The sequence below is a fragment of the Saccopteryx bilineata genome, chromosome 4 (assembly GCF_036850765.1).
Source record: "Saccopteryx bilineata isolate mSacBil1 chromosome 4, mSacBil1_pri_phased_curated, whole genome shotgun sequence".
NCBI classification, from domain to species: domain Eukaryota; kingdom Metazoa; phylum Chordata; class Mammalia; order Chiroptera; family Emballonuridae; genus Saccopteryx; species Saccopteryx bilineata.
This window is the reverse complement of record NC_089493.1, coordinates 42974125-43033541: the sequence shown is the minus strand read 5'-3', so window position 1 is coordinate 43033541 and position 59417 is coordinate 42974125. Positions and strand designations below refer to the sequence as shown.

Genomic DNA, 59417 nt, shown 5'->3' with positions numbered 1-59417 from the left:
AGAACATATCTCAGGGTTCCCATGCTCCTTGCACCAGAAGAGAAATTACTATTAAAATTTGATGAGTGTTTTTTTTCCTGTAGATCATTATTGTTTTGCCATCAGTTTTTAAACAAGTATGGTATTTTTAAAAATATGTTTGATCTAATTGTTTATAAATGATTTGTCAAATCATGAAATTGTAAGTTAGTTTCAAATATATAACATTGTAACTTAGTTTTTCTTATTTTTTTGAAGGTTGTTTTGGAAACAGAAATAACGAATAAGTCTGCTCTGAAACTTTATGAAAATCTTGGTTTTGTTCGAGATAAGAGGCTGTTCAGATACTATTTAAATGGAGTTGATGCACTGCGACTTAAATTGTGGCTGCGTTGAGAAACTGACATCAAGGAACAACTTTCCAACCACGCAGAATCGACCTTTGCATGCAATGCAATTTGCACAGAATTGCTTTGCAGGTGGATTTAACAATTTCCATGCAGTTCTTATCTGTCAGTGTCTCATTGAGTGTCGCACAATATTTGTTGCACTTTGGCATGGCGCATTTGTTCTGAATTAAAAAGAGTTTTAAACTTAAAGAGTTTTTTTGGTACCAACAAGATGTGCCAGTTGAGAGCCAAGATTTGTTTGTTCATTTGCAAAGTCTGTTGACAATGTTATTTACACAGTGATCATTTTACCCCAGAACCAGTAAGTGGAACATGATTTTTGTTCCTTAAAAAAGCCAATGTAGATTGTAAAAATTTCTAAGTATACTAACATTCACATGAAACCTGCCATAGTTTTCTGAAGGGGTGGGGGAAAAGCTTCAATTTTAGGTCTTTTTTTTTTTTCAATATTAAATTTTCCATTCTTAAATATTGGTACCTCAGTGATTAGTGAATGAAATAAATTTAGGGTTGATTGTGTCTTACAATGAGTCAAGAGAATTAAACCGCGCCTGCTAGCGCCTGTGTAGCTAAGGATACTTGTCTTCATCTCTGGTTTTAAATGCATGCTACCTTTTCCTTTTCTTTTTTAAAGCCTCTTTTGCAAGCAAACTTGTTTTTATTTAAATTCTAAATTTGATAATAAATTATTTCAGATTCTTATAATTTGGATACTTTTTCCAGGTGAGTGACAGAGTGGTTTACTTTAGAGTAAGAAGTTGAATCTACTTGGAAAATCTTTGAGAAATGGCTCAAAGGGGATGAGAAAAGTTGATGGAGCTGGGAATTGCTGGATTTTGGATGCACTTTTTTTTTGAGAGTGAGGGAATTTTTGGAAAAGAATAGAAAATTAATGTAAACTGATATGATTTTATTTAATCGAAATTATTGCTAAGCTGTGAAGAACAGCTTTTACAATGTAGTTGGAAATTTTTTCCCACTTGATTAGGATTCACATTGCTTTCATTTCTTGAAATGTTTCACTTTTGGTTCTTGATCTTAGAAATAAATTTTAAGGTGCATTGTATCCATTTTAAACTGAATTTCTTTACTTTCCACTTATTTGAGCAAATTCTTGGGGAGCTTACCTAGTTCCTAGAAAAACAAAAGGGAGAAATGGAATTTTTTTTTTTTTGGAATAAGTTCTTACAGGTTTCCAGTGGCCATCACCATATTCATTAGTCATGCCGTGTTTTGGCCAGTCTGTATATGGTAATAAATTTTAAAGTGAGTTGCTCTCAATTGAGTTAGGAAACCTGCGATGGATAATTTAGTAAGCTGGAAAACCTAGGTAACCGTGGGGAAAAAAGTTTCATTCTCTGTGAAAAATGTTTTATAGGAATCTATGTCATTTTCTCTAATTTGGATATGCTTTATTTCTGCTCTAGGGTTTGGTTTGAATTTTATTTTATGACTATAATTACTGTATTTTTAAAACCCTACCTCCATTAACAGTTGGTAAAAGCCCCCTTTCAGGAAAGTTTGTTGTCTTTTATTTTTTTAAAGGAAAGCTGCTCTTTGCTCAGTTTAATGTCTTGAAAGTGAACATGGTAACAAGTATTTTTAAAATAAAGATACACAGATTTGGTGAAGAAAATCTTTCTGCTGGTGGGATCATTTATAGTTCTTTAGTTTTAAAGAAAACTCCTTTTATTTTTTTTTTTATAGTGCCCTTGAAAATTTAAAAGGCAGAATACTGGTTCCTTAAAAATCTGATGACCACACAATACTCAGCTCCCTACCTGACCATTTTGAGTATGTTTTTGGTCAAACTTCATTTGGGCTCCAGCATTTACAGGAATGGCAATTACTGTGATCTTCTGTTCTTTTTAATATGGAAGGAACTGAATGAACTAAAACAGTTCAGTACTTACATCAGATTTTATCTCACCACTTTATATTTGACTTGCTGGTTCATAAGTAATGATTGCTGATAAGCAGACATTTGCTTGACTCAATAATGGGGACAATTCTAAAGTAGATACATGCTGGATTTTCAATTCATCATCATGTTTTTGGCAGGTTGTCAGTGAAACTATTATTACTGACCTTTACCCCCAGAATTGACCAGGCTTTGCCAGATTGACTAGGTGTTTGTAAATACGACCTTCGCCATGTGACAGAAAGTCATATGGTTACCATATTGTTCAACTGGTGTATGTTGAATAACAATGTCTGTTTTGTCTTTAATTGGGTATGTAAAAATTGTTTACTTAAGTAGACTAAAATTTTAACCTCTGGTAGGGTAACTCAGTACCAGAATTAAATCTCTGTTTCAATTGAAGAAGTATCAAACACATTAATTTACTTTTTGATAGTGGGCTTTTATTTTTCTTACATAACCTTAAAACAATTATATTTAAAATTGATAGAGTGAGTTCACTTGGCTAAAACTGAGCAAAATTGGTGCAACTTTCTTTTAAAGGGGTGCTGCCTCTTTAAGACTGACTGTACTATCCACTGACACTGGTTTGGCAGTTAATACTGCTGAACATTTTTTATACATGCTACCATGAAGCTATATATGTTAGTATTGAAGAAGCTAACGGGTATACTACCATTTTTGATGTGTGGACTGATTATAATGTTCCTTACGTTAAAATAGAACTAACTACTCAAGAGAAGTCCACAGATCAGAAATCAGACAGTTTTTGAAGTTGAAGCCAGCAAAATTTAAAAAAGAAAAAAGTTACTATTAAAACAATTGGTTTTGATATTTTCTGCCTCTTCCCCAAATTACCCTCTCCACTTGCTTGACAAATCTGTGTAAAAGAGTTTGTTTGTCACATGTTTTAACTTTACCTTGCCCTGTGTTACAGTATTGGCTGACATGTATAAGACTGGATGTGTATATTATGGTGTCTAAAAATCATGAATTTCATCACTTTCCAGGAGCATAGATAAAAGCAAATTGGTAGTGCATCAGAATTACTTTTCAATGCACCATGACATCACTAAAATGAGTGCTATAATGTTACAGGGCTTTCAGGTTTGTAAAAACATAACCATAAATTATATTGACGTCAGATATGAGTTGAGTATCTATAAAATATTATGTGTATCTCAAAATATTGGACTGCTGTTTGATGACTGGATATTGCTGCATAATTTTCTTCTATTGTCCCGTATCCTTTTGGAGAGAGAGATTTAATGGGATTTGAAATGTGCAAGCTGTCTAAATAAGATGCAGTCAAATAAAGTATGGTTACGTTGTGTTTGCATTTTTCTTTTAGATACAGCTTGTGTGCATTTTTGATTGAGTTGTTTTACTTACTAAGAAAAGAACCCAAGCAGTCTATCTGTTCCTGCTTGCTGCCTTCCATCTAAAGAGTTATTTGGAAGAAGTGATATACAGTTGTTATCTCTGCTTTGTGTTCTGACAAAGTAAATTAGAAAATAACAACATGAACTTGATTCTCCTAAAAGTGTTCAAAGTTAGTCAACTCCTATATCAAATATCAGTACAAATGAGCATATTAAACCAAAACTTTTTTTGTCCTTATTTCATAGCAATTTGTTTCTAAAAGTTTTTAATTTCCTATTTTTATTTGTACTTAAGTAATTTTTTTTACCCTTATTGAGACACCAAAAGTAAGATAGAACATTATCTGAAGGGCTTTTTTTCCCCATTCTGGTGTGAAGCTTCAAATGTAAATTTATGTATGCTTTTATTATCAAGGTTTATGGATATTAGTGGAAGAGAGCTGTTTAAATCCTGACTGCTAGATAAGTTTTATCACTCATACCAAATCTTTGCTTTGTTCTTTTATAGTTATGTGAAAATATCTGAGTTCTTGTTTACTTGGGCCTTATATGGCACTTTAAATACTTCATAAGTTGTCTAATTAAGGACCATAAAGTTGACTTGTTCCTTCTTACCCGTGAGCAGAGATCAATATTCACCTGTAGCCTAGAAATACAGTGATACTTTTAAACAACTTTAAGAAAAGATGAGTTTGAAAAGTCTCAGGAGCATGTGGCACACTGCACTTTCTTCAGAGCAGTGCTAATAGCACTTTTTGTGTTGATAGAAATGTTCTTTGTGTTCTCCAGTATGCTAGCCCCTAGTAACATGTAGCTACCGAGACCTTGAAGAGTGGCTAGCAGGAAGAACTGAAGTTTCAATTTTAATTAATTGAAATTTAAATAGCTACATGTGGCTAATAGCTACTGTATTAGCATAGCTTTAGATAATATTTAAGCAGTAAAACCTGAAGAAAGCACATTTTGAATAGGGTTTTACTACCATACTATCAACTGAAATGAGACATAAGAATCGTGATTAAAAATTATGTTGACAATCTGTTTCATTAACATGCCACCTCTCTCCCTGTCCCTGTTGTTAAAACAGTATGTTTTTCTGAGGAAAGGAGCCCTTTCCAGTTTGTATTTGGAAGTTCTTTGGATTACAGAGATTCACAGTCAAGTGCCAAAAACTGGTTTCTGGTGAGACTCATCTTTTTAGTATTAAGACATTTTACATAGTTAAGCTTAATTTTTCATTTGGAATAAATTTGAAATCTTTTCACCTCTAAATGAGGTTGATTTCTCATTACGAGTGGCCAAACTGGAACATGAGGAAGTATATTTATACCTCACTCATTTTTTTCAGTCCGGGAAGATCGATCATACTGATGGAAAAGCAAGTGTTTGTGTCTCTGAGAGAACCGGATTAATTTTGCAGTATTCTTGGGCCACGTTGTGTCACCTGTGATTCTAGCTGGTCATCTAGTAGGTGATTCATCAAAAGGACAGGAGTGGGGATGGGAGTGCCAGGCTTGTTACAACCTGTTAATGCTGCTGGGGAAAGAGCTCAAAGCACACACTCTGTTGAGGGCAATCAGTGTTCAATTTTCACATGAACGATACTGAGGAATAACTGGCCACCAAAGTGCCAAAATCTATCTTCTATTAAAAAATGTAAACAATGCAAGGATTATAATGTAAGGTTTTAAAAATGCTAAGAAATAAGCTCATTTTTAGTTACGGATATTCATGACTACCTCTTTGCTGTATATGAATATATCTCAATTTTCTAATACCTCAATTTCTTGAGAATGTGTATGTACATTTTTGTAAATAAAATACCATGTGCTAGGGGAAGGACCTGGCTTTTAAAGACATTGTATAAAGACATTTGTTACTGGGTTTGTTACATGGTGATCAATTGGAAATTTCTTGAAAACGCCTTACAGCCTTTTCTGGTCCCTTTGAGGTTTCTTTTTCAGTAAACATTCTTACCTAGTGAGATTTGTGTTCTGGGAACTGTGTGCCCTCATTTTCCCCCAATTGCAAAGATTTGTATGTTCCCAATGTTTTACTTTCATGCCAAAGAAACCCTCTTTAAAAGCCAGCAGGTTACACTGACTGGGAGGAAAAACATCCTTAAGAAGTGGTATTTCCTGGGATTAAAATATTTTCCAAAGTAAAATAATCTTCAATTGTTTAGTTAAAGCCATTAGTAATAATTTGTAAAAATGCATGTGTTTTTAGGAGTGCACTATTCTATTAGAGAAACAATCTTGACAATGTTAGGGAACTTTTGTATTACAACCCTCAATTGTATCAAACTTTTGCAAGCTGATACAAGATACAAAGTAATAGCTAAGCTTTACTATGTTTCTGAATATTCAGGACTCAGTGCCTTAGCATAGAGGGGATTGATCACTCATTTTTAGGGCCAGATTCCCATGATTGTACATGGTTATTCATCATTTTAAGGAGGCTGAACCTGCTGTCTTAAAGCTAAACCTGCTGCCTTTAAACTTTGCTACCTCCCTCCCTCCTTCCAGTTGTGGCTGTAAATAGTGACTGCACAGTCAGCTAGCATTATACTTGATTTTATGTGAATGCAAATAAAATAAAAAATATTGTAAGTCCACCAAATATTGAGTTAACTAGGTAAATATAAATTGATTTAAACCTTGTCTTTGGTCAAATCTATCTGATAGTTTATAATTTGGAAATGAAGTACACTGTTATGGATGTGAGCACTGTGTTTGAAGTTATTGTGGGAATAACTTTTTTAATATATATTTGGAACATAATGAATATTCAAAGGGTATTATTTCCATCCTGATGATACTGGGCAAGTTTTTTAACTTCTCTGAGGCTTTAGTGATAACTACCTGGTAAGCTTACAGGAAAAAGTGAATGACATAATTTATGTAAATCACCCTGACAGTGCATAGTAGCCTAGTACAGAGTAAATAATAACTATTACTAATATAACAGTAGCATATAATTTTGTACTTTGGTATTGGTTTTATAGCACCATTTAAATGGCAAGCCATCTATACATTACATTAGATCTTATGAAAATAGCCCAGGCTAGCAAGTGAAGAGAAAAATTTTTTCCTTTTTATTGTAGAGAATATTAAAATAGGCAGACAGAATATGTAATGACCTCTGTATGGACTTAACCAGGCTCAGCACCTGTGGCCAGTCTGGTCCCACCCATTCCCTACCTGCCCTTTCTTTGTTTGGAAAATTTTTTTCCAAACAAATTCCAGAGATTATATTTTATCTATAAATATTTTAGTACTTAAATGGTAAATCCTAATTTTTAATAAAACCACAATACCATTATACACATAATAATCTTTAATCATTATATGACCAGTATTAATGCTTCAGTCTTTAGGATATTGTTTTTAATGGCAATATTGAGATGCGTAAGAAGTGGAATGTAAATATAATGGCTAGAAGAGAGGTTGCTTTTTCAAAAGATAAATTTTGTTACAAGGATAGTAGACACCTAAGTAGGTAAGTTTGGAGGTATAGACAAATGAATCAAGGAAGGAAAATAAGTGGGAAAGGAGAGGTAGGTTGGAAGGAGGGACTGTGTCTTGTATATCCCAAGTACCTAGTGTTTTCCTATAAGCATAATAAGAAATTTATTAGGAAAAATGGAGTTGAAAAATATGGTAAAATTGTTAACAGTGACAAAGGAATGACTTTTAGGAGAAGAGGTAGGGTTTTTGAAATATAATCAGCAAAGCATGGAAGAAAAGATGTGGGTGAGAAGAGAAAAAATAAGTGGTAATAGAGGGCACAGTTTTAATAGAGATGCTTAAGCAAATGAAGACAAGTTTTTGTTTTTCTTTTGGAAGAAAAGATGGGGAAAGGATAAAGACTACCCTATATTAAAATGTCTGATATTGTGGTTAAAAGGGGATCAATAGATAAATAATTTAGTATACATTCATCACAGCCATTATTTGAATTTATATGGAAGCCCTAAACCATGCCTGTGGCTGACTAGTGTTACCAGAAATGCATAAAATCGGGGAATGGTTTTATGAGTTTTTTTATGTGGCTGCTACGCTGAGCTACATACAGAATTATGGTTCTCGAACCAGTGAGTCCAATTTTTTTGCTGTTTAAAAGAGTGCCTGACTGGAGACAGAAGGACACCTGGACATCTTCACACAATCTACTGAGCAGAGGATCCTGTGGTCTGGCCTTACTACAGAATGCTTGCAGATACTGGGATGTGATTACCTCAGCTTGGGGTGGAGGGACCTGTGTGTCCTCCTCACTGCCAGGAGGGCCATAGAGTAACAGTAGCAGATAGCATGCAGTGAGATTGCCTGCTTACAGTTTTCCAAGCAGTTCTACCTACTGTTACTCAGTCTTTATAAAGATCTTTCATGATGGAAAGAAACCAATATTCAAGAGTGACACCTCTATCCTTAGAAGGTCGCAGCAGTGATGAGACCTGAACCCAGGCCTCCTGCATATGCTAGATCTAGTTTTCCCATCATACCCAGTGCTTGATGAAACCCAGAGAGGACAGAGTCCAGTATGTTTAATTTTGTTGGATAAAATTAAAACTTGAATGAATCCTTCTAAATTATTTAATAGGTCTAATTTGTAAAATCCATTAAAGCATTTAGGATTAAGTGGTTTTTCTTAACATTTAATTGGTTTCTAATAATTAAGTCTAATAGCTTTCAAGGGGAGTGAAATTGATTTCTTTTTTAAAGCAAACTTGCCTTACATTTTGTCTTATTCTGTGAAAATTGAAATGAATACTCTTATTTAAATAATTCACTTATATTTAATTTAAAATTTTTGAAGTGTCGTGCTTTAGCATGTAACTCCCTTGCTGTATTTCCAGTAAACTTATTTCATCAAATTTTAAATAAGCCCATGGAAATACGTTTTTTAAAGGAAAGAGGCGTTTATAGAAAAACTACATTATTAATCAAGTTTCAAGTCTAAAATACATAAAAATACTTAACAGTATGCAAAATTTATACTATTTATAGTGCTAAACCTCATAAACAAACAGGAAAATTTTTGGTGTATATACATGTATGCATATGTGTGTGTGTGGGTATATATGTGTGAATAATGTATGTGTTTATATATATATAATTATTTTGTAACAGGCCCTTTTCCTGGTGGTAAAAACTTGCTTGAATTAGAGTATCAGCTGCTGGTGATACAATGTTAAATGACTTTGTCTATAAAGCTGGCTTCAAATAGAGTAGAATGCTAATAAGTAAAATGTGTGCCACTTTATTAAAAACACTGGACAGTTCAGGAATGAGAGAAAATTTGCTTTTCTACTCATAAAAATGGCATTACCAATATTTGCCTTTCAGGGTCATGATATAGTTGCACTTTAGTGTAATTCCATGACAGTAGGGAATTTGCTCATGGCTGTATTTGTTTACTGCCAAGATTAGTGCCTGGAACAAATCTGGCATAAAATAAATGCTTATAACATAAATATATATTAGTTGATACAGAATGTTTTTTTAAGGTGCAGTACAGAAAGTTTCCAGACTTAAAATCATCAGAGGTATCCAAGGTGTGAACTGGCAGGCAATCTGTATTTTCCTCCCTCCTTTTCTACATTATTCATGAAAGTGTGCATCTTCTGCTGATGTTCTTGACTGAGAAGCTGCCCTGGGCTAGGTAAGCATTTTAGGCACTGAGATGACAGCCAACCGAATGGCTCTTGGGCTCACTGACCTACCTACAGCTCTGTCATGTGGAGAGGTTATCGCTGAATTACTTTTTATGTGATGCCAGAGATGTTGACAAGGTAAAAACTCTGGAGCATCAATAAGATTCTATATATCCATCTTTCTGAATTATTTTTCTGCATTGAAAAATAAAAAAGAAAGACAATTATTTGTTGTGAATGTCAAGATATTTTAAACTTATGTCAAACATTTAATTGCTCAGAAACATAAATTCAGATATAATTAACCCAAATTGTATATTAGACCTTAAGAATTTGAACAAAAAGTTTCATAGAAATGAAGATACCAAATTTATATATCTTATACCCCCCAAAAATTATTTTTTATAAACCTAATGCCATTGGACAATTATTTTGTTTTAAAGTTATTTGTATATACACTTAATTATGAAGACTAACTTCAGTGCTTTAAAACTAACAGTGCTTTTAAAACTTAGTGTACATTTTCAAGTTTTTCTAATCTGTAACCTAAATTTTCCCACTCCTTGTCCTCTTGATACACCACTTCTTTCTTTCCTACCCAAAGAACCTTGCCAAGACTGCTGTAAAGTCAATTTACTAGCAAAACCGAGAACACGAGTGCACTTCTCAGTCAAAGCAGCCTACTGACAGCAAGGAGAGTCAAGGCCAAAAACGAGTCATATTTATATACAGAAAAATAGAAGCAGCCAGAGCCGAGAATCTGGTTATTTAAACAGAAGAAGGAGAAAGAATATTAGCAGAGATTTTTGTAGATTGAAATGGAAACTTCTGAGTCTTAATCCAGAATGATATTTTTACGAAGAGAAAAAATTTAATGTTGAAAGGATATACATTTTGACATTTTATATATATCATTTTTTTATAATATATAAAATATGTGTGCATATATATAATTTGCCAAAATCATTACATCTACTTTGAATGACAGGTCAGTCACTCCTTTGAGAACTTGCGTTTGCCTTTACCAATGGGAAAATATGGTTGACTTTTGTGTATATTTGACTTCATTGTACTAAATTACTATTTTTAAATTGGATTTGTTGGGGTGACATTGGTTAATAAAATTATGTAGGTTTGGGGTGTACAATTCTATAATACATCATCTGTATATTATTGTGTGCTCACCACCCCAAGTCAGATCTTCTTCCCTCACCATTTATTCCCCCTTTACTCTTTTACCTCCCCCACCCCAGCTCTCTTTCCCGCTAGTAATCACCACCCTGTTTTCTAAGGTTTCCTTTGGTTTTTGTTTTGCTTTTCCTCCCCCTAAACCCCAGAGATTTGTCCAAATTAACTACCAGCTTACATACTTGGATACCTAGACAGAGGGATGACTGAGAAGACATCTTAATCCTTCTGGTTCTAAGTCTGAGCATTACTCCTGGTGGCCGGACCTGTGCATTGCCCAGTGAGTGGGCAACCATGCACATGGACACCGATGGTACATTGCTAGCATCAAAAGAAATGTTTAAATTCCCAAATAGGACACAGCATCTAGTCATCTAAACAGTACTTGTTGAGCACCTACTATGTGCCAGAAATTTCACCTGGGACTGTAGAAGAAAACTTCCACTCTGGTGGGTGAGGTCCAAGACAGAAGTCGGGGAAGGGAAGAGAAAGCACTCATTGAAGGCCTAATCTGTATTTTTTGAGCAGACAGCAGTCCCAAAATCCTAATGGGAAGCTTGGGAACACTTAAATAAGCATTCAGACATATGGTGAGTCTGCGCTATGGAAGGCACGTTTTGAAAAATTAATTAGGAAGCAGGGTAGAAGCCCTCTTTGTAAGCAGTTTAAAACTGGGCAATACAAGTCTGGGCAAATGTGGCTGCATCTTTTCAGTAGCCTAATAATTCTCTCTTTTCATCCATAATCAGCATTTTGTAGCAACTCTCTGTCCTTCCTCCTAAAAAATAAATTCTAAATGGCATTAGAGTGCCATGGATTTTATGTGCGCGCGCGTGCGTGCGTGTGTGTGTGTGTGTGTGTGTGTGTGTGCGTGTGTGGTGTGTGTTGGGGCCACAGTTTCCCCTGATATTGGGAGTGCTGCTGGCAGACAGTCCCGAGTTGTCAGGAAGTACCTCGCCAAAGAGAGCTGCTGCTTTGCCAATGTAATGCCCTGCCCAGAGCAGCCCGTTTTCAAAACCTGGCTGATACGCACCTGTAAAGGTCTGGTGCCCCACCCCAAGTCTAAAGGGCAACTTGGGATTGGCTGAGCCTTCATGGACGTTGAATCTCGGTTCAGCTTCCCTTTCTGTTCAGCTGCTTCCTAGGAGTGCTTCCTGATGAACTTCCTGCGTGCTGCTCTCCATCTGAGGGTCTGCTCCCCAAGGGACCCACATGCAAACATATAGCTTGCCTAGAAGGGGTCAGAGACTTGTAGAGAGACTTAGGCTCCTTACATAAATAAATACTAGCCAGCTTTGTGTTTCTCACCATCAAGGACTGATGGGATACTGGAAGGCTGTGGCAGGTAAACCAGAACTCTAGGTTTAGGAGAAGGACAAGGAAAGGGCTCAGCCTGATCAAAACGGTATTGGAGTTAAAAGCATTGCCTGGGAGTCAGAGAGATTTGGGTTCAAAATCACATCTCTGTTTGACTTTGGATGAGTTGTTTACATACTATAAACCTCAATTTTCTCACCTGGAAGAAAGTAATAAAAGTCACTTTATTTGTTTATGGTGATGCTTAAATACCGGTCACTGTAACAATGTACTCAAATTTATTTTCATTATCATTATTATTTAAAGTGTTTAGAGCCTAGTTCACACAGGGAGACCAAGGGCAAAGCTTGGAGATGGCACTCGGAGAGGCATCAACTTGTCCGGCTTCCTGGGTATGGGAGTACAGGGCTGGAATCCAAATATAGGAATACACAAATATTGGCCGCCATGCACACAGAGGAACCAACCCACCCTTTCATCCTGTTGGACCTTGATTTCCGTCACCTTGTGGTTCAAAGTCAGGCCACCAGGGCCTGGATGATAATGTTTTACAACCGGAGGCACCCTGTATGTGAGAATGACATAGAAAAACAAATACTGCATGAGCTCACACGTGGAAACAAAAATAGTTGAACTCATAGCAGCAGAGTTGAATGGAGGTTGCCAGAGTCCGGGCGGGTGTGTGTGCGTGTGGAGGAAATGGAAAATGTTGCTCAAGGGGTACTAATTTTCAGTTATACAGGATGAGTGAGTTCTGGAGAGCTAATACAGGGTGGGCAAGAGTAGGTTCACAGTTGTTCCTTTTTGGCCTTCAATGTTGACACATTTCTGTAGTCTACTTGCTGTATTCCTATGGGCACAGAGTGTAGACCTTCTTTTGCCCACTAATGGACATAGTTAATAATATTGTATACTAAGAATTTGCTAAGAGGGTAGATCTTAAGTGTTCTCACCCACCACATTATAAAATAAAATAGTAGCTATATGAGGTGATGGATATGTTAATTGGCTTGATTGCAGTGCTCATTTCACAATGTATATGTATGTGAAAACATCAAGTTGTAGATCTTAAATATATATTATTTTTCTTTGTCAATGATACCTCAGTAAAGCTGAGAAATATTCCTTAGGCCTGCTCTCCACATCCAGTCCTCACCATCCTGTCTCCCAGCTAATGAAAGACAGACAGGTCTAGACTTGATAAGTATGAATTCTTGGGCCAGAGCAATTTCTAACAGATCTCTCCACTTCTCTGTTTCTGTCATTTTTCTGCTGTGGCAGGGATCTAGGTAAAATGACATAGTGACAACAGAAGAGGGGGAAAATGTGATAGCCCTAAAAGGTAACAACAATGAAACAACCTAGCATATATACCAATGGTATATATCATACAGCTACTACTGTGACTTATTACTGATAATAGGTGACACAAAAAGGTTTTCAAATAGTATTCTTTTTCATAAATTAGAATCAGTGGCATCCTAGAATAATGTCACTTGAGTTCGCTTGATTCTAATAGTCTTTCTTGCATGAAAGAGAAATAAATAGGCTTCCAGCTGATCCTCCACAAAATGTGTCAGGGCATGGCACATTTTGACTGTTGTGTATTGATCAGAGAGAAGTCTGAGGGCTCATAGGACTGAACTAGGAGGTGGGATCATGATTTTCTTCTAGTTTGGTCCTGGCTCTTGGATGCTCCCATTCTATTTTAGTAGATACTCTTTAGGAAGAGCTATTTGACATATTTAAAGTTTAACTAAGGAAGAAAGAATGATGATTGAGTCCAATTTCTAATAAAGAATAAGCAAAATGAAATTAATTAAAATTGGAGTTGAGTATTTTTCATTATCTTTTATGAACAGCCTCTCCCTCCTGCCCTTTAACCAAAGCAATTAAAGACAGCTAAACACTTACTTGTTTGCCACAGCGGTGAGGCACCCGGAGGCCTTAAACAGTATAATGTGAGTCAGCCACGGGGTAAGATAGCACTTCTTTTGCAGAGTTTCATTCTTGGGTTTGTATCAAGATGGTTACCTACATCATTTTCCCATTTGGGCATCTCAAGAGTTTTTTTAAATTGAGATGGTATACTTGTCACTGGGCTTTGACCCTAAGTTATAAGATGGAGTCTAGAGGGCACCCCAGAATGTTGAGGCATAGCACAGCATCTTTATAGAGTGGTTAATTATATGGGCTTTGATATTAGAAAGCTTGGGTTCCAACTCTGATACTGCCACTTACAGTTTTGTGATCTGAAGAGTTCAATTATTCAGAGCACTTGATTTCCTTGTCTGTACAATGAAGAGAGCAACAGTGGTTCTCATCTCATAGGGAAACGGAGACAGTTAAGCAAAAACAGTGCACATACTTATTAGGAGAGGGCCTGACCCAAGTATTTAGTACATGTGAGTTGTTTGTATTATTAGTAGTGGAAAATATGAGGACTTTTCTTTTGCAAAATAGGAAAGCAAGGACCTGTTATTTTAACGTGAAGATCTGAACATTATGCTAGTTTCTAAGGAATTTGGCAAGAAAATCAAACTGTGGACACAGGTCATCTTAGCCATAGGTTATAACCCAGAAAACAGAGCCTTCAGCTAAGAGGTTATCTTACACTCAGCCTGGGATCTGCCGTCTGACAGGAAGGGCTGCATTTCTTCTGGAAGAGGTCTGAGGATCCTAGCTAATACCGTGTTCCACCTGGATTGAGTTACTAATGTTCCTTACAGGGCTCTCTTCCTCAAGGATAGACACTTACTGCTCACTTATTTATGGAAATTAAATCTTTTCTATTACATTTAATCTACCCTTCAGAGCGGGCACTCCTTTAATAGAATACATGGGCTAGCAGTATTTTTAAAAATTAAATTCTCCATTTGTGAGAATGGGGCATATGTACTTCTAAAACTTATTTCAAACTAATTTTGAATTTACAGAAAATTTGAAGAAAAAAAAATAGTACACAGAGGTCTTGTATATATCCCAACGTTTCCCAATATTTAATGTAGGGGCCCACTCAGAACTCCAGAGTTGGTATAAATATTATTTTAAGCCCAAGACATTTGAGACTCAACAGATGGAAAGACGTCTTCTTGGAGCTTTTCTTATCTAAAAGCAACAATCTTTGGAAAATAAGGCTACAATAAATTTCTGTGGGCAGATCTATGCCCACAAAGAAGGACATAAATAAAACCTACCCCCAGTTTCTCTGGGGGCCAGTTCTGTGTAGACAAACATTATCTGCTTTTTTTTAATCTCGATTGTTATCTTAAAAACCCATTTGTCTTCCCTAGAGAAGCCTATTTATTCTTCCCAGGAAAGCCTTTTCTCTCCTTTTCCCCTACGAAGTTAGGTATGTAAGCCTTTAACTTAAACCATTTAAAGAGACAACTGCTTCTTTAGCACGCTCCCATGTGTGTGTGAATAAACCTTTTTTATCCCCTGATAATGTCTTCTGTCAGTTTAATTAGCAGGCCTCAGGTAAATAAATAACATAAGAGGATAGAGGATAAGTGTTTCCTCCCTTACATGAACATTTTGTCTTGTCCGCCTTATCATTCCCTCTCTCTATATATATTTATTAATTTTTTCTAAACCATTTGAAAATTATAGACATAACATCCCACTGCCCTTTAATACTGCACTGTGTATTTCCTACAACACTCTCATCTAATCCCTAGACCGCACTAAAAATCTGCCTATTGTCCCAGTCATTACCTGGTAGTATCCTCCGTAGGTCCAGGTTTTGATCTGGGATCATGTGCTACATTTAGTTATCGTTACTTTTAGTCTCCCTCAACCAAGAACAGTTTCCCAGTCTTTCCTTACTTTTTATGATATTGACAGTTATTAAAATTTACACTGTAAAATGTTCCTCGAGTTGGGTGTATCTGATGTTTCTTTACAATTAGATTCATATTATTCATCTCAGGCAGGAATTCTACAGAAGTAATGCTATCTTCTTCTCCATGTGTGATATCAGGAGGCACGTGATAGCTATGTGTCCTATTACTCTTGATATTAATTTTTAGCACTCGGTTAAGATGGTATCTGCCTGGCTACTCCATTATAAACTTACCCAACTAACTATTGTATGTACTTCTTTATTAATAAACGATGGATAAGTATTTGGAGGAGAGCTGCATTGAGATTATGTAAATATTTTGCCCCTCATCAAATTTTCACCTATTTATTGTATCATCTGTTGATGATTCATGATTATCTCAATTATCACGACAGTTGCCAAATGGTGACTTTCTAATGTCATTAACACCTCTATATTTTTATTTGGCATTCTCTTATAAGGTAGTGCTTTTCCCTTCCCCTCATTGATTTATATATACTTATTTATTTATATATTTATTTATATAAATATGCACTTTGATTTTGTTTGCTCTGTTATCACCTGTTACTATGATTACATCTTAGCCCCCTTACACTGACCCCTCTGTCTTTTTATTGTGTCCCCATCCTTCTCTAAAGCACTCTCTTACTTCCTGCCGCAGCATGATGATCCAGGCTCCTCTGCCACTTCCTTATCATAGCCCTGGAATCACTTATTTCTGCGAAGAGTAATGGTTCTTTTTAAAGGGAGAGTGTAATTTAGAAACCATGATCTTGATGCTCCATGATATTGGGGTGTCATAACTTTTAATTTTTCTCAGTACACTAGGAAATATGTATGTACACACATACCCCCTCACATATATACATGCACCCATTATCTGTCATCTGTCTATATTAAAATACCATGTATTTATACTGATGCTTTCAATTCCAGTCCAACACCGCAGCATTTATCCTGCCCTCTTTTACCTATTTGTAATAGTCTTCTCCTGCACTGAAAAGCTTGTCATTTCTCCTGTGTGTAACCAGTGTCCTAACCATCCAGGCTGCCTCTTTGGCCTGAGCCCCACTGCCTATGCCAGGGGTCCCCAAATTTTTTACACAGGGGGCCAGTTCACTGTCCCTCAGACCGTTGGAGGGCCACCACATACAGTGCTCCTCTCACTGACCACCATTGAAAGAGATGCTCCTTCCGGGAGTGCAGGGAGGGCCGGATAAATGGCCTCAGGGGGCTGCATGTGGCCCGCAGGGCCATGATTTGGGGACGCCTGTCTATGCTAGATAAATCAGCCAAGTTCTTGACCTTGACTAAGGGCAATGGAAGGGGAAGAGATGGTATGCTTTCTCTTTAACAAAGCCTACAGTAGAAGTTCTGCTACTCAGTATAATGTGTGTTTTCTACTTCAATCTAATTCTATGTTCAAAAGAGACAAGTAAAAATCCAAAGTGAAAGTTCACGTTCAATTGTTACAGTTGATGACTGACTTGGCAAGTGATTATCTACTGTGCTTATTCTCATGATCAGAAAATGATGTAACACCCCCCCGAAGCCATTAAAGTCAATCATTTTATTGCATAATGGACAGATCTGCCCATTTTAGTGTAACCAGTGTGCTTGATTAATGTAGGTAAAATCCCCAAAGTCAGATTTTGTCACCTATTCAAACTTCTCAGATTGCCCTCATTTTTATCATTGAAATTCAGCATTTTAATATACATAACTGTTGTTCTAGCTTCAAGTATTATCTATTACATAGCCTTAGTAGTTTGACCAATAGCCTGGGTTTGCTTAACCAATTCCCAAACTTTAATGAACATTCAAACTTCCTGTGGGGCTGGTTAAAAATGCTGATACCTAGGTCCGCACCCAGAGATTTTGATTTCGTAGCTCCGGAACGTCTACATTTTAATGAAGTCCCTAGCACGTTCAGGAGTAGATGACCTAGGGCCTCGAGAAACACTGGATTGGCATGTTTTTACTCAAGACCAGGAGAGTTCTGGTTTAGAAGCTGCAGTCCATTTTTCCTGGTCATATACAAGGTTGAATTGGTCATTAGGCCCTGTCCGTCAAAACTTTCATAATCAACAAGCAATTCAGTGTGTTGAAACTTGGCTGCCAACACCTGCAATCACAGGACAAATGTGTCAGTTGTTTTCAGTTCATGTGTCAAGGCTGTGCTAGTGTGTCTGAGAGGGGTGACATCAAAGCCAGAACCCTGGTGGAACAAGGTAGAGTCACAGCAACAGCCCCACCTCCTCCAAGACACCAACATGACAGCCAGGCCTTCGGGCCTTGGGTTCGGCTGGCTGGCATTTTCATTAATTAAGACTGAGAAGTGACTGGAGACAGACTGAGTGCATGTGCTCCACAAGCCCTGGTCAAAGTCTGTTTCCTTTCTTTAGTTTTCCTCGTGTAACAAGGACAGATGACTGGAAAAAATTAGCAGAAAGCCAGCAAGCTGTCACCCAGCACTTATTGATGCTGAGTGCCTTCACAAAGAGTGTTGCATTCAATCATCATAAATCACCTGGTGGGAGGTGACTTGATTATCCCGGTTCCATAGATGAGGAAAGAGAGATAGATACAGGGAGTGTGGACTTCGCACAGGATCACGCATCTAGTAAGTAGCCGTGAAGAATTTTAGCTGTTAGCCTTTTGTCTTTAAATCCAGGGCTTCGTACAATACACACTATATTGAACCTCTTGCATTTGGACTTTGCTTTCCCTTCCCAGAGGGATGTTATTCAGAAAAACAGAGACGCTGTCAGTAATGAAAGTCATCGAAACAGCAGGACTCATGTATACTGGGAGCTTTCATACTCGCAGACCTATTCTGTGAATGTTAAAGCGGAATTAGAAATAGGGTTCAGTGATAAATGTGAACATAATTTCTCAGACAATTAGCATCTCTGTGTTTAATGTACTCTGGGAACAAATTAAAGTGGTCAGATTGGTTTATTTCACCTGAGGCTAGGGTCTTTCAGAGGCAAGCGGTCTTTTAAAATGAGGATGTCCATGGTGACCAGAGCAGAGTATTTTTTCCCTGTGTTCTGCTGTCTACTTGCTGGTTTCACACTGGTCCTTTATATGAGATACATGTTTTGTTAAATGATTTTACTCTTCTTTTTATAATCTATCAAATGTAAATTCAGATGTATCCTGGAGTTTACCTTCACTGCTCCAGGTTTTGGTTATGTAAATTAAAAAGCAAAGATCCTCCTCTGAAATGGAAATATTTCAGAGTTTCTTTTCTTTACACTTATACAATAAAAAGGACTATTTGGGTGATTTCCCAAGAAGAAAGGACCAGTCCTCCCCCAAAGTATTACTGTAGGGCTCATTGCTTCCCGATCTAAATTGCTACTTGTGATGCCTACCTCTCCCCCAGCTTCTTTTCATCAAGATTTCAGCTCAGATGCCCATTACAGGAGTCAAGGGGCCCTTGGTCCATAGGCCTCAATGGCAGCCCTTGAGTGCCTTGAACCAGAAACTTGCATTGACCAATGTCTCTCAGCTTGTAAGAGCCACAACCAGCACTCAAACCAGATCTCCTGATTTTAGTCTATTCCTTTTTCCTCAGAGCCTGGGAAGTGGGTGTGAGTGTGTGTGAATATAGTAGGGAGCAGTGTTGAGAGGATAGATAAGAGCCCTAGTTTTCTCCTAATAGTTTCCCCAGGCTGAAAATAAAATACTTAGGGCTCTGGCTGGTTGTCTTGGTGGTAGAGCATCAGCCTGGCATGTGGATGTCCTGGGTTTGATTCCTAGTCAAGGCACACAGGAGAAGTGCCCATCTGCTTCTCCATCCTTCCCTTTCTCCTTTTTCTCTCTTCCCCTCCCACAGCCAAGGCTCCATTGGAGCAAAGTTGGCCCAGGCGCTGAGGATGGCTCCATGACATCCTCCTCAGGCACTAGAATGGCTCCGGTTGCAACAGAGCAACGCCCCAGATGGACAGAGCATCACCTCCTGGTGGGCATGCCAGGTAAATACTGGTTGGGGGCATGTGGGAGTCTCTCTCTGCCTCCTTGCTTCTCACTTCAGAAAAAAATATAAAAAATAAATAAAAATAAAAAATAAAATACTTAGATCAGTTCTTCAGGACTAGCTTCCAGTCTCTTTTTCTGGAACCCTACAGCTCAAGTTATCCAGTGGTACACTGGCATAGCAACACTCCAAATGCAGTCTCTAGCCCTGGCTGGATAGTTCAGTTGGTTGGAGTATTGTCTTTTTTTTCTTTTTTTTTTTTTGTATTTTTTTGAAGCTGGAAACGGGGAGAGACAGTCAGACAGACTCCCGCATGCGCCCGACCGGGATCCACCCAGCATGCCCACCAGGGGGCGACGCTCTGCCCACCAGGGGGCGATGCTCTGCCTTTCTGGGGCATTGCTCTGTTGCGACCAGAGCCACTCTAGCGCCTGAGGCAGAGGCCAAAAAGCCATCCCCAGCGCCCGGGCCATCTTTGCTCCAATGGAGCCTTGCTGCGGGAGGGGAAGAGAGAGACAGAGAGGAAGGAGAGGGGGTGAGGTGGAGAAGCAGATGGGCGCTTCTCCTGTGTGCCCTGGCTGAAATCGAACCCAGGACTTCTGCACGCCAGGCTGATGCTCTACCATTGAGCCAACCGGCCAGGGTGCGTTATTGTCTTGATAAGCAGAGGTTGTGGGTTCGATCCCCAGTCAGGGCACATACAGGAACAGATTGATGTTTCTGTCTCTCTCTCTCTCTCCCTTCCTCTCTCTCTAAAACCAAAGACAAATTAAAAAAAAATGTTTCCTTAACTCAGTGCTTTAGTGCAGATACTTGTTGTTCTGCCAACCTTGGGAGCTTCCTTGGTGAAACCTGAAACACGGGGGGCAAGGTGAGACTGAAGAAAGAGGCAGGGGTCTCCAGATTGGTAGGTGGGCAGGTTTAATAAGCATGGGGGCTCGCATATGAGGGTTGCGTTGGGTGACCGTAAGATGAATAGATACCCGCATTCACCAGCCAAAATCTTAAATGTTTGTATAGAGGTCTTGACTGGGTTCGGCCACATATTCAGTCCAGATGACTTTAACAACACTGTACTTTCTCGAGGCTATGTCCTTGAACTGGCTCCCATGGTGGGAACATTGAGCAGGACAGACCTTCCCAGGACAGGAAAAAGTGTAGAGAGCCTCTGACTGTCTGGGTCCAGCTTGTGGGTCAGCTGGCAGTCATGTCTTCTTCCAACACTAGTACAGAAATAATACTAAGGATACATATGAAATATCCATACCTAGTATGCATCAGACCTAATTTATCATCAAGTTCAATTAATTTTCCTTCCTAAATATTTCTTGAATGGATCCAATTCTTTTTGTCTCCATTGCCACCATTCTAGTGTAACCATCATTATCTCTGGTGGGGCCACTGAAAGAATCTCCTTGTCTCCTCTCTTTGCATACTCCCACACCCCTTTCAATTCATTCTTCTCTCTGCACTCCGAGGTTGGGGCCTCCTTGCTGTACTGTCCTAGAACAGCCCTCCCCAACCCCTTCTGTCTAATTAACATCCACTCATCCTTCTTCTCTCTGCACCCCGAGGTTGGGGACTCCTTGCTGCACTGTCCTAGAACAGCCCTCCCCAACCCCTTCTGTCTAATTAACATCCACTCATCCTTCAGACCCACTGGCGAGGGTCACTTCCTTAGGGAGACTGATTCTACCTCCCAAGTTCTTGTGTTATTTGCTCTTATAGAAATTTTTTCTTTCACTTCATGGCATTTATCTCTGCTTATAAGGAAATACTCAATCTGTGTGACTATTAGACTAATGGATGTCTCCTCTACTAGACTATAAAACCCATGAGAAGGGGCTACATCTGTATTAGCCTCTCTCCCTTCCATTCTCTATTTCTCCCTACTCACTGCCCCTTCCTACCTCACTTTTCCATAGAAAGCCTATCTTTTCACTAAAAAAGGGTATGAAATATTCCACACTGAAAAGGAAAAATGGAATTTACTCTCTTGTAGGGCAGGTTTCCAAAGATCTGAGATGTTCCGCTGAAGCCTAAGTTAAAGCAACTCTGCCCTCTACACCCTTTTATGTTTATAGTTAATTTACCTCACTTTTGGGGGTTCTGTATTTTCATTCTTCCACAGTTTTATTTATTAAAATTTTTAATATAAAATTTCAAAATTACATACAAGAAAATAGGATTATGAGCTTTCATGTACTATCACCTAGCTTTAACAATTAATAACATTTTGCCAACCTTGTTTCATCTTTCCCCTTCTTTTGTTGTTGGTGGTATTGGGGAAGTGATTTAAAGCAAATGCTGCTGTTAGATCGTTTTATCCATAAATAGCTCTGTAACTAACTCTAACTAACGTACAAGGCTTTTAAAAGACATAACACCAATACCATCATCATCCCTAACAATAACTGTGATCTAACTTCAATAATATCTAATTCCCCCATGCTCAAATGTTCCCCATTGTCTACACATTGTCTTGCAATTGGTTTGTTTAGTTTCTAGTCGAGCAAGTTTCACATACTGCATTATTTCCTAAGTCTCTTTTCATCTATAATTGCTTCTTCTCCTTCCACCTTTTTAAATTTTATTTGTTGGTTGGAGAAACCGGGTCATTTATTACGTACTCTTTTCTGTCTTCTAGATTTGCCTGATTGCCTCCTTGTCCAACTTGTTCCTGACTTGTTTTTTTTTTTTGTTTTTTTTTTATTCCCTGTATTTCCTGTAGACTGGTAGCAAGATCTTCAGGCTTGATTAAATTCAAATAAACTTCCTTTGGCAAGAATAAGTCCTAGGTAGTGCTTTGTATTTCTTATTACACCTCATCAGGAGACATATTATGTCCCATTTTTAGTGATGTTAAGATTGATCAGCTGATTAGGCTGTTGGGTGACAATTTCCTATGTTTTGCAAGAAGAGACTTTAACTGCCCTTGGCCTGCATTATCTGTTCAAGGGTGTTTGTACAGTGAAGCAGTCTTAGAAGAAAGAGATAGTGTTTCCCACTGGAGCAAAGGGTGGACAAGTTTACTGGATAGTATAAAAGATCAGAATTCTCTACGCTCCGGGTTCATTTCCTCTAAAGCAGCCCACTGTGTGTTCAGGGTCATCTGATCTGACCCTCTTTGTTAGAGCTGAAGCTCAGGGAGCCGGTGTAAAAGTGATGATACTCTGTAGCAGTAGCCCTTGTTCTCTGTATTAGTCAGAATTCTCCAGATAACACACACATATACAGAAAGACAGAGAATGGAGAAAGAGAGAGAGCTTTAGTGTAAGGAATTGGCTCACGTGATTGTGGAAGCTGAGCAGGCCAAGATCAGAGCAGTCAGCAAGCTGGAGACCCAGGAGAACCAATGGTGTACCTTCTAGCCCAAGTCCAAATGCCTGAGAAGCAGGGGAGCTGATAGTGTAAGTTTCAGTCTGAGTCCAAGTCTGAAGGCAAGAGAAGACCAGTATCCCAGCTCGAAGATAGTCAGATGCAGAGAAAGAATTCTTTCTTACTCCGCTTTTTATTCTTTACAGGACTTTTGACAGATTGGGTGAGGCCCACCCACATTGGGGCAGGCCATCTGCTGTATTCCGTCTACTGATTCAAATGTTAATCTCATCCAGAAAACACCGTCACAGACCCACCAAGAAATGTTTAACCAAAGTGTCTGGGCTCTCCGTGGCCCAGTCAAGTTGACACATAAAATTAACCATCACAATCTCTGACCCAGAATCTCTATCAGCTTCCATGAAATTGTGGTAGGTTAATGTGTTAGCTTACAAATACATAGAATAAATCTCAGACCCTTCACAGCTCTTGATACAAATTTCAATAAACAATAAAAGGATTAGTCAGTGGGCTCCAGTGATGTCAGCCTGATCGCTCCATTACAAAACTGCCATTAGCTTTTCACTTAAAGACTTGAGCATCAATTGATGTTTATTGCTGAGAGCCATTATTCGATTAGAAGTTGCGAACTGGTGTCCTGCTAATACTACCATTCTGTTTGCATTTATTAGTAGGACTGTTTCTACAAAGAATAATTTTCTTTTATCAACTATTTGATTATGCTGAAATTCAGTTTATATAGGAAAGACAGGATTGTTAGTTCTTTCCTGTTATTTAACCATTTTAAGAAAAATGAGTGGGTGTGGTAGAAATGTCCAAAGTAATCAGTATATTCATCTTTTGAATGTCATTAGGAACTAATGAGATGTTATATATTTTATATTTCAATTCATTGTAGCTATTGCTTTTCATGCTCAAATTGTCCCTTCTTTGATAAATTGTAACCCCTTCAGATGGCTACTGTCAACTTTAAAGATGATCACAATAGTAACTGATAATTTTCTTGCTTTTATGAACAACAAAGTGACCCACAATTATCTTGTACATTCACACGGCTTACTGAAATCAGTCATTTCTCCAACCAGGTGCTGCCTCCTTACAGTTCATTTACATCTACACTAAGGTGTTTTAAACAAACTTGACAGTAGATGGACCTACCATCATAGAATTAGATGACTACAAGGGATTTCAGAAATCCTCTGGGCCAGCTTCCCTCCATCCTCAGACAAATGGACAGGATTTTATCTTTCCATATTTACAGGGAAGATCCTAGCCTGCAGAGTAAGGGAAGAGATGCAGGGTAGCCTGACAGATCCTGCAGGGGAAATAGGGACGAGGAAAAGATGGAAAATGGGAGTGTGGAAGGGAGAACAAGTAGTGAGTGGAACAGACTGTGGCCTCAGAATTGGGTGGCTGGTGCATCTTGACCCGAGACTTTCACAGCCTGGTCTGCAGGGGATCCCGACGTAATAACTGGGGGTGGCTTTCTGTGTCTGTCTCTAAGAGCTCTAGCCGATTAGTAATTAGATCTCATTTAAAACCTTGGTATTCCCTTTATAGGTTACTTTTAGGACCACCCCCGAAATACTAAATCAGGAAAAATGCCATAAGTTAGATAACAGAAATTTTGCAGAGAATCATGGAAAAAACTGAAGCTAGCTCAGAAGATGGCAGAAAATGAGGGCCAGAGCTGCTGACCTGTTTTCCAGGAAAGGGTCATAAGGAATGGTGGACAGCTGACCCAGACCCCAGGGAGAAAAGCCGGCAGGGAAAGAAATGCTTGAGTGAGCTGAGATGTCAGAAAAATATCTTCATTGATTCTGGTGCTTTGTGATTACTTTTTTTTAAACTAAGCATTCCATGTAATGAGAATGGTCAGCAGAGGGCCTGTAGATGAACACTGAATACTGTTTAATATTTGTGTGGGATCCCTTTGGGTTCTTTTTCTTATATAAAAAAAATAAAAATACATTTTTTAATCTTTTATGTTCTTTTGAGAAATAGTCGCATACATTCAATGTATGTTGCCAACGTTGAATTATAATTGTTAGCACTATTTTGAGGAAAACAAGGTACTTCAGCAAAAGGTCAGTAGATGGCAAACTTCTACAACCCTTAGGTTAAAGAAGGCCTGGAATGGGTAGATCTCATTCAAAGAAATGGGATCTTTCTGCAATTTCTTTACCAGACTTAAAGGATCACCGTTACTTAAAGTCATTTTTTTTTTTTTTTTTTGCTCTTAGCTGTTTTTCTTTCTTTTTTAAAATTTTATTTTTTCCATTTCAGTTTACCTTCAATGTTATTTTAAAAATTATTTTTTAGGTGTATAGAGCAGTGGTTAGACGATCATATACTTTCCAAAGTGGTCCCCTAGTATTTCCAGTGCCCACCTGGTGTCGTCCATAGTTATTCCAGTGTTATTGACTGTGCTCCCTCTGCTGCCCGGGATGTCCCAGGGCTCTTTGGTACCTGCCCATCTGTACTCCTAACCCCTTCAGCTTTTTCCACCCAGCCCCCAACCCCTTTCCCTCTGTGATGATGCCTCTTATATGCTCTGAATTCTGCTTTATTGCATGGTAATATGGACAGGAAGCTTTCTTTGGATTAGTGTTGGCATGCCACACCTTGTTTGTCATTTTACTGTTAACCTGTTTGTGTTATTGTATTTAACATTTGTTTCTTGTAGATAGCACAGATTGGTTCTTGCTCCTCCGTTGAATCCGACCACCCCAGTGTTTAAATTGTGAGTTATATTTGTCACCTTGGTATTTGGGTCTAGTTTTTGCTGCTTCTCTCTTGTCCTCAGTTTTCCTCTTTTTCTGCCTATTTTTGGATTGACTAATTTTCATGACTTGATTTTATCTCCTCTTTGGCTTATTAGCTATTCCTCTGTGTTTGTGTGTGTGGTTGCTGTAGAGGTTTATAAATATATTTCCTTAGTATATCACAATCTATCTTCAAGCAGTATTTTATAGTGAGTCCACTATTTATGCTTGAACATTTGTCTTTACACAGTGCTGTGTATTTATTCTCATTGGATAAATTCTGAAATGGCTTGCAAAAGCTGTTGATTTTTAAAATATCTCTCTTTGATCCAGGTACATATTTAATTCCATTATTAATTCTAAAAGGTTTTCAATGGATGTGTTGAGTGGTCTAGGCCCATCATCACATCACTGGTGAATCATGTAAATTTGTTTCCATAAACGGTTCCATAGTTACATCCTTCTGGTTTTTGTTTTGTGTTTTGTTGAATAGATCAGACTTCTAGAACCCCCCCCAAAATGTATTTTATTTCTAACTATTTTATAGTTAACAACATGTATCGCGCGGTCGTGATGGCACTGTTTCAACGCTCTGCCTGTGTGACCTTATTTCACCGTGACAGCATTGTAAGGTGGGCCCTACTGCCAACGCCACTTTACAGTGAGGAAGCTGTGGCCCGAGAGGCTGAACAACTCACCTGAGACAGGAAGCAGCAGAGCTGGGATATGGACCGACTTTAGAGCCTGTTGGTTTTTACCTCTAGACAGGTGTGCTGGTAAGTGTTTAACATCCAGCTCTCTGAAAATCAGCCTTGGTTTGCCACATTTGTCAGTTTCTGTGGTGTAAATATTCCCACCGTGGGTTGACATGGTATCACAAGCATTAGTTTGAGGGAGAGCCCCATAATTCCTCTCCCCAGTTCCAGCACGCCATGGCCTGTAGCGTTGCACCAGAAGGGAAGGGGGTGGTGGTGTTTAAGATAGCTATTAGTTGAGATTATTTGTTTTTAAGAAATAGAAATCAGCCAGAACTGACCCAAACAGAAGGTGTTTACTATGAGGAAAATGTCTCAGCACGAAGGGGAGGAGGGCCTTAGTGGGGGGTGGGGAGTGAGGAGCGGATATGCTGGGGCCTCTGTGGGTCCCTGGTCTTTAATTCTCTGTTTCCTGCAGGTCAGGGTCCTTGCATCTCTGGCCCACAGACAGAACACTACCCACTGCTCCAAGATGTTCTCCCTGAGGTTCCTGCCCCCAGCAGAAACTGAGGTCTTCTCCGACTGGCTCAGTTAGGTCAAGATGCAGGGCCAAGTCAGTCAGCTGTGGCTTTTGTGGGTCTGTTTGCCTCGGTTCATGATCATATTGGAGATGTCTGTCTAGACTAGGACCAGCCCCTCTGTCTCTGAAATTCTGTTACACTTAAAACCTATATTTATACTGCGGTCCTCTGGGCTCCTCACCTTTTGGGTCCTGATGACCTTTCTGATGTACGTTCTCCTGTCAGTTTTCCCTTTACTTGCTTTGCCATCCAGGCCTTCTTGTTGGCCCTCAGATATTATTGATATAAACTTATAGCACCTCAGGGCCTTTGTACTTGCTCTTCTGATGTCTGGAAACATTTTTCCTAGGTCTTCTCATGACTCATGCCTTCTCTTTATCCCAATGTCTCCCTCAGAGAGTCCCTCTCTGAGCATCCTGCCTGATTAGTCCAGCCATCTGCACCTGTCTTCTTACCTGCTTATTTTTCTTCATTATGCTTTCTACATAGTATCTGAAATTGTATCTTGTATTCAATTCTCTGCTCACTGCAGTGTAACCAGGCGTGCCGGGACTATGTCTTGTTTAGGGCTATATTTTCAGCATATGAAACAGTGCTTGGTGTGTAGAGATTCAGAATCTCTTTGTTGAATGCCTGATTAAATGGATGAACGAATGAGTTGCAGACTTATTATGAAGTATACATTTCAAAATAAACCTTAACTATTGACTTTGTTTTTAAATGTGTTTTGTTTATTCTGTATTGGAATAAAATAGTATTGCTTTAAAAATGAGAAGGTATTTAGATTTTTAATGGTCAGAACTTTCTTAATCTAGTCTTTCTCATTAAGCCCTCCTTACAGTATTCTAAATAAATGATATATGGAGATAAGCTTCTGTTGTTCATTTGAGGCAGGGAATAGTTGATATTATGACTTGATGATCCATATGCTTTCCTGGTAAAAAGGGGAATGGACTGAACAACTGGTGTTCTGTTTTCTGTGTTTAAAGGCTCTGTGCAGGCAAGACTTTTTCACAGATGACTCCTGCAAGAGTCCTCTTTAGTTAAACCCAGGCAACCTCACTCAGAATGGTCATCAAAATAGAGAGATAAGAATAAATGGCTCTCTGCCTGACAAAAACAATTGAGAAAGTCACATTTCCAAAAGTATGCCAAAACAGACTTTCTCTTTCTTATGAAAAAATCAGAGCAAGAAGGGAAAATATTTTCTCAAGGGAAAGTTTGTCCATTGACAGGCATTTTTTTTTTCTTTCCAAAGCTAAGGAGATTTTCAGTTGAAGAAAATTGACAACTTTGTCTCTAGGCTGAAATTTATAGTTTTTATCATTATGATTGGTTTTCCTTTGCTAACACACTCTAACAGAGATTCAAAAAACTATTTTGAGCTATGGCATCCTCTTTGGTGTACCTACCTAGCTCCTGTATCCCAAGGCAGTGTCTAATTCAGGCCATTTGTTTAAATGTATACATTCCAAGAGCTTTTGAAAAGAAATTTCCTTTCTTTACTGTATAATCAACCTTGTACATTTCAGACTCTTGGGAAATGAGGGAAATGAGAGTGGCACCTGCACAGCTGGAGGGAAACAAGTGTCTCTCTAATTAACTAGCTAACTCAATGCATAAATTAATGAATTCAACAAACATTGCATAACAAACTCTGTGCCAGATGTTGTGCTAGAACATGGGGATACCACAGGAGGGAGGAAGCTCCATGCCCTCTTGTAGCTAGCTCATAGCCTGGTGAGCTTCTAGAAGGAGGCATCATCTACTTTCAAGACATAGACCAGTGTGATGAAGACCTGCTTAAGCTCTACTATCTTCAATGTTGGGAGTTAACCACCCCACTTTGTTTTAAGCCTTCAGATAAACCACATGCATTATGAATAGGTTGGACTCATTTCTCCTTTCAAGGATTTTACTTGTTCAAGAAGGCTGACTGATCAAACCATTATGTATTCCTTTGTAAGAAATATGCTTTTTTACCTACCACAGAAAAAGTAAGAATACTTCTTGCAAAGAACTGGGAGTAACAATGCCTGGTGATGATGTAATGGCTTTTTGTCCTTGGAGGAAATATGAATGCTTGTCCCCCTGATACTGCAGTCTTTTTATGTTCTTAGTGACTGATCTGAATGCACTAAACATCGAAATTCAGAAAATGTTTCCCTCTATTTTTGTTGGGGGGGGGTTCTAGATAAGGCTTAAAGGGTGTTTTTGTTTTGCTTTGTTTTAAAGCTTCACTAATATCTTAGAAGCTTCTGGATGGCATAAAAGTATTTTTAGAGTATGCTAAAGTAGAGCTTAATTTTATACAAAAGGCACTTCTTAAATTACCTAAAAATATCATTTTTATAAATGGAATAACTTTTGTACTGAGCATTTCTAAGGTTCCTTTTAGTTTTAAAAAGTTCTAAGATCTACCTCAGATTCTAAGAGATTTTTATTTAATCTTGAGTTTTAATTCACAATGACCTGTCACACTAGACGTTACTCCACCTCTTTCCTGTAGCCTCTCTGTTAGGAGATAATAAACTGCTAACTCACAAGAAAGTGACTTAAGTGAGCTTAGTCTCTCATGTAGCATTATTGTGACTTTTCTTTAAAAACTTATTTTTATTGTATCAAATATACTCTTTAATCTCTTTGTTTTATACAATCTAATTTGCTTTTTAAAAATATGGTGTGGGGGCAAGTCTCATTGGACCACTCTTGGTAATTCATGTTCTTTTTCATTGACCATTATCTGGCCAATGATTTGCTTCAACCAACAGAATGTGGTAGGAGTGATGTATAGCCTGTTTCATGACTACCCTTTACATGCTGGCAGCTTTTGCTTCCTCCTATTGGAACATTTGCTTTTTAGAGCCTTGGGTTCCTAATTCACTAACCTGCTGCAGAGACCAGTTGTAGAAACCATGTAAAAAGGCTCTGAGGCTGTATGGAAAGGGAATGAGTTCCAGCTGTCTCAGTGTCTTGGTCAAGTCCTAGCTGCTTGCTGACTTCCTCTACACAAAAGACTTCAAAAGACACCAGCAGAAGAACCACCCAACTGAGCCTAGCCATCCACAGAAAAGTGAAACAATACATGGCTGTTGTTTAAGCCCCTAAGTTTTGAGGCAGTTAGTTATGCAGCATAATTAGCAAAATATGTCACACCTATTAATCATAAGACTCCAAATAAAAAGAAAGTGAGTTGATTTCCTCAGAATAACTCATATACTAACTTGAAGAGTTTTTTGTGTTTTTTTTTAGGAAAATAAGCATTCAATGCACTGAGTATCTAGGTTAGTGAATATCATTCTTATTCTCGATCAAAAAACTCATCAAAAAGTGGGATTCTCTCTGTCCTGGTCCTCACCAGGGCTCGTGGTTTCTTCTTGACTGTACCCAGCTCATCCGAATCCGAGCTAGAACTGTCCCAGACAAACTGTCCCTGGGCCTCTTGTTCACGGAGCCATGTTTCCATTTTGCCAATTTTTCGTGGATAATAGTGCTTCCTTGCTTGATGTCCTAAAAATTCTGCATTCTGTGAATTTCCTACAAAAAACCAAAAGTTCATCTAATTTAATTTTATCCCTGGTAATGGTGTATTCATTTAAGTGCCTATGTTTTTACAAACACAGAATAATAATCTGTTTGGCATTAAAAAAAAAAAAAAATATATATATATATATATATATATATATATATATATATATATATTCCAACTGAGGAAGCACCAATTTTTTTTAAAATTTAAATCTTTTGAAAATCACAAGAATAGTATAATACATACCTGTATATGCCAACACATCAACATTTTGTTACCATATATATATACACATGTATATATATGAATATTTATATACATGTTGCTGTATGTATATATATACTACTCACAAAAATTAGGGGGTATTTTATTACTTCATATTTATTTTGAAATATCCCCTATTTTTTGTGAGCAGTATATGTGTATATATGTACTTTCTAGTCAAACCATTTAAGAGTTAGTTGCAGAGTCACTTCCCCCCAACATACATCATCACAAATCTAAGAACAAGGGCAGGGAGGAGAAAAGCAGAAAGAAGAAAAGGACGGGGGTTATTTTTGAACAAAAGGAAACTGAAAGACAAGAAAATAAAATGCAACATACAACCCCGGATTGGATCCTGGATCTAAAAAAGAAAGCATAAACAGGGAAACAAAAAGCAGCCATACTGTGGAGAAAAAGGAACCCTCATACACTGTTGGTGGGAATGTAAAGTAGTACAACCATTATGGAAGAAAGTATGGTGGTTCCTCAAAAAACTGAAAATAGAATTACCTTATGACCCAGCAATCCCTCTACTGGGTATATACCCCCAAAACTCAGAAACATTGATACGTAAAGACACATGCAGCCCCATGTTCATTGCAGCATTGTTCACAGTGGCCAGGACATGGAAACAACCAAAAAGCCCGTCAATAGATGATTGGATAAAGAAGATGTGGCACATATACACTATGGAATACTACTCAGCCATAAGAAATGATGACATCGGATCATTTACAGCAAAATGGTGGGATCTTGATAACATGATACGAAGCGAAATAAGTAAATCAGAAAAAACCAGGAACTGCATTATTCCATACGTAGGTGGGACATAAAAGTGAAACTAAGAGACATTGATAAGAGTGTGGTGGTTAGGGGGGGGGAGGAGAGGGAAAGGGAAAGGGGGAGGGGGAGGGGCACAAAGAAAACTAGATAGAAGGTGACAGAGGACAATCTGACTTTGGGTGATGGGTATGCAACATAAGTGAACGACAAGATAACCTGGATATGTTATCTTTGAATATATGTATACTGATTTATTGATGTCGCCCCATTAAAAATAAAATTATTAAATAAAAAAAAAAGCAGCCATAAAGGACACTCCAGGGACAGCCATGGATATTTATATGTGAACCATATATTGGAAAATAGTATGTATCGATATTAAAACTTTCTAAGTGTAATAATTGTATTGTGGTTATGTAGAAAAGTTTCCCTTGTTCTTAAGAGATAGCTTAAAGAAAACTGCAAAGTAAATAATGGTACAGGTGTACTGATAAGTCCAGAATTGTGAAAGTGACATTCAAATGATGTATATAAGGTGACACTTCCCCTGAAACATATAGGGGTTTGCAGAGGTTAAACAACTAGAATTTAGCTACAATCTCTTTATATATATATATATATATATATATATATATATATATATATATATATAATAAACCCACATAGACAAAATATAGCTAATATTCATTGAGAGGATACTAAGTACCAGGCACTGTTCTAGAAAAAAGAGAAGGTTTCTGCTTCCATGGAGCTTACATTTAGTAAACGTACTGTTGGGGCTCAAATGAAATACTTTGATTTCATGTCCATGGCTTTTTCTACCCACTATATTGAATTCATGGCTTATGGAGGGAAGGAGACAAATATACATGTTAAAACTCATAGAATTATAGGCCCAAAAGTGTAATGTTCACTCCATTTAAGTTATGTATCATATATAAATATATATATAATTTATTATATAAATATATGTAAAGCATGGGCAATTTTATTTTAAAGAAGCAGCAGAATTTAAAGACTGACTTTTATCTCACAAGAGAACTGAACCCCATCTTCCAAAAGAGGGAACAAGAACAGGCAAAAATAACATCACATAAAAAGAGATGGGTACAGAAGAATCTTAATGACCAGAATCTGCCTAGTAAAGTGCTCATGTTAAGTCTGATCTTGGCTACACCCCACTTTTAGGAGAAAGCAAAATGAACTCCTTTTAGAAGACAGGGGTAGAAATCCAAGATGCTATTTGGGAATAAATAAACGAAATCATTGCTCCAGCATATGCTTCCTGCAGTGGTGAAATCGGCAGGCTTTTCAAAGCGCAGCCTTCTCTTGAAAGATAAGATTAAGGAGTTACAACCTCTACTTATGCAGACTTTCCCAAGGTTGTCCTGGTTGGAGCTCCCATCCCCGGAGTCCTGATGAGGCTGCACAAGTGGGTGGGAGGGAGAACACACGTGGCACTCAGAAGGACCTGGCCATGAATCTGGGCACTGTCATGTAGGGGGTAATAGTAACTCCTACCTTACAGATTGTGTCAGGATTGAATTCAATAATGCATTTAAGGGCAGACCATAGTGTCTGGCTTATAGTAAGCACTCAATAAACCTTTACTGAAACAAAACAAAGCAGCTCTAAAAAGCATGAGGAGAGTAGAGGTTAACCCCTTTGCCACGTGTCACAGTCTTTCCTGCGTCCCTGCAAATCTAAGTGTCTACTGAGATTGCTGAGGCAATTTTCTTGGTTGTTTGGCCAATACTTGTTTAATTGTAAAAGTTGTATCTCTATGTGACTACACAGCCTATTTCATCCTGGGACTCTGGAGTATTGGTGAAATAGATGCCTCCAGTTTAGCCCTTTCAATTAGTCCTTTCTTTCTTTTTTGTTTATTTTTGTTTGTTTTTTGTTTTTGTATTTTTCTGAAGTGAGAAGTGGAGAGGCAGAGAGACAGACTCCCGCATGCGCCCGACCGGGATCCACCCGGCACGCCCACCAGGGGGCAATGCTCTGCCCATATTGGGGCGTTGCTCCGTCGCAATCAGAGCCATTCTAGTGCCTGAGGCAGAGGCCACAGAGCCATCCTCAGTGCCGGGGCCAACTTTGCTCCAATGGATCCTTGGCTGCGGGAGAGGAAGAGAGAAACAGAGAGGAAGGAGAGAGGGAGGGGTGGAGAAGCAGATGGGCGCTTCTCCTGTCTGCCCTGGCCGGGAATCGAACCCAGGACTCCTGCACACCAGGCTTACGCTCTACCACTGAGCCAACCGGCCAGGGCAGAATCTGGTCATTTTTAAAAAATAAAACATCGTTCAGACTTAAATATAAATAAAATGGAAATAATGTAAGTTATTTGTTCTTTCTCTGTGGACCAGTACCAAATGGCTCACAGACCGGTACCGGTCCGCGGCCCGGGGTTTGGGGACCACTGCTGTAGGGGAAAAGTGGGTGGGGCGGAGTGTTTGCACGTGGTCCCATACTTGCTGATGAACCAACTTAATGTTTTCTCTACGTGCTTCATTCTCTTTCACAAGATGAAGCTCTTGTGCTTTTTTTCCCTCCTAGGGATGGAGCAAAGATTGCTAATAATGCATATAAAGGACAGTAAACTCGAACAAGAAAGAAACATCTTACAGTGCTGAAACTTCTGTCTTTTGTTCCACGTCATCCAAAATTATCTGATAACATGCCCACTATACTCTGGGAAGTAAAACATCATCAGGGGCCCGAGGCTATTTGCTGACCACCCTCCCCCCCCCCAAGTTTACTTGATGATTTTACTAAAAAAATTACATGACTCACCTGGACTTGGGTTTAAGGTTTCATCAGGCATTGAGGTTAGAGAATCGCCATCCTCATTTCTTGGGTTGCTGTGAGGGATTTTCTTGGCTTTATGGTCTGTCAGTTTCTCTTTATTAATCCTTGCTTCCGTGTGAAGACTTTTCTTCAACTCCATTTGGGCCTGAAAATGATCAGTTAGAAATGGTTGAAGTTCTCCCGCCACTTTTGCCCCCAGATACTTTCCTCAGAATGGGTCAGTGGATCAGCCACTTCACAAGTTGTATACTTATCTATAGACATCTGTGGTCCCCAGAACATGATTCTCTTTTTTCTAGCAGAGGTACAGAGAATTTCTTTACGCACAGGTTTGTTAGGAGAAGGGAGAGGATGCCCAGTCTCAAAAAGGTGAGGAACTTTGTAAAAGCATTTCTCTGTAGGCTAGGTGATACATTTGGAATAGCACAAGACAGTAGCTTTAGGCTTATTCATTAGAGTGAGAAATTTGGAATATGAGAGTTAGAGAAGCCATTACTGTGAAGAGGTTTGTTATACAAGAGATCTTGAGATCTTTCTCTTTCTTTCTTTCTTTCTTTCTTTCTTTCTTTCTTTCTTTCTTTCTTTCTTTTTTTCCATTTATTTCTTAGCATGCACATGTGCATGTGTGTGTGAGAGAGAGAGATGGGAAGGGAGAGAGATGAGAAGCATCAACTTGTAGTTGTTCATTGATTGCTTCTTATACATGCCTTGACCGAGGGGCTCAAGCTAAGTCAGTGATTTCTTGCTCAAGCCAGTGACCTTTGACTCAAGCCAGAGACCTTGGGCTTTAAGCCAGCAGTGTTTGGGCTCAAGCCAGTGACCTTGGGATCATGACAATGATCCAGTGCTCAAGCTGGCGATCTCAGGGTCTTGAACCTGGGACCTCAGCATCCCATGTTGACACTTTATTCACTGTGCCACCACCAGTCAGCTATAAAAGATCTTTATTTCCTTTTTTAAAAAATATTTTAAATGTTTATTTATTGATTTTGAGTGAGAGGAAGGGAGAGAGAGAGAGAGAGAGAGAGAGAGAGAGAGAGAGAGAGAGAGACAGGAACATTGGTCTGTTCCTGTATGTGTCCTGACTGGGGATCCAACCAGCAACCATCAACTGAGCTATCCAGCCAGGGCACAAAAGATCTTTCTTGTAAGACAATTATATGGCATAAATTTTAGAGAGTCTTGGAATCAAAGACCAACTCACCCACCTCCCTTTTACTAACCTAAGAAAAATACTATAACCCATTTTTCTGCTGGAGCCAGAATGTCATAGAAGCAACAGCTTAAAAAGAGAGACTTGAGGCACAGATACACCTGTGAGGACTGGAAACAGAGGAAAGACTCAGTTGGTAGCAGAAGGGATCTTGCTGTTTTTTCCCAAATCCAGTAGTTAAATCTTTGGATCCAATGACTAAGTTTAAAATGCTAAGTAAAGACTGGAGCTGAATGCTTAACTATACTCATGTGCCAGGTCAGTAATTATGTAGAGTGAATTTGGTAAATGTGACACTCTCATCTCTTCTTATATTTACCTCTTGTCTTTTACGGTTCATTTCCAGCATTTGCATCTTATGTAAATATTGTCTTTTCCCAGAAGTATACATTGGAATTTGCATCTGCTTTTCCAATTCCTGCTATAAAAGATGACACATTCATTAGTATGAGGTAATTAGTTACTGACTCTGCAGTCTACAACTTGAAATCCTTTTTGGAATAGAACCAGATCAATCTTCAATCGCAATCCATAGAGATCTCTTGTGTTATCAAAGGCAGACCATTGCAGTTCCCTGACAAGTCCTTTGTGTAGCTATCAGTGAGTCAAGGGGCAGTTTGCAATGTGGGTAATGTAGTTTTTAAGGTTCCTGTAGAGTTTTGCAGACCTTGAATGGACCCATCTTTTCACATCTCATTTTGACAAGATATCATTTTCCCTGTCAACAAATGGTTATTACTGTCTTCTCAGAAATATGTTCTGGTTTGATGAGAGCTGCACCTCTCTCCCTGTCTCTTCTACAACTGACTAATTGTCTGGCTGTGAAATTAGAGGGGAGCAACTGAGTGGTTAAACAGAACTTACTGTTAGAGTGTTCCCCATATAGGAATATAAGCCATGGTGATGGCAGATTAGGAAAGAACTTGAAGTTGCTTATTTGTGACTTCGGTGCTCTCCACCTGGTGCATCTTAAACTCCAGTGGGATATGGCAGACTGTTACTGAGGGCAACCAGGAATGAATACACCCTTATTCCCCATTGAATGTGCTCAGTGATGTTTTATGTTTCCCTGTGGACAGCAACTATGTTCGCTGATGTGAGCCCCAGGGAGGGCCCATCTCCTGGAGCTGTCGGCATCACAAACCTGGCCTTGAGGATTCAGAAGTACCCTGACCTCTTCTACAAAATGAGCCAACACACAGCAGTGTCTAGGTGGCTCCAAAACGAGTTAGCCCTCTGAGTAGTATGAATGTTCATGTACGTCCTCGTGCCTCCTGACCATCCAGAGTACGATTGCACATGTGTAAGGCAACATTAAAAACAGGCAAATGTATGTCCTTCTTGTTTCCATAAATTGATTATCAAACAAACATGATTTTAAGTTAATAAAATTATAACTGGAACTAATTTCATTTTTTTAAAAGGAATAAACTCACCCCTGGGGGTCAGCGAGCATGAGAAAAACTCACTACTCAAAGGGTTAGGAGTGGAATATATTGAAACTCTGCTTCTACCTCCCATTCTGCATTTCTGTGTGAGGGGAGTTTTCTTAGCAGAGTGCGACAAGTTTATAAAAGGAGAGAACCCTACAGACCCTTTCCAGGATTACTTTTTGGTGCCTTTGTGCTAAACTGATCAGGAACAGCTCATAGATATGTTTTATCCTGAAAACTGAGAACAAATAGATGGTTTTAATCCAAGGGGAAGAAGTGAAAGGGAAGAGTTATGCTAGACTTTTCCACAAGAGTGAACACTTCTAGAATCACCAATTTCTAAGGAAAATTCCTCTGTACCCTCTTCCCCCTGCTGGCCTTGGGCTCACCTGAGCGGGAGGAGCCGTTGCCAGCCAGCAGGAGGCAGGCCCCGGAGAAGATGGGTGGCTTCGGAAATGTTTAACTCTGAAGATCGATTTACTTTTAAGCTTTCTGTGCAGGGAGTCCATGAAAAGGCCAGCCCACCCTCCAGTTTTACCCACCCCCTCCGATTACCACTGCAGTTCACCTTTGCTTTGTGAGTTGTCCTGGCTTCCTGCAGGAGCGGGATCCTTCCAGATGGAATTACTCGTGGCAGATCAATGGGTTCAAGCTTCTAAAAGTCCAACAGTTAGAACATTCAGCGTCCCTCGTGTCATGAGATGATAAAACATAAAAGCCAGGCATTAAACTATCTTAACACTCTGCAGAAGCAGCATGTACTCCTGAGAGCCCACAGAGAAGGCGATTTCAACGGCATTGCAGTCGGGTCTGTGCCAAAGGCTTTTCAGCCTCTCTGGGTTCTTTGTTCAATTGCACTCTTGTCAGTGACTTATTGATCTAAATATTGACCAGGGAGTTAAAAGACAGAGAATCCTTTTCTATCTGCATTGAGGGACCACATCCAAAGTTCTCAAACAATGAGGCTCTTAGACTAGTGTTCAAGATGAAAGAAGCACCAAGAAGTTCCTTTATTTTATTCATCCCTTGGTTAAGGAATGAACTCTTCTGGTTTTATTTTTAAGATCTCCAGAGAAGTTCCCTTAGCCTCCTCAGTGATAGTCAGTGGTGCCTCTGAGGCACATGGGAAATGAAAGTTCAGTGTGCTAACGAATTTTAGACGTAGCTTTTTCTAGCAGGGGCTTTAAGCAGGAGGTGATGCTGGAGTTTCCAAGGCTAAGACTGAGCAGCAACTGACAAACCAGTGGACCTGCCTCTGGCCCTACTTGCCTCAGATGACTGAATGCTCCAGAAACTAGAGCACTGGGAAGTGACTTGGGACAGAAAGGCTGCTCTGTTCACGTGGACAGACGTCAAAAACCTGCAGGGTCACAGAGTTTATTTCTTCACTCAGTGAGTACTTATTGAGCAACTGCTACATGCCTGGTATGGGGTAGAGGAGTCAACTAAAATGGGCATGGTCCCTCATGGAGGTTACAATCTATGTGGGGCACAAATTCATTTTTGCTTGTGTGATGATTTGATTAAGAATGACAAACTAATCAGTACTTTGAAGAAAAAGTCAACAGAGCAGGACTATGACAATATATACCTGGAGGACTCCACCTCAGAAATGAAGGGCAGGTATTAATGGTTGAATTATGTTCCTTCACCAAATTTATATGTTGAAGTTTTAACTCCCAGGACCTCAGAATGTGATGTTATTGCAGAGTAGGGTCCTTGAAGATATAATTAGTTAAGCAGATAAGGTCATACTGCAATAAGGTGAACCTTAATTCAATATGTCGGTGTCCCCGTAAAAATAGGAAATTTGGACACAGACACACACACACACACACACAAGGAGAACAATAGGTGAGGATAAAGGCAAATGTCAGGGTGATGCTTCTATAAGATCAGGAATGCCAAAGACTGCCAGCAAGTCACCAGAAGCTCAGAGAAAGGCCTGGGACAAAGTCTTCCTCACTGACTTGGAAGGAACCAACCCTGTCCCCCACCCACACCTTGATGTCAGCCTTCAAACTTCCAGAACTGTGAGCCAATACATTTCTGTTATTTTAAGCCACACAATTTATTATACTTTGCCTTAGAAAAGTAACAGAAGAGAGAGAGAGAGAGGGATAACAAGGCAGTCCAAGAAAGTATCCTGAAATAATTTCCTGAAGTTGAATGGTTTGGAGTTTTAAGGGGACTAAGATGTTTCAGGCAGAGGGAACACCATGAACAACAGCCCCGAGGTGGGGCAGTGCATGGGCTCTTGAAGAAACTGCAAGGAGTCAGTTGGCTGCAGTTCAGAGTGAGAGGAAGAGCAGTTCAAAGGAAGCCGGAGAGGGAGGCAGGGGCCAGCTCATGCGGGCCTGATGGGGAAGGATCTCATGTTAGCTTCCTTAAGACCACAAGCAGCCATGGCATGTGTTAAGCAAAGTAGTGACATGATTAGATCTGCTTTTTAAAAATGATCACTGTAGCTGCAGTGCGGAAACTGAACTAAAGAGAGAAGTTAGGGGGACAAAGATGATGGTCTGGGGGCTCATGGAAGGACACTGATGAGCTCTACAAATGTTTAAAACTGACCAAACAGGATTCAGGACAGCTGATGAGGGAGAGTGATGTGTCTAGATGACATTCAAATACAAGGGACAGTGTTATCAGCCTCTGAGGTGGGGAAGAGGACCAGGTTTGGGTGGAATATAGCAGGAAGATAAAAATTCAGTTTAGAGCAGGTGGCATTTGAGAAGCTTTTGAGCCATACTGGCGCAGATGTTGAGTGGCTAATTGAGTACACAGGCACGGAGCTCAGAGGACAGGTCTGTGCTGGAGGTGCGTCTTTGGGATCGTCCCTGGGTGTGGAGAGCTGGAACCACAGTCACGGCGAGGTCAAGAGTGAGGAGAGCAGAGCCGAGGACTGAAGGCTCGAGAAGCCAACACCGAGAGGCTGGTGGACGGGACGAGACGGCCGAGGAGACTGGGAAGTGATGGCTCGGGAATCAAGAAGACACCAGGACACCATGTGAACAGTGTGAGCACAAGTCCCTGAGTCCAACACGACAGGCAAATTCGAAAACATTTTGAAATCTCTTTTCACTGTAGTCTAATTTGTTGCATTATTGATGGGTAGTTTTGGAAGCCAGGGAGGCTTTCAAGGGTGAAAAAAGAGAGGAACAGACCATGAGAAATGGATGCTGAGCTCACAGGGGAAGCGTGATGTGTGTGTCCTGCTACCCCCCAGAGAACAGTGCCCTGGTCCCTGAGCCCGGGCCTGAGCTGTCCTCAGAGGGTAGCCAACATTTCTTTCTTTCTGCTAGAGTGGCCTAAAGTGAGGGAGTGGGCTTTTTTGTGTTGTTTTGTTTTAACATAATGACTGAGCAAGGAGATAGTGAGAGGTGATCAATATCCGTAAGAGAGCCTGACCAGGCGATGGTGCAGTGGATGGAGCATCGAACTGGGATGCGTAGGACCCAGGTTCGAGACCCCGAGGTTGCTAGCTTGAGCGTGGGCTCATCTGGTTTGAGCAAAGCTTACCAGTTTGGACCCAAGGTCGCTGGCTCAAGCAAGGGGCTACTCGGTCTGCTGTAGCCCCGCGGTCAAGGCACATATGAGAAAGCAATCGATGAACAACTAAGGTGTCGCAATGCAAAACTGATGATTGATGCTTCTCATCTCTCTCCATTCCTGTCTTTCTGTCTGTCCCTATCTATCCCTCTCTCTGACTCTCTCTGTCTCTGTAAAAAAAAAAAAAAAAATTATAAGAGAGAGGTTTGTCTGGCTCTGCAGAACATAAATATGCAGGGCCAATTGGACCTGCTGGCACAGGAAGTCAGAACCCTGAGGGGAGGGAGGCCGAGGGTGGAGGGATATCCAGGCCCCTATGGGAGGGAGAATCAGCAATGTTGGGGGGTGGGGTGGGGGTGGTTAGGGGGAAGAAAGAACAAGGCAGTGTTTATGCCATCCCCTGACTTGTTTCGGGATTCGGTTCTTTCTGGTGATTAGGCCCGTATGCCTTTGCAGCCACTGCTATTCATCATGCTCAGGGTCACAGTATGACTCTCATTCAGTTGTCATGGGAACCCTGTAAACGATTAAGATAATTCCCCATCTCACAGAGGTTAATAATATGTCCAAAGTTACATAGCTAGTAAGTGGCAAGTCCAGGATTCAAACTCAGATCAGTCCAGTGCCAGATTTCAAGATTTTTTCCCTCCATTTCTTGTTCCTAAATTTGGTTCATCATTAGACACTCCTGAAATTAAAAAAAGAATTCTGAGCTATTCATTGGCTATTGAGATATAACAGGTTTGGGCTATGTCTTGAAAAAAATATATATGTATTGATGTTTATATGTATATTTAATTAATAAACTTTAATTTTTACAGTAGATTTAGAGTCATAGCAAAAGTAAGCAGAAAATATAGAGTTCTTATATACCTTCTGCTCACAACTTCCCCATTATCAACATCTCTCACCAGAGTGTTTCATTTATTACAATTGATAAACTTACATTGACAAATCATAATCACCCAAAATCTTTATTTCACATTAGGGATTGCTCTTGGTGGTTACATTCTAATGGGTTTGGAGAAATGTATAATGACATGTATCTACCATGGTAGTGTCATATAAAATAGTTATATTATCCCCCAAATCCTCTGCTCTGCCCATTTATTCATCCCTCTTTTTCCCCTAACTCCTGGCAACCACAACATTATTATTACTGTGTCTACAGTTTTACATTTTCCAGAATGTCATAGAGTTGGAATCATATAGTCTGTAGTCTATTCATATTGGTTTCTTTTACTTACTAATATGCATTTTTGTTTCCTCCATGTCTTTCCATGGCTTGATAGACACATTTCCTTTTAATGCTGAATAATATTCCATTGTCTGGATATATTACAATTTATTTACGTATTCACCTACTGAAGGACATCTTGGACCCTTCCAAGTTTTAGCAATTATGAATGAAACTGCTATAAACATTCATGTGTAGATTTTTGTATGGATGTGAGATTTAAGTTCATTTGGATAAATACCAAGAAGTGAGATTTCTAGATTATATGCTAACACTATGCTTAGTTCTGTAAAAAATTTTCCAAAGTGGCTGCACCATTTTGCATTCCCACCAGCAATGCATGAGAGTTCCTGGTCTTCCACATCATCAACATTTTGTGTTGCTGGTGTTCAGACTTTCGCCATTCTAGTGTGTGGGTAGTAGCATTTCACTGTGTTTTTTGTTTGTTTGTTTGTTTTTGTGACAGACACAGAGAGAGGGACAGATAAGGACAGACAGACAGGAAGGGAGAGAGATGAGAAGCATAAATTCTTCATTAAGGCACCTTAGTTGCTCATTGATTGCTTTCTCATATGTGCCTTGACTGGGTGGGAATGGGGGGGGCTACAGCAGAGCAAGTGACCCCTTGCTCAAGCCAGCGACTTTGGGCTCAAGCTGGTGAACCTTGCTCAAACCAGATGAGCCCATGCTCAAGCTGGCAATCTTGGGGTTTTGAACCTCAGTCCTTCGCATCCCAGTCCGATGCTCTATCCACTGCGCCACTGCCTGGTCAAGCATCATTGTTTTAATTTGCAGTTCTCTGGCATATCATGTTGGACATCTTTTCACATGCTTATTTGCCAGTATATCTTCTCCTCTCATTCTCTTGACACTGTGTTTCACCGAATGTTAAATTTTTAATTTTCAATGAAGTCCAGCTTATCAGTTGTTCCTTTGGAATAAGTATTTTTCAAAGCTCTCCAAGTTATGCTGATGATATCCTAGGGTGGGTCTACTGGCCTCCATACACTCTGAACTGAATAAAGGAGCTACATCAAAATAGACCACAGAGGATCTGTTTGTGGAGCATTATTGAAAAATTGAGTCTAGGCCCTGGCTGTCTGGATCAGTGGTAGAGCATTAGCCCAGAGTGTGGATGAATGTTCTGGGTTTGATTCCCGGTCAGGGCACACAGGAGAAACAACCATTTGCTTCTCCCCCTTTCCTTTCTTCCTTCTCTTTCTCTTTTCCTCCTGCAGCCATGGCTCAATTGATTCAAGTACACTGGCCCCAGGTGCTGAGGATGGCTCCATGGAGCCTCCACCTCAGGTGCTAAAAAGAGCTCAGTTGTGAGCATCTGTCCAGATACAGTTGCCAGGTGGATCCCTGTTGAGGTGCATGCGGAGTTTGTCTCTGTCTTCCCTCCTCTCTCTTGGAACAGAAGAAAAAGAGAAAAAAATTGAATCTAAAGAAACCAGCTACTTAAATATTTCATCAGAGCCATTTTAGCACCTGAGGTGGAAGCCATGGAGCCATCCTCAGAGCCCGGGTGCTCCAATGGAGCCTCGGCTGCGGGAGGGGAAGAGAGAGACAGAGAGGAAGGAGGGGGGAGGGGTGGAGAAGCAGATGGGCGCTTCTCCTGTATGCCCTGGCCGGGAATCAAACCAGGGACTCTCATACACCAGGCCAACGCTCTACCGCTGAGCCAACTGGTCAAGGGTTAAATAATAGGTGTCTTCAAGTCCTCTCTCCAGGCATTTTCTGGTTTCCAGGCCATTGAAAAGAACCCAACAGCACACACTATTTCTCCACAGAGGACACTAGATGGCAGCAACTGACACTGCAAATAGAATCCCGCTGTTAAATCATTCGCACTTGGCCTGAGAAGTACTGCAGAAAAACATTGTTGGAAAATTGGCTTCTGTAAACAAACTAGTCAAATGAAATTGCCTTGGGATTCTGGTTTCATATTAGCATTCCCTTCCCCTGCCTGGGAAACCAGATGCCTCCATTCAGCAGCTTCAGAAAGAATACCAATGGCAGGAGAATTGGTAGAGTGATAACTTATTTTCGTTTCATGGCACACAAAAATGATGATTTGTCTAAACATTTCTGGATTATTTAGCTTCTCAAATAAAACAAGTTCTCAGGAAAATCAGCTGAAGTGTCACATAGGAGATTTAGGGAAGGAGATTGAATGGAGCACTGGTCACTGGCCTCGGTGACAAGGACTAACCTGAGAGGGTTGCTTTTGTTTTCTAGGAGAGGAGAATTGTGAGCAGGAGCAACTTGAAGAGAGTGTACAATTTGTTTGGCACTATGCCTTAAAAATGTGTCCTCTGAGATTACTTGAGGAAGGTAAAGATGTCCCAGATGGCCTTGGAGGAGGAAATCATAAGGCCAAGGAGGAATTTCTGGTTAAGTTATTGCTATGAGTTCATTTTTTTTTTTCCCCCGGAAGTTAGAAGCAGGGAGACAGACAGACTCCCACATGTGCCTGACCATGGAGTCCACTCGGCATGCCCACCATGGGGTGATGCTTGGCCCCTCTGGGGCGTTGCTCTGCTGCAACTGGAGCCATTCTAGCACCTGAAGCGGAAGCCATGGAGCCATCCTCAGCACTGGGGCCAACTTTGCTCCAATGGAGCCTTGGCTGCAGGAGGGGAAGAGAGAGACAGAGAGGAAGGAGATGGGGAGGGGTGGAGAAGCAGATGGGCGCTTCTCCTGTGTGCCCTGACTGGGAATCGAACCCAGGACTTCCACACACTGGGCCGATGCTCTATCACTGTGAGTTCACATTTTAATAACATTCTTTGCTCCAAACATATAACAATGAAAAATAAAACATAACACCAAAACAACATGGTCAGACTTTTATATATGATATATATCTCCATGGACCAGAAGATGTGGGGGAGGCTTATGTATAAGGCATTAAGGGTTTCTGATGGCTGTGAGTTATTTCTATAGGTTACATGGGACCGAAAAATGCTCCTTATAAGATGGGAAGCTAGAGCCAGGCTCATAGTTTTAACCCAGGTGCTGAGTTGTTTTTTACGTCTTTCCTTGGTAAAAAAAAAAAAAAAAGCTGCATCAAAATGTAAGCTGGAAGATTTGTTTGGCAGGAATTATAAAAGTTGACTATGAGTAAGCAAAGCCTTTATAATAATAAATTTGAAAGCTTAGATAGGTGGATAATTTTGGGGAAAATATAAATTAGCAAAACTAAATCAGGAAGAAATCAGATACCTAAATCAACTAAGAACCATAAAAAAAAGTCTCACTCCCCAAAAAGTTAAGGTGGCCAAAGATGGTGTCACAGGCCTGTTTTACCAAATTTTTAAGGAACAGATAACAATAATTTTGTATCAAATGTTTTAGAGAATAGAAAAGAGAAAAAAGTAATCAACTCATTTTATAAGACTAGTACAATTTTGAAATCAAAACTGGGAAAAGAAGTATAGGGACATTATAGAACAACTTCACCTATGAAAATTGATACAAAAAGCCTAAGCATATAAATTCAGTTATATATTTATATGTGTATTTCATTACCAAATAGGATTTATGCCAGGAATGCAAGCATGGTTCCACAGAGTTAAATCTATCAGTGAGATACATTGTCTCACCTGGTTAAAAAGAAAATCTATAAGATTATTTCAATAGATTATTTAATAGTTGGGGGGGACCAATAAAATTTAGCATTCAGCTATGAGAAAACTGTTAGCACACTAGGAATAAGGAAATAACAATAATTTAATAAATGACATTGTGCCAGATATCTTCTATTTGTTTCTCCAGATCCATTTGCTACATTTCTCTACCCGTTTCTCTGTCTGTGAGCACTAAGCAGTTTCTCCTGCCTTCTGGCTTCCTATTAGGTTCAGCTGCTGAGAAGCCCTAGGAGGAGATCTGGGAGAAGGAATAGAGTGAGATCAGGGTGTGTCTTCCCCTGGGACTCTCCCTGGATGGTCGGATTGGGTTGTTTGTGTTCCATTGCTCCTCTTAAAGCAGCTTCCTTTACCTGACTCACTCCTTCCAGGTTCCAGAAGTCTGTGTCTTTCCTAGTCCCTCGACCTGAAAGTAGTTACTCCTCAGATGTCATTAGTGGTTATTGCAATATCCTCTCTGATTTCCCTAATCCAAACCTGTATAAAGTTAGCTGTAAAGAAAACTGCTTTTAATTATCCTAATTTGAGTGTGTCATCTGTTTTCTTTTAGGACTCTGACCAGCATCTATCAAAACCCCATCACAAATATAGTTTGTTTTAGAACCAGTCCCATTAATGTAGTAGTTAGGACAAGAATGCCCATTGTCCTTGAATTCAATGTTGCAAGGGAAGTTCTGTTCCATGCAGAAGAAAGAAAACCAGTACAAGGAACAAGAGTTGGGAAGAAAGAGAAAAATAATTCTTATTTATAAAAGCTATTGTCTACATAGAAAGGTAGTCCAATAAAGTTGAGGAATACAAAACTCAATGTACAAAAATTGTTCATTATCTTATTTGCCAATAATAATTATTTAGAAAATTAAATGGGAAAAATATCTGATTCATAATAGGACAAAAAACCCTATAAGATATATTGATGGTCAGTTGTAAGCATCAAGTTGGCAGAGCTACAGTCTCCAGGTATCCCAGCACTTATTTGGGTGTCGCTGTAAAATTCTTTTGTACGTGTAGTTAAAATTCATAATCTATTGACCTTAAGTAAGGAAAATTATTTTAAATAATCTGGGTGAGCCTGATTCAATCGGTTGAAAGGACTTAAATAGAGGCATCCATGAAGAAGAGGAAACTATTTAAGGGCAGTGGGTTCAACTCATGCCCAACAGTTCCAGCCTGCCCTTCCTGATGGCCTGCCCTATGGATTTCAGACTTGCCTTGCCAGCTTCCACAATCATGAAAGCCAATTTCCTGTAGTAAGTCTTTTAATGTGTATCCCATCTGCTGGTTCTGTCTCTCTGGTTGAACCCTGACTAATAGAGATACTGAGAAATAAACCTAAAAAATGACACAAGATCCCTGTGGAAAATTATGAAACATTGAAAGATCTAAAAGAAAATATGAGTAAATGGAGATCTATGCCATGTTCATGGTTTAGAAGACTCAATATTGTAAACTTGGTTAATCTATTAACACATTCCAATCAGAATAATGACAAGGTTTTTCATAGCTTGCCAAGAGATCCCAATCTCACATGGGAAAGCAAACAACTATGAATAGCAAAGACAATTCTGAAGGGAAGGAAGTTTCCATATTGGATATTAAAACAAAAAACTCATAGACACAGACAACAGTATGGTGATTACCAGAGGGAAAGGGGGGTGAAGGGAGGTAGCAGAGGGTAGAGGGGGAATAAATGGTGACGGAAGGAGACTTGACTTGGTGTGTGAACACACAATACAATATACGGCTGATGTATAGAATTGTATACCTGAAACCTATATAATTTTATCGACTAATGTCACCCCAATAAATTCCATAAAAAATTTGAAAAACTCAGTTTAAAGTTATAGTTAAGACAGTGGGAACGCCTGTGCAGATACCAAGTCGACCAATGCAACAGAAGAGAAAGTCTGCAAACAGATTCATGAAGCTCTGTAAATTGGATATTTGATAGAAGTAACATTTCACCAATGGTCAAAGAATGGATGTCTCCATAAAGAATGCTGAGATAATACATTAATCAAAAGGAAGAAAAGTAAAATTAGATTTCAACCTCACACCTGCACACAAAAGAATTCCAGATGGATTAAGAAATAAAAAATATTTTTATGAACTTGGGGAAGATAGAAATTAATTAATAAAAATACAAGAAATACAAAAAATAGAGATTAAGAAATTTGACATTAAAACTGGAAATTTGTGTACACACACACACACATACATATGCCAAAAGCAAACCATAGATGAAGAGATTTACAACACATATAACTAACAAAGAACCAAGTCTAAAATATATAAAGAACTCTATGAATTACAAAGAAAAAGATAATAGAAAATGGGCAAAGGACTAGAAAAGGTAAAAGAAAGGAATAAGTTTGTGACAAATTGTCTAATACCAAAACCAACATAGTGAAACCATGCAGATCAGAACCATCCTTCTTATCTTTCCTCAGCAGATGTTATACTCGTCTTTCTCTCCTCTCCATTCATTCATCCACCCATCCATCCATCCATCCATTTAACATTTATTCAACACATACTTACTGACCACCAGTTATGTGCCATGCACTGTTATAGACACTTGCATACATTATTGAAGAAAACAGACAGAGAGCCCTGCTTCTGTGAAAATGAATAATAGCATTACAGCTGGAAAGAGGGCAGGGAGGTTATGAAGAAAATACACAATGAACATAATAGATAAGTAAATTGCTTGGTGTGTTAGATGAAAATAAGTGTTCTGAGGGAAAATTAAGATAGTGAAGAGTCTGTCAAAGATAGTGAAGGTGCAGTTGTCAAGATAAGCCTTCCGGAGAAGGTGAGATTAAAGTAAATCTTTGGAGATGAGGGAGTCATCTGAGATCACCTGAGGAAGCACTATAGTGTAGGGGAAACATCTCCACCCTAGGCTGGTCCTGAGATGGCTAGGTGAGAAGGTGAATCAGGTCAGAAGGGACAGTGATGACTAAGTCTTCAACACGGGACAGGCACGTTTGCTTCAGAGTTCTCTGGCAAAGGCTCTCAGATCTTAGCCGCTCCAAAATGAAAAGAACCTTAGCTCCTGACCTGCTCTTTACTCGAGGAGTAGATATTCAGAAAGTAGAGTGCCAAATATGCAACTCAAATTATTTAAGGTGCAATTACTTGGTTTAATAATTGAAAATTCATTTTGGAATTTTCTCTGGCAGATATTAGGCTATTAATTAGCATGTCATGGGAACCCAGCATTTATTATTCTTTCAAAAACCCATTTGCAATGGAAAATGTGCTGAGCCTCATTTGTGAAGATAATTAGAGTTGATATCTTTCATGGTGTCTGCCAAGTTCACAGTGATAACCCTCTTCTCAGGGAGCTGCCTTCAGAAACTAAGGTGCGGGGAGTTTCTGCCCACATTTCTACTGCATGAGCATATTCTTTGGTCATAGCTCATTGGACCAAAACTGGAATCGTGAGCAAAGCTGAGCCAATAAAATCTTTCCTCCTAGGAATTTGGAATTGGAGCCAACAGGGTCAGGCCGCTCTGTTGGACTGGAACTATTGTATAACATGCAAATTAATGTTCATATTTGATCAGTGGTCTTGAGGAGCAGAGAAAGTCACTTTGCAGGGAGAGTAAAGCAATAGCATGGAGAAGAGCTTAGGGGAGACAATGAGAGAGTTCTGCCTTTGGGTTCCAGGGCACAGCTCTTCCCTGAACTCCAGGGGCCTCTCAGCTCTTGGGTTCAATTGAACACTCCTCTGTCCATATAATTCATCACACTGGCTGTTTTGGCTAGTCAATTGGGCTTCCTATATAGTTATGCTACAGGTCTGAAGTAGGGAGTGCACTTTGATTTTTTTTTTTCCTAGCAGGGATAATGGGTCTCATTCTTATTCATTCATCTGTTCATTCATTCACAACATTGTGTGGGGTACATATTAAGTGTTAGTGACTGAAGACATAAGACTGATTAAGACAATCTTTGCACTCAAATGATTCATTTGTCTTGATTCTTGTTTTTTAAGGCGGTTGGTTAGGATGTGGGGGTGTAGTCTTTGAAATATTAGAGTTCTCTTTTTGAGCTTGATTGACTTCATGAACCCTTTTATGTTATTTAGAGGTTGATACATACAAAAAGTACTTTGTGGACTATAGAATGCTATACAGTTACTTTCCACTGCTTATAGTAGTGCCTTCTATTTGAGACATTCAGCTGAGAGCCTCCACAGGAACATATATATATTTTTTAATAATTTTATTTTTTTAATGGGGCGACATCAATAAATCAGGATACATATATTCAAAGATAACAAATCCAGGTTATCTTGTTGTTCAATTATGTTGCATACCCATCACCCAAAGCAGGAACATATTTTAAACACACTCCTTTGAAAGGATATATTTGATTTAGGAATAAAATATAACTTTTAAAATTTGTTCAATTTAGCTAGAGATAGGCTCAAAAATTTTAAATTACTTTATTTTTCATTAAATAATGTTTTTAAGAGTCTAACATTTTGGAAAAAGATGCTTTTTTTTTTTTTGGTGACCAAAGGATATAATCATAATAATGATTGTGCTTCTGGAGAAAACAGGTAAATAAAAACCAATGGAAACAGAAATAATGCTCAAATACATCTGAGGCTGGTCCAGGCATAGGGGTGAATTGTGTAGCTGGTGGGATTTGGCTCCAATTATTTTTCAAATGTCAGTGATAGATCCGGCTCACAAGAGAGCCCTCAGCCCTCCTTTTAGCTGATGCTTATTTTCAAGGACCCACTCATATCTCCTTATCCTTCTAGGACAAGAAGTCTTAGAATTTACAGTTCTCTAGGGAAAATTCATTAAATATTTATTAATGTGAGTACATTTCAAACTCTTGTTTTGCTGCCTTGGAACCAAATGTCCTCAATTTTAACAACCACTTAACACTTAGAACAATAAAAGGTTAGGGACAGCAGGGCTATAGAGATCATCTATGCCCAGGGAAGATCATGGGTTTTGGGGACCTGGTTGATATCAGGCCTTTGTTGTCCTTGATAACTCTGAACCATGAGTATAAGGCAAAGATAGTACCAAGATAATCCTCATAAAGGAGTATGAGGATTAGATGAATGGTATAGATCAAGTTGTCTAGTGTGGACAAGTCCTGCCGGGGTTGAAGATGACAGAGACACAAAGACCCGACTCCGGGGACCAGGTTCAGTGACGCAGATCCACTTTATTCAGGAAGTAAGCTAGCTTATATACACAGGTTCAGCCTATAGGGTGTTACAGTGTGTTCCTCAAAGCCAATGGCTGAAAAGATCAGGGAGCTGCATGGTTGGTGCTAAGTCACTTCCTTATAGCGGGTGAGCTTCCTTCCTGGGTATGCCCAGGAGGCTTCTGGGAGCTGGAGTATTCTCACAGCATTGCATCAGCCACAGCTGCTAGGAATGCACTCTGTGCTCCACCCACAGAGTATGTCTGACTTGTAGCAGGTGGTAATTAAATAGTAGTAGCTGCTGTTATTGTTTGGTATTTTGCTTATTACTAGGGATTTCTCATAGTCAACCAACTAATCAGTATAAGCTTCAGGTCCTGTGAGTCTCATCATGGCTATATCTTTGGTACTATATTTCCTTCTTTTGATGGTAGCCTTAAAAGTGAAATAATTACAAACTGAAATCTAAAGAAGATTGACAACATTCTCTTTAACATTGTTGTCATTCTCATTTGCTTGGTCCTTATCAATTTCCCTCTTTTATGATTATAGTTAAAAACGGATGTTACCATTAAATTCCTTATGAAGCCTTTTAAATTCATCTTACTTGGAGTCTTCGGGGTGGATGCCTTTTAATAATGCTTGTTTCTCTCTGTTCCAGTGGGATGTCAAAATACATGGCTCTGGGCACTTGAAGGATTGGAGGAAAAGCAAGAAAAAAAACCATTAGAAAAAACTGTTAGGTGGATCATTAGTTCTTAGACTTCATTAACACAACTGTGTACCTTCCTTGTCATACATGTCTAATCTATGGGTTGAATATGGAGATGAAAAATATCAAGCAAGATCTCTACATGAATGCAAATAAATAATATTAACCTAGACCCAGAGTTTAATTTCTGCATTCTTCGTTTCCTCCCCAGATTGATGTTTAGAGGAAGATCTGCATAATTAAAAAGTATTGCTGATAGATGTTCAAACACAGAATTTGGCATGAAAAATAGAAAACATTGATTTATTTTAATTTCATGACACCTCCTCAAGATAATATAGGAAGTCAGGGGAAAATATATCTCTAAGTAATGAAAATAGCCTGACCAGGCAGTGGCGCAGTGGATAGAGGATAGGACTGAGACGCAGAGGACCCAGGTTCAAAACCCCGAAGTCAACAGCTTGAGTGCGAGCTCGTCTAGTTTGAGCACAGCTCACCAGCTTGACCCAAGGTCACTGGCTTGAGCAAGGGGTCACTTGGTCTGCAGTAGCCCCCTGGTCATGGCACATATGGGAAAGCAATCAATGAATAACTAAGGTGCCACAACGAAGAACTAATGCTTCTCATCTCTCTCCCTCCCTGTCTGTCTGTCCCTATCTGTCCTTCTCTCTGTCTCTGTCTCTGTCACAAAAAAGAAAATAAATTCTCTTTTTAGATGAGATAGATAAATAGATAGATAGACATTAGATAGAGAAGTGATAAAGAAATGGAGCATGAGTGTGTAGTAGGAGTAGGCAATGCTGAGCCTTGTATATTCCTAACTAAATAATTCCCCTAACTAGGGAAAGATATTTCCACAAGTTGCCACTATAATACAACATGTCAGTATTCTTTTCCGATTTAAAAAACAAAAACAAAAAAACCTCAGGGCTAAGCCATGTTAGAAAACTAAGAGGCTCAAGAGATTCACTATGAATTTGATTTTTTAGCTTGATTATCCTGGTCCCTTCAGACTACTACCATGACCAACATAGTATGAATGAAGTTTTTGTCCTTTCCTCTTAACAAGATGGAAGCATTCTGACCTCTAGACTCTGTGTAGACTATCCTACAGTTTCACTTTGCATTTTTTTTTTCTGAAGCTGGAAACGGAGAGAGACAGTCAGACAAACTCCCGCATGCGGCCGACTGGGATCCACCCGGCATGCCCACCAGGGGTGACGCTCTGCCCACCAGGGGGCGATGCTCTGCCCCTCCGGGGCGTCGCTCTGCCGCGACCAGAGCCACTCTAGCGCCTGGGGCAGAGGCCAAGGAGCCATCCCCAGCGCCTGGGCCATCTTTGCTCCAATGGAGCCTTGGCTGCGGGAGGGGAAGAGAGAGACAGAGAGGAAGGAGGGGGGGCGTGGAGAAGCAAATGGGCGCTTCTCCTATGTGCCCTGGCCAGGAATCGAATCCGGGTCCCCCACACGCCAGGCCGATGCTCTACCGCTGTCACTTTGCATTTTAAATAGAAAAATTCCTGGGTAATTATGTGTTTCTATCCTTAAGACATTTGAATGACCACCTGAAGAACGTTGCTGTGTCCTTATTTTCTTTCAAGAGATGCCAGCTTAGTGAGCAAGGCGGACACAACAGCAATGGCAACGAAAAACATGTGGGACTTAAAATCTACATATTTTCAGCAAGGTTTTCCTCGGTAGCCTGACCAGTCTATAAATGTATACCATGATTTGAGTGCTATCACCCCATTATTTAATTTGATTCTTCTGAAGTGGCATAGGCAGTGGCAGGTAGTTATTTCTGCCCCTGATTTGTAGTTGAAGAAAAGTGAGAAAGAGCCTTGTCCTAAATCATGCTCTTTGGTATCTGTATTTGGTAGGGCTGGGATTAGAATATGGGCCCCTTGAAAACAGTGGTAAAAATGCTCACCGTTCCCTAGTTGTTTATTTTTACGAAGATTTTGCCATCTCAAAAATCAGAACATTTCCCAGTTGGGACTCTAAACCATCAGAATCAGCTTTTACTGTGCAGTTGCCAAAATCTTAAAACTCTGGAAAAAGGGTTTAGATTTTTAAAAATTCCTCAGGAATTCCTCAATAAATTTAAGGGGAAAATTCCCACTTATGTCCTCAGAAAGCTGAAGAAATAAAAGCACTGGTCACGTAGAATCAGTCAAAGGTTGTCAGTTATAGAAAGTAGGCATGAAAATCAATCTAGGTAAGATTTACTAGTTCCGAAATTGAATATAAGGCTTTCTGCCCAGGTTGATCAATAATGGGAGCTTATTTGTATTATTGATCCAGAATGTGTAGAAAAGAGAAAAATTACATACATTCTGTGTATGTTTACACTGCTTATGTATACGTCTCTTCCCAAGTTAGAATGTCTGTTTAATTATCATTGTGGTTGTTATAAACATTTTATACATGTCTTCTAAAATATGACAGGATAATTGATAGCCATTCAGGTTCAGGACTTCTTATGATAATGAGAAAAAATTCTTAGTTTGGCAGATGACCATGAAAAATCTGCGGTTGGGAGAAGAAGGTGACTCATCCACTCATCTGTACTGCAATAAATCAATTCTGTTTGGGGCAGTTTCCAAATTCACATTAGAATGAACTCCCACAGTGCCGCTTTCAAAACAACAAAGCCTGATGCATTAAACAGTACTGGAGAGAATGGTTTAAATTTAGAATCTGACTAAAACATACGATCATCATAATTATCACACCTTTATCTACATAATTTTCACTGGCAACGCCAAGCATGAACATTGAAAGCACTATACGCTAAGTTGAAACAACATTTTTTCTTCTCACACAGAATGGTGAAAAGCCCTTTTTGCAGTTTACACACCCATTCTTATGTACCCAGAATACTTACAATTTACTCAGTCTCCTATCAATCAATGTTTCCTTATATCTCAGTAATTTAATAACTTTCTGAGATTATGGGGCTAGACAGGTAAATATATCAGTAGCTCTCTTTGGCACAAATGCCCAAAGCTCAATGCTGCGTTTTATGTTTACCTGAGGAGCATCTTCCATACCAGGTCTCTCGGAGAGGTGGCAGCTGTCCTTCCAAAGCTCTGTTCTGGTCCTGCAGTCTTGCCAACGAATATGCACTCTTTTCTTCCAGGTTCTGATTGAATGTAAAATCCACAGGGCCAGCCGAGGGCCTCTCTTCCTCTTTGTCTTGCAAAGGGGCTACTTTGGTCACTCTAGGGTAGGCCTTAGAGTGACTCAGGCCCATTTTACAGAAAAGACGGTCAAAAGAAAACCATGAGGGAAGTGGTGTGGGCCTGTTAACGTAGCTGGTTTTCATCAAGGTATTCCAGAAGTTTACCCTGCTTTACAAAGCAGGTGTTTCCTTCCTGATGTCTTGGTAGGTCTACTTCACCCACACTAACCCCTCTGGCCACTTTCCGGGAGGCTGGTTTCCATGGAGACTTCCCTTCACTCCCATTTTGCCATTTCAGACCCAAAGAATCCAGTTAAACATTGACTTGGTTATAAAAGACTCAGTGGTGGGTCTAGAAACCTCTATTGATCATTAAACAAATCTCTAACACCAGGAAGGCCGTTAACAGAGGTGGAGAGCGAGGCTTAGAGGAGTCTTAAACTTGACCCTTTCAGTGCACATCATCTGTACGCAGAGGTGGATTCAAGTCGGTTGAGGCCCCGGGTGCAGAAAAAAATATTGGGCCCCTTACATTAGAAAAAAAGTGGAAAGTTGGGGTTTTGCAGGGCCCTTCAGAAATCGGGGTGCAGGGTGCACATGCTCTGTACGCCTGCCATTAAATCCACCTCTGTCTGTAAGAACTACCAACTAAGTTAGAATAGTTAAATCACCTTTGGATGTGGGGGGATGCATGCTAATCATCTAAGGCTTTGTTAATCTTTATTTTTATTTGAAGAATTTATCTTCCAAATGGTTAAGGAAACAGCAGAATGGCTAAAATAATTTGATTTTTTCTGTCAATAATTTGAATTGCTTTGAAGGAGATGAATATTTACAGGAGGATAGAGAGATAATAGAAATTTTTCTGAACACAAGGGGATAGACTTTAAAAGAATTTTTAAAAATGTATTGATTAAAGAGAGAGAGAGAGAAAGGGGATGAGAGAGAGAGAGAGAGAGAGAGAGAGAGATATCAATTTGTAGTTTCACTTACTTATACATTCCTTGGTTGATTCTCATATGTGCCCTGACCAGGGATTGAACCTACAACCTTGGCATAAGGGGACTATGCTCTAACCGAGTGGTCCCCAATCTTTTTTGGGCCACGGACCAGTTTAATGTCAGAAAATATTTTCACGGAATGGCCTTTAGGGTGGGACGGATAAATGTATCACGTGACCGAGACAAGCGTCAAGAGTGAGTCTTAGACGGATGTAACAGAGGGGATCTGGTCATTTTTTAAAAATAAAACATCGTTCAGACTTAAATATAAATAAAATGGAAATAATGTAAGTTATTTATTCTTTCTTTGCAGACCGGAACCAAATGGCCCACGGACCGGTACCGGTCCGTGGCCCGGGGGTTGGAGACCACTGCTCTAACCAACTGAGCTACCTGGCAAGGGCACAAACGTCTTCACTACATGGTTCAAGTAAACCTTGAGTTATAAAAGATAGCCTATTTAGCCTGACCTGTGGTGGCACAGTGAATAGAGCATCAATCTGGGAGGCTGAGGACACAGGTTCAAAACCCAAGGATGCTGGCTTGAGTGTGGGGTTTATCTGGCTTGAGCATGAGATCATCAACATGATCACATGGTCGCTGGCTTAAGCCCAGGTCGCTGTCTTGAACAAGGAGTCAAGACAGCTGGAACTCCCCCACCCCTAATTTCGAGAGACGACGTGTATGGAGAATATCAGCCTTTGTGGAAGAAGTTGGTTAGTTGTTGGGGAAATTATTTTAAAAATGAAGATTCACATCATGTTTGTTTCTCTTTTTATTACTAGCCACTGCCAGGCTTTGTAACTTGCACAGATTACTTAACTATTCTGTGCCTCAATTTTCTCATCTGTAGAATGGTTTACACCGAAGTACAGAAAAGACCAATGAAGAAAAAGTAAATTAGTTGGGTCTACTTGAAAACAGTGTTGAAGGACTATCATTTACAAAGTGTTCACGCCTTGAAGAATTTTTATTAGAATGATGATAAAAAAATAATTTCAATTTCATTAAAAGAGGAAAAGGAGAATTTAGTATCACTTATAGAGTTATATACGGTATAACTCCCTAACCACAACAGTTGGAAAACATTAAAAAGTTCTTACCCACAAAAATCTTGCCTACTTCTCTGTGATATCTTATAACAATCCCTCCTCAGTTCAAGAATGGTTGTGAATATGCATTATTATGCATAAAAGACAATAAAATATGATGGTATTTGTAATAGAGTTCATGAATAGGAAATAAGAATATAAGTTTATAAATCTCTTAAGATGAGGCAGAGAGGGATTAGTTCAAGTTTTCGCAAGCTGAAGGTACCCAGAGAAATCTTCATTAAGACCCAGGGCACAGAGGAAAGAAGTCAGTAGGGGAGGAGCAGGAAGTGATGGGCACCTGTGCTAGTCCACAGGTTAGGGACAGAAGTTGCCAATTTGTAGCAGCTTCACGGGCAACCTGACCATAGAATTCCCAAGGAATGTCCTTGCACAAGCTGCGAGGGCTCAGAGCTTTCTCATTTTGCGTATAGAACTCCTTCCTTCAGACATGCAGTGAGCTCAGCCCTTATAATCCCCATGCCTAACCCTCCTCTTCAGCCTTTCCATCTGAAGGGGAGGGGGCAAAGCTGCAAAGCTGCTTTCTCAGCCAAAAATCTCTGGCTTTTGTTCTTGGTTTACTCTTAACTTGTTAAGGAAATTTGTTCAGTGGATTTAAATTCTGTAGTAAACTCAATGCAGGGTCATGGGAAATGTGTGGATTTTTCTGCTCTCTGAATAGAGAAAGTTTGCATTTGAATGGTAGAGGGCTTTAAGCATACGTTTGATATCAGAGACTGGTGAGGTGCCCTTTACACTTCCTTACAAACTTTACAGCCTGAGTCACACTATACTGGCTTGTCAGAGCCAGCAGGACCGAAGCTATTTCCTCCCCCTCCCCCGCATTGCGATTTGATAGCTCTTGCCTTAGTTTTGATGGACTTCGCAGGTTCATCCATGCTCTGGATAAAAGAGCTCTTGGAGATAAGGAGCCAGGGGGAAGAAAGGTAGATTTTTCTGCAGGTCGCTCACCAGGTACTATGTGGATCAAACAGGTAACGAGCCTGGCCAGACAGTGGCACAGTGAACGGAGCATAGGACTGCAATGCAGGGGACCCAGGCTTGGGATCCCAAAGTTGTCGGCTTGAGTGTGGGGTCGCTGGCTTGAGCTTGGGATCATAGACATGACCTTATGGTCGCTGGCTTGAGCCTGAAGCTCGCTGGCTTGAAGCCCAAGGTTGCTGGCTTGAGCAAGGAGTCACTCGCTCTGCTGTAGCTCCCTGGTCGGGGCACGTATGGGAAAGCAATCAACAAACAACTAAGATGCCCATCGAAGAGCTGATGCTTCTCATTTCTCACTTCCTGTCTGTCTGTCCCTGTCTGTCCCTCCTGTGTCTCTGTCTCTGTCACAACAAACAAACAAAAAAGCAGGTAATGAATGGTGACAGCAGCAGTAGGAGTAGTTTCTAAGCATCTACAGGCAATGTAAGACAACACAAATGCTCAATGGCTATGTATGTTTAGCATAGCAAATTAAAAAATTTTAAACAACTTAATATTAGAGAAAAATTTTAAATGGACTTTGGATATATACACCTGCATGTTGTATAGTAGGCAGGTGATGAATGCTAAGGTGATTTCTTTTTTCTAAATGAGAGAAGGGGAGATAGACAGACAGACTCCCACAGGCACCCTGACCAGGATCCACCTGGCAACCCCCATCTGGAGCTGATGCTTGCATCAACTGAGCTATCCTCAGTGACTGAGGCCTATGCTCAGACTAACTGAGACAACCGGCCAGGGCTGAACACTAAGGTGATCCTTTAGGATAGGATGAGGGTGCTCTAGAGTCAGGCTGGTTAAATCGCCTTTTGATCCTTCAGCATACTGTTTTCTTAGAAAGGGTTCAGAAAGAATTGAAAACAACATGTGTATAAATATTCCTTGGGTTGCATTTAATTTCAAATGTGAGTTAATTACTACGCATTGACCATTCAGAAAGTGGGGTTTCAGTCCTAAATGTTTGCAGGATTCTTAATTTATGCTTCTAATAAAGTTGCAGCCTTTTCTGTAATTGTTCTGTAATGGATAAGCCACCAGTGGAGGCTTGTGAGCAATGTGAATCATGTGTTTGGATGCCAGTTAAGCAAAATCGATGTATGACCAGATCTTGATTTTCCTCCCAGTGATTATTTCCCTCCATGCTTATCCATACATTGGGTGGGAGGGTGACAGTGCAACCAGACCTCCTTGGTTTGGAATTGCTAACACAAAACAGATGGAAAAAATGTGAATGGAAGCTTCTTGTATAAACTGTTAAATGAGATCAGTTGACTCAAATGTATATCTTTACCCTTTAAATGCAGTCTGCAAGTGCATCATTGAATTAAATGCTAAAATCAAACCTTGCTACTCTGAAGATAGCCAGTGCATGACTTTCTTAAAATGAGTTGCTAATGGGTTTAATTTAGGCCAAAGAATTTTTGTATATTTTATTTCTTATTGGGAGAACATCAGCCTTTGGTTATAATGACCAAAGGTTTCCTTTCCCTCCATTCTCTTTTATTCCATTTATTTCCCATCAAATATAATGCCACTCTCACTTCTATGACCCATGTCTGACAGGGCCACAGGGCCTCCCTTCCTCCCTCCCTCCCTCTCTTCCTTTCTTTTTTTCCTCTTCCGTTCCTTTCTTCCTTTCCTCCTTCCTTCTTCTCTTCCTTTTCTCCTTCCTTTTTTTCTTTCTTTATTCCTTCCCTCCCTCCCTCTTTTCCGTCC

General features: G+C 39.7%; 2 protein-coding genes across 4 annotated transcripts in view; one reads left to right on the top strand and one right to left on the bottom strand.

Annotated features, from left to right (window-relative positions):
- Positions 1–3660, top strand: part of NAA30 (N-alpha-acetyltransferase 30, NatC catalytic subunit) — a 22983-nt gene extending 19323 nt beyond the window's left edge. Inside the window, exon 5 of the mRNA XM_066273107.1 lies at positions 238–3660. Coding sequence (XP_066129204.1) covers positions 238–375 — 138 coding nt within the window. The 3' untranslated portion in view covers positions 376–3660. The remainder of the gene's footprint in view (positions 1–237) is intronic.
- Positions 3661–26830: 23170 nt separating this feature from the next.
- On the bottom strand, positions 26831–54880 carry CCDC198 (coiled-coil domain containing 198). 3 transcript variants are annotated; one of them, XM_066274094.1, is made up of 6 exons: positions 54457–54880; positions 51320–51402; positions 37661–37747; positions 35979–36080; positions 34432–34591; positions 26831–30599 (listed from the first exon to the last, which is right to left on the bottom strand). In XM_066274094.1, the coding sequence occupies exons 1-6, from the start codon at positions 54749–54751 to the stop codon at positions 30364–30366; spliced, it is 963 nt and encodes a 320-aa protein (XP_066130191.1). In that variant the 5' UTR covers positions 54752–54880; the 3' UTR covers positions 26831–30363. The 3 variants fall into 3 exon arrangements, with proteins under 3 accessions (XP_066130191.1, XP_066130192.1, XP_066130193.1); XM_066274095.1 differs by having other exon boundaries at positions 35979–36077; XM_066274096.1 differs by having other exon boundaries at positions 35979–36077; positions 51282–51402; positions 54457–54521.
- Positions 54881–59417: the final 4537 nt, after the last annotated feature.

What these genes read in the sequence shown, in the direction of transcription:
- CCDC198 (XM_066274094.1), bottom strand. Translation starts at nt 54,751, where the DNA reads ATGAAAACCAGCTACGTTAACAGGCCCACACCACTTCCCTCATGGTTT. An exon ending in GTATGGAAGATGCTCCTCAG is followed by an intron (nt 51,403 to 54,456) that starts GTAAACATAAAA and finishes CAATCCTTCAAG; the next exon opens with TGCCCAGAGCCATGTATTTT. An exon ending in TGAACCGTAAAAGACAAGAG is followed by an intron (nt 34,592 to 35,978) that starts GTAAATATAAGA and finishes GATCATTTTCAG; the next exon opens with GCCCAAATGGAGTTGAAGAA.